Genomic DNA, 72,089 nt, shown 5'->3' with positions numbered 1-72,089 from the left:
TCCCCAGTCTCCTCCATGAGCCATAATTAGTGGGTAGGAGGCTTGCCCCTAGTCCCCTCCAACAGCCTCTGTCCCGGTTGGGTCTGTCACACAGTGCAAATCGGATGCGATTTTTAAAAAAGGCTCCTGTGAGTGTTTAGTGCGGTGCAGTGCAGTGAGAGAGAGAGAGCGAGAGAGAGAGAACCCAGAGAGAACCCAGGACAGAAATCTCATGAAAAAAGCATCAAAATCACATCTGAACTGCATCAGCTCGCACTGTAGCTGCTCCTTGGAATCGGACTAAAAAATGAATTCAAATCGTACCACATACGTGTGAACCTAGGCTTAGTGTTGCTGACTTCCTGCAGCTTCTTTAAGCCACTTCTTACTGGGCAGCCATCGTGTTCATGACAATAGTGAAACATGTCTGCCCAAAAAGTGTCGGCAAGGTGCCTATAGTTTCCAATAAAAACACAAGTGACAGGGTAACCATGCAGGAAAGCAATTGGGAGACAGGGAAAAAAACATTGTCACATTATTGTTATAATATTCCAGGATTTTTATAGCACCAACATTTTGCACAGTGATTTACAGTATAAAAAGATACAGTATAGTTACAATACAATTCAAAACAAGAGGGTCTGGAGGGTCCTGCTCAGGAGACCTTTACAATTTACTAGGGAGGGTCAAGTGATACAAAAGGTAATAACAGAAAGTGCCTGAAGAAGGCCTTTCATGACTTTTAAAATTACATTAAGACCCCTTTCACACAGAGGATCTTGCCAATCAAACGTTGGGCCCTTTTGCAGTGCTTTCCATCACTTTTGAGGCATTAGCAGTGCTCTTTTGTAGGTCACGTGACTCAAAAGAACCATTTTGTGGCTTTTTTGACGCACTTTTCGTGCGCTTTTGAAGCACTTCCCATTCATTTCAATAGAGAGGGGCGTATTTTAGGTGCTTTTTTAAGCGCTCTAAACATGCTCCAAAGATGCTGCTTGCAGGCCTTTTTTACCGCCCTGCCAGCGCACCGCTCCAGTGTGAAAACATCCATTGATAATAATTGGAAGCAGTTTTCAGGAGCTTTTCATGCGCTTTTTTTAGCGTGAAAGCGCCTGAAAGGGCCTCAGTGAAAGGGGTCTAACATGTTAAAGATATTATGCGAGGTTTCAGTAATTCCTCAATCATACTTGATTGTGTGGATGGAGCACTACGTTCACTTTTTAACCACTTGCTTACTGGGCACTTAAACCCCACTCCTGCCCAGACCAATTTTCAGCTTTTAGTGCTGATGCATTTTGAATGACAATTGCGCGGTCATACAACACTTTTCCCAATTTAAGTTTTTATCATTTTTTTCCCACAAATAGAGATTTCTTTTGGTGGTATTTAATAACCTCTGAGGTTTTTATTTTTTGTTAAGAAAAATTAAAAAGAACGATTTTTTTTTTTTTAAATGTATATTTTTTTTATATTTTGTTATAAAATTTTGCAAGCAAGTAATTTTTCTCCTTCATTGATGTACACTGATGAGGCTGCACTGATGGGCACCGATAGGCTGCACTGATGGGCACTGATGGGCTGCACTGATGGGCTGCATTGATGGGCACTGATAGGCAGCACTGGTGTGCACTGAGAGGTGTCACTGATGGGCATTGATAGGCACTAATAGGTGGCACTGATAGCTGGCACTGATAGCTGGAAGTGATGGGCACTGATAGGTGGCAGTGATGGGCACTGATGGGTGGCAGTGATGGGCACTGGTAGGTTACACTCATAGGCAGCACTGCTAGGTGACACTGATGAGGCACTGATTGGCACCACTGATGGGCATTGATAGGTTGCACTTGTGGGCATTGATAGGTGGCACTCATGGGCATTGATAGGTGGCACTGGTGGGCATTGGCAGGTGGCACTGGCAGGCGGTAATTGTGGGCACAGATGAGGCAGATGACTCAGTGACTCGGTGATCACAGCGCGCACCGCGTGCGCCCTGCAGGGGGCGCGCAGGGAGCGTGCAAAGGGGGGGACCTCATATGACGGCCTCCCGGAAATTCAGGTCATTTGGCTATAGCGTGGACGCCAAGTGGTTGATCAAAAAAAAAAAAAAGAAATAAGACTCATCTATGGCAAACTTAACCCCAAAGCTGCCCTCTGGCTCTTCAAGAGAATCTAAATGCCGGGAGGCAGAAGAGGGCATTCTGATCATGTGACCATTGTGATTGTGTCACATGATTGGAAGCTCCCATTTGCACATATGCATCAGAAGCTTCCTGTGACATTTCAGTTACTGTCCTGGAAGTGCGCAGTGGGCATGCTCTCAGCACAAAAAAAATTCCCTGTGGACAAATATATGGGGCTGCCCGGCATTAAAGTCAACCGCCCAGTGGGTGCATATGCGCATGCAGCTAGCGGCAACTGGCTAAAGCGGAGCTCCACCCAAAAAGGGGAAGTTCCACTGTAAAGACTCCTTCCCCACTCCTGTTTGTGAAATTGAACTTTTGGGGAGGAGGGGGGGAGCAGGTACCCTATTTTGACAGGTACCCACTCATGTGCAAATATCTACCCGAGAACGATGTGAAGTTGGGGAGATACGATGGGATCAGAGCTCCATTTGCCTTATGTGATATCTGTGGATGTTCAATGACCACCTGTGCACTCTGGATCTGAGTTTATCTGTTTAGCTCCGGAGGGCTATCTCTGTACAAGCTTCCCCGGACCCTCTGTAGTGGGGGGTCATGGGGCTCTGGTAAGCAGCTAATTTTCATCATTGGTGGTGGATTTAACACAGTATTGTTCACGCTATGGAAGACTACATATGCATCATTATTTGATGGACTTTTTTTCTACATATAGTTTTTATTTGATCACTGGTGTTGAATCACTACATATATTTTTGGACACTATATATTTATTCGTTTAATTTTTCAAATTTTGTTCTCAATGATTATTTTGTTTTTTTTGTTTTTTACCACATCTCTTTATGGTAACTCTTTCATGTCATTTATATTTATGTTTCACGGATAGTATCATAGATTGATCACATTATTTAGTTAATGTTGTAAGGCGATTCCATTATTTTATTTTTATTTTTTATTTTCCATTCACACAAGATGCCTCGCTTCCTATGCTGTCAGTTCTCACAGTTCACTTGTGACAAACCAATATAGATCTGTAAAAAAAAAAAGGGCGACTGGATTCAACGAATGGCACTGTGTCTCGGAGGGCACATCAACGGCTGCAAGACCAAGATCTTGGCAATCAAATTGCAAGGTGGCTGTGTGTTCAGCAAGGGACCCCAGCACAACATAACTGATTAGTACTATCCCAAGAGGGAGAAATCACACCCACCCTGTGTGAAAGCCTATCTGAGATCTAGATGTCAACAGCAGCAGTCATAAAGTTATGATACAGAAAATATGAAACATTTAAAACCATCCAAGTGCTGCACTAACACTAATTAAATGAGTGTTATTTTACAAATACAACTAGAAACAAAAAGTGCAAAAAAATAAACATAAATCTTGAAAAAATTGCATAAATCGTGAACAATAGCGCACACACCATAAATGGTGGAATGACTCTGTGCGATAAAAAGTAAGCAATTGCCTATATTGTTTTATACTTGCAGTGCAAGTGTAGCCAGGTGCTGGCCCACAGATACGTGGAGATGGAGACATTTCATCTACAGTTTACTTTCTCTTTCTGCTGTTTTGCTGAATGTTGAGTTGCACTATCCCCTCAAGTCAGCAGAGGGACAACTATAGCCAGAAAAACCTATGGAATCCTATTTAGAACTCTGAGGATAATGAGATCTGAAGTTCAGGAAGTTAGCCATATTGTGGAGCTTATAGCCTATAGTTCCCAAGAGACACTGGGGCAAGGAGGAGGAGTGGAGCTGCTTTACTGAGACTGTTCAGCTAGGCTCTTTCTCTTGGCGCCAATGGAAGTGATGAGAGCACATCTTCTGCATACTGACCAGACTGGCGGCGATACTAAAGGCAATGCAGCACAGACTGCAGTGATTGCATCTGCACCAGTGCCGCAGGGAGACCAGAGCTTCCTCTCAACCCTCTACTAAATCTCCAGAAGCATTCTGTGTAGAGATTGAGGGGATGCATTTCTATAGCGAGAGTTCACAGCTGCACCACAGGAACTGATGAAAGGGCTCACTGCCCATTGTTCTTACTGCTAGCAAGGACTGAGTTACGGGAGGCAGAAAATTAAATACATTAACAGGTTCCCGACCGTTCGCCGCAGTTATACTGTGGCAGAATGTCTCCCCTGGGCGAGCCGTCCTAGCAGTACATCGGTCCTTTAAGACGCTGTAAGAGACGCTGCCTGGAGTCGGGTGCGAGTGCCCAGCGGGCGCGATGACCTGTTGGGCACCCGCGATCACTCGTGACAGAGCGAGAACCGGGATCTGTGTGTGTACTAAGTAGAAACACCGATCTCTCTCCTCCCCTAGTCAGTTCCATCCCCCCCACAGTTAGAACACACCTAGGGAACACAGTTAACCCCTTGATCGCTCCCCTAGTGTTAACCCCTTCCCTGCCAGTGACATTTATACAGTAATCAGTGCATTTTTATAGCACTGATCGCTGTATAATTGTCAATGGTCCCAAAAAGTGTCCAATTTGTCTGCCGCAATATCGCAGTCCCGATAAAAATCACAGATCGCCGCCATTACTAGTAAAAAAAATAATAATAAAAATTCCATAAATCGATCCCCTATTTTGTAGACGCTATAACTTTTGCGCAAACCAATCAATATACGCTTATTGCGATTTTTTTTACCAAAAATATGTAGAAGAATACATATCGGCCTAAACTGAGGAAAACATTTTTTTTTTTTTTTTTAAATTGGAATATTTGGGATAACAAAAAGTAAAAGATATTGTGTTTTTTCAAAATTGTCGCTCTTCTTTTGTTTATAGTTCAAAAAATAAAAACCGCTGAGGTGATCAAATACCACCAAAAGAAAGCTCTATTTGTGAGAAAAAAAAGGACATCAATTTTGTTTGGGTACATCATCACACGACCCTCCAATTGTCAGTTAAAGCAACGCAGTATTGTATAGCAAAAAATGGCCTGGTCATTGAGCAGCCAAATCTTCCGGGGCTGAAGTGGTTAAAGTGGATGTAAACCCCACGTTCAAGAATTTGAGATACATACACCATGTGTTGTACCTGCATATTTTCATCCCCTTGCCTGTTACAGCCCTCCAAAAACCGCCAATCCATGAGCTCGGTAGGTGGAGTCCTCACATCACAGGACTCCCCTCCCACCGGTGCACTCCGCCTTTCCCTGGCAATCACACTGGCTCAGCTTGAATTCGGTTACATAAACGGGTGGCCCCGCCCCCTCTGACTCCCCAGGAAAGCCATAGGGAAGTCCCCGCGCGTCAGAGAGGGGGAGGAGTCACCCGGGAACGTCACGGTGTGGCCCCGTCCTCAATTATAAAAGAACCGTCAAAGCGAAGACGCGTCATACAGCGGGAGCCTCCCATGCAGGCGGGTCTGTCGCGATTTTTTTTTCTTTTTCGGTTCATCGGTGGAGCAAGAGAAGAAGAAGAAGACTTTGTGGGACATTCTTATTTTTTTTATTTTTTAATAAAGGACTTGTCTCAAGTCTTGTCTTGTCATTTTTACCATTTTGACACTTTTTTTGTGAAATGGTAGGGGTACATTTGTACCCAGTTACCATCTCACACGGGGGGGAGGCCCGGATCTGGGGTCCCCTTGTTAAAGGGGGATTCCAGATTCTGATAAGCTCCCCACCCACAGACCCCCACAACCACCGGGTAAGGGTTGTGGGGATGAGGCCCTTGTCCCCATCAACATGGAGACAAGGTGCTTTTGGGGGGCTACCCCAAAGCACCCTCGCCATGTTGAGAGCATGTGGCCTGGTACGGTTCAGGAGGGGGGTGCTCTCTCGTCCCCCCTCTTTTCCTGCAGCCAGCCAGGTTACGTGCTCGGATAAGGGTCTGGTATGGATTTTTGGGGGGACCCCCACGCCAATTTTTAAATTTTGGTGCTGGGTTCCCCTTAAAATCCATACCAGACCTGAAGGGCCTGGTATGGAATTTGGGGGGACCCCCACACAATTTTTTGGTTCGGGGTTCCCCTTAATATTCATACTAGACCCAAAGGGACTGGTAATGGACTGGGGGATCCCATGCCGTTTTTTTTTCAATCACTTCTTTTATCTGTATTGCCGGGACCGACAATTCATTATAGCCACGAGTAGTTTTAAATGACTTTTTTTCTTTAGAAATGTCATTTTGTGCAGGGACTGTTCTAAACACGGGAAACATGCGCCAATTTACAGGCATACTATAGACACTGCCCAGGTACGAAAATTAAAGAAATATTTCACTTTTATTGTTTCACTTTAAGCATTATTAAAATCACTGCTCCCGAAAAAACGGACGTTTTTAAAACTTTTTTCTGCATTAATACATGTCCCCTGGGGCAGGACCCAGGTCCCCAAATACTTTTTATGACAATACCATGCATATAAGCCTTTAAAATTAGCAGTTTTGATTTCTCCCATAGACTTTTAAAGGGTGTTCCGCAGCTTTCGAATTTGCCGCAAACACCCCAAATTGTTTGCTATTTGGCGAACAGGCAAACACTTACGTTCGACTCGAACATCGGGCTCATTCCTACTGATGAGGAGTAGTCTCTATTGCATTAAAAGTGTCATGGTTGAGATATGCACAGATGATTCAGGTCACCCCTGATGGTGCACAGAAATCTGGTCCAGATCACTTGGGGGTCTGCTGTCCTCAGGTACACGGGAACCAGTGACTCAGTCCCCATGAACAGGTCCTCACAAAGCTCAGTCTCTCAGCTCTGGTCCTGGCTGATTGTTCCTTATTGTAGCCACTCACAGCAACAGGTCCTTTCAGCTCCAGTCTCAGCTTAGCAAACGATCTATCAATGGCTCAGCCCCACTGGTGCTATGCTCACACTAGCAACAGGTCTGTGTCCTTTCTGGTGTAGGCACAGACACCGCAGCGGCGGTGGGTCTACACTCTGTTTCCCCCACTACAAGAAGTTCAGCTTCCTCTTGCAAAAGATTCCAATCTTCACCAAATTGCCCGGGAAAACTTTTGTGTCCTTCTCTTCTGTGTGGCAAGCAATTCTGGGTATTGTAGTTCTGCAGCCATTCTCCTCCATTGCAGAGTGCCACTTTAAGAACACATTTCTCATGACATTTCTCATCTACCTGGTGCTCTGATTGGCTCTCTGCCTCTGCTTTCCAAGAGGGTGGGGGAGCACACACAGAGCCCATCCAGCGGTGCAGCAGGAAATTGAGGGGTGACAGCCAGCTGTTGCACACAGAGCCCGGCACTCCTTTCAGCCTGTCACATCTTTCAGTGGCGGGGGAGAAGAAAGGGAGGTGAATGGGCACCAGAGCACACAACCCACTCCCTCTAGCTGCCAGAGCAGGACATTGGTGGTGGGGGGGGCCAGCAGGTGGAAAACACAACCGACGGCACCCGGGTATGATTACAAAATCAAAAGGCCCTGATCTTCTGGCCACTGTGTGTGATGATGTCAGAGTGTCTGGCACTGCCCTAAAAAAAAAAATAATTTTAGTAATGCAAACCTAGCCTTGAATGCAATGATGAATTTTGGTAGAATGATTTATAGATTGTGGAAAATCCACTTCTGAATACACAACACACTATAAATTCATTAGGAAAACAATGCGGGCACATGCAAATATTGCAGGCATATGCGGGTTCATGCAATAAAGGAATTATTCTTTGTTGTCAGTTTGGCACCATAAGCGGTTTTACATGTAACAAAATGCCAGTAAGGACTATCTCACTTACAGGACTTAAACCTGTTACCTTAACAATGACTATGAAGAACACTGCCCCTGAAGCTCCTATAAAAATTCCTCTGCTACTTTGCATGCTTACCCACCACTCCTTCATCTTAAGCCCAGGTCCTGGCTACGCTTTACACATCCAACTCCAGAAACTTTGCCCCTTCTAACAAGATCACAGCAGTCAAACCGCAATTAAACGAAAAGACACAGCTCTCACCTTCCACCCTTCTCCCTACTGTCACTTCATCTCCTGCTCAGCAACCTCATACTACTCCACACTAACGTCAACATGACTCTAATGCCCTATACACACGGGCGGACTTTTCGGCAACAAAGGTCCAACAGTCTTTCCGACGGACTTTCGACTGACTTTTGATGGACTTCCGACGGACTTTTGAACAAACAGACTTGCCTATACACACGATCAAACCAAAGTCCGACGGATTCGTAAGTGATGACGTATGACCGGACTAAAATAAGGAAGTTGATAGCCAGTAGCCAATAGCCGCCCTAGCGTCGGTTTTGGTCCGTCAGACTAGCATACAGACAAGCGGATTTTTCGACTGGACTTGAGTCCTTCGGACAAATTTGAAACATGTTCCAAATCTAAAGTTTGTCAGATTTTCACACGAAAAGTCCGCTGCAGGTCCAATGGAGCCCACACACGGTTGGATTGTCTGCCAGATTTGGTCCGTCGGACCAGTCCGGTCGAAAAGTCCGCTCGTGTGTATGCGGCATAACAGTGCCTACCACCCACCCGAACAGCATTTCACAGTCCCCTCAACCCACATTTTCACTCACAGCGCCACCTGCATCTGCACTTAGCCTTTCCACTCATCTATTTACCCAACCACATCTCCGCCCACCTCACTTCTTCACACCTCTCTCAACTCACATCAAAATTGTCTCTCTGCTCCACCTGACACATCTCTCCCAAAACTCATCATTCCACCCATTTTACTTATCCACACAATCACCACAAAACACACCTATCCTCTGCATCCAACTAGCTCACCTCTCCATCCACCCACCTCTTTATCAGTCTCACCTATACAAACACCAACCTCTCCACCAACCCACTTCTTTGCCTGACTCTCCACTCACCTCTCCAACTGTATCCCCTCTCAAAAGACCCACCTAAAAAAGCCTCTACCATGCACCCAACTGTCACCTTTTTCCCCCCACCCACTTCTTTGCTCTTGTAGCCTCTACACCAACTAACCTCTCTACTTACCTCCCATTTACATCTGCTCACCTCTATTCCCATCTATTACCTCACTCTTCCAAACGTCTGACCACTCAACCCACCTCTTCTCTCCCAACACCCACCATTCCACTTTTTTCAACTATCCAAACAAGCAAAGAAACAAAGGCAATTAGGCTCAGGTTCTATTTACCAATACCATGTTAAGCCCCTCCTACCATTAGGGTAATGTGGCTTTTTGCACTGCCTCATCCTTCTGATTATAGAGCCCAGCAGTGCCCCAGTTCTTTCACAATCCTAGCAATGTCCCTACAGGGAACCACCACTTACGGAAGTGCAGATCTTATTGGTGCTCCACAGCTCTCACTGGTCCCCCTGCTGACCTGGACCTCACTTCCACCTGCCAACATCGACCCCACTTCCTCCTGTTGACCTTCACTTTATTAATAATCTGGAGGTCAGTCAAAGAATAAGGGTCAACTTGACAGCCAAACAACAAGCATTTCCAGAAGAAAGGGTCAACAATGGCAGCTTCCTTGTTTCTCTTGTGATAGGTTTTGATAAAGGAAAAGTGTATCAATCAATTATTGCAAATAAGAGACTCCATTTACAAAAGCACAATGCTTGTGGTATTTTCATTGCCATTGAACTGCTTGCTTTACTTACCGATTGATTATGGATTTGTCAATTCACTTAGGCCATTACCACATTTAACAGCAGAATTTACTACACACACTTTATTTTATTGATCTTTGAAATATTTTAAGTATATTGACAAAGATTACTGAAAGTGTTATCAATCCTTAGAACACCATTAGCTTCAGAATGGCGACAATTATACGTTTCAATGGGGCTTCTGTCTAGCAGAGCAGGAAACAAAAATCATCTTAACAAAGCTTTCAATGGTAAATAGTAAACACCAATTTCATGTGAAAAATAAAGATTCAACATCCAAGCAATATTTATGTTTACATTTAACATTTTTAAGTGTGGTAGTGTAGCAAGGTCTCCGGCCTTGTCCAGTCTAATGAGAACTTTCCAGGCAAAAGCTAGCTGACATTCTTCAATATGTGGTGAGTTGTGAGGCATAGTGGGTGCAAAGATGGTGAAAGTCATTGGGCGCCAGACACTTCTTGGATGTAAAAGAGGTTTTATTTCTTTTGACAGTCCTTTTGTATTTTTTGGGGAAAGAGGGTTAGGGCCAGGACACCCTTAGGTAGTTGCAAATTCAATTAACAGACTCTGAGACTTAAATAGGAGGACAGCCATGGAGGAAAAGGCCCCAGCAAGAAGCCACATCTGCACATGCAGGATTGCTGTCTCCTATGGTAACAGTCTTTAACAGTTCCTAACTCAAACATAACAGTCCTTTCAGCTTCACTACAACAGCATCTTGTAGTTCTTCAACTACTAGAGCTCCTGGTCTCTCTCTAGACCCACTGATTCACTGACTCTGAATCCCTTGAGCTCCTCCAAAGTTTTGTGGTGGTATCCTTTCAAGCATCACCCACGCTTCCCTGCTGGATTCCTAGCTTGGCACTCCAGATACTTCTCAAGCTTCACCCTTGCTAACTGGTGAGGTCCCTGGCTTGACTCACAAGGCTGCCCTGCAAGCATCTCCTCCGCGGGTTGGGTCCCTGACTTGATCACCGCCTGAAGTTTCCTGATTCTCCACCGTGCCCTTTCAGTGAGAATGTGGTTCCAGTACTTGCTTCAGTTACTCACTGTGGTCCCTGGTAAAGTTGGTTGGTCCCTTTGTGGCGACAGCTCCCCTTCTACCATCGACCACTGACAGGTTCTCTGGCAGACAGAACCGTCACTTTTGGGTGGATTGCAAGCCACAATCCCAACCCTGCGTTGCTCTCTTTACTTCTGGACAGTCCCTCACACAGCCTAGCAGCCAGATGCCCCCGGGATAAGCCCAATCTCCAGCCTAGCAGCCCGGGGCATACCACACACTTCCACCCAGACAGACTGTTCAGGTGGCACAGAACACAGATCACCTGACTCCACCCAAAAATAGTATAGGTGCTCCCAGCAGGCCAAGGGATTTAAGAAAACCTCCACCCATTGGCTGAGATACACCATATACCCATAACCTGAGCTTGGGTTGCCCTTCTCATACCTAGTACAACCAAGTACCCGGCCATCTAGTGGTAGAAGAGAAAAGTGCAACAAGGCCAAACTTAGGGCGAAATCAATAGATCTCTATCAATCAATCAAGATAACGACTCCTGGCAAGTAAATTTGTGAGGAGCTCCCTGACTAAACCCCAGGGTGCTACAGTAGGGTTTACCGCCCATGTGCCACACATATGGGCTTATTGGTGGCAGAGGTTTCTGTGCTGAGAGACCTTGGTATGTACTAATGATCGAGTTAGCCCAGTTAAAGACACGCCAGGGCAAGCAGGAAGGGGTTAAGAAACAAATGTCATTGGAATAGATAACAAGTGAAATTAAATAAATCATACAATACCTCAATGATAGGATGTTGTAAATGTAGTTATGAAGTTAAAGTGTAACCCCAAATACTAGAGTGTAGAGTGTAAATAGCTTTCTTTTTGCTTTGTAATTGTACAGTAGCTGTGTGTGACAGACTCACCCGGGATAGAGGCTTTTGGAGGGGACTGAATGCAAGCCTCTTGCCGACCGATTATGGTCCCTGGCATTTGGGGGAACAGTGCTCTTTGTGAGCTGTATGCCTGGGGACTCTTGAGGTGGTATTACTGTGGATTTGGGTCCTGGTCCCCCAGGACACATAGACTCTGGGGACCCTGTGTATGCCATATGGGAAATGGTGACTTGGAGGGTATGTCTTGGATTGCTTAAAATGGGACAGTAATATTTATCCCCAATATCTCCCAGGATATATATGTAAAGACTATTATTGGTTTGTTTGATTCTGAACTCAACATGTTAATTGAGTGAGCTGATCACATTAGCCTCCAGGACTGGCTAGGAGACAAACAGTCTACTCCTACTATAGTTGTTAATGACTAGGCTGAGGAGGGGGGGAGAACACTGTTTGTATTGTTAATTGTAATTAGCTCCTGCTATTGTGAAAATGTCCTGTGGTTGTACTTATGATAATGTATAATGTACTGTGTGAAGCTCGGTGACCACAAGTCTGGGCAAAAGGTCATGTTAGATAATTAGCTCATGTTAATTAGGTTAGGTTTAAGTCATCCTGCTGTATATATTTGTGTAAAATCTCAAATAAAGAGTTAATCCATGTTAGCAGTGAAACAAGTGTTGCCTTGTTTTATGCTTGGGAGTAGTTGGAATATCTGATATCTGTGTACAGACTGGGAAGAAGTGGTATACTGACGGAGTCACTCAAGTGGAGTGTGGGACGTTCTGTTACACTGTGCATAATTTTATTTTATTGGGTAAGCAAAATGTCATTGATATCTGTTACCCAATGTCATTGATACCAGTTCCCAAATCTGCAGGATGGTGGTCACCCTGTGCTGCCCTTTTGCTGGACAGCTTGGATTGTTGCAGATAGTGAAAAAGTAGCAGATCTACTGACAGAATCAACAGGTATTTAAAGTGAAACTTAAAGGGGTTGTAAACCCTTGTGTTTTTTCACCTTAATGCATCCAATGCATTAAGGTGAAAAAACACCTGGCAGTGACTGCCCCCCCCAGCCCCCTGTTTTACTTACCTGAGCCCTGGAACTTCATCTGGCGGGGACATGCTCTTCCTCTGCCCGGGGTTCTCGGCTCTTAAATGGATAGATTGATAGCAGCGCAGCCATTGGCTCCCACTGCTGTCAATCAAATCCAATGACGCGGGCATCGGGGGTGGGTCGGGGCCGAGTCATACATTCGGTGGCTATGGACACCGAATGATGGACTCGGGAGCGCGCCTGCAAGGTAACCCCCCGGGAAAGTGCTTCTCCTAGAGGGTTATCTGATGTGGGGAGGAGCCGCGAGAGCCGCAGAGTGACCCCAGAAGACGGTCTTCTGGGCCACTCTGTGAAAAACAAGCTACACAGTGGAGGTAAGTATGACATGTTTGTTATTTTTTTAATTAAATAAATGAAGCTTTACAATCAATTTAAGTCAAATATTTAAAACTTAAAAAAAAACCTCCGCAGGAGCCAAATATGCCATTATTCATAATTTGGGGCTTAATTTTTAGAAATAGTCAATTTTTTTCAAATGAATCTTTTATAATTACAGTGCTCACCAGTTTTGTGCCGGTGCACATTTTCAGTAAGGGAAATTGAAGCCAGTACCCTTACTGAAGATCTAAAAAAATGTATACTATATCCTATTTATATAGCAGGGGGGAAAAAATACTATAGGAGGAACTTTAAAAAAAAAGACTGTAGGTCCACTTAAAGCTATGTTACAGGGAAGACACTGCTGAGTAATACTATTGACATTTGTGTCATACATGTCTTTTTTTTTTTTAAATAATTTTTTTAAATGACATTTTTCTAAAGCACTGGATATGATATTTTTCAGCATGTTATCAGCATAGGTGTGCGCATTAGGGTGTGCACCCCCAAGCTCAAACAGGTGTGTGTGTGTGTGATATATATATATATATATATATATATATATATATATATATATATATATGTATATATTACCAAAAGTAGATTTTCCTGCCCAGTTGACCCACCCTTTGCAGCTATAAGAGCTTCAACTCTTCTGGGAAGGCTGTCCACAAGGTTTAGGAGTGTGTCTATGGGAATGTTTGACCATTCTTCCAGAAGTGCAGGTCAGGTACGGATATGGATGAGAAGGCCTGGCTCGCAGTCTCTGCTCATCCCAAAAGGTATTCTATCGGGTTGAGGTCAGGACGCTATGTAGGCCAATCAAGTTCCTCCTCCCCAAACTCACACATCCATTTCTTTATGGACCTTGCTTTGTGCACTGGTGCGCAGTCATGTTGGAACAGGAAAGGGCCACCCCCAAATTGTTCCGACAAAGTTGTAAACATGAAAATGTCCAAACGTCTTGGAATGCTGATGCCTTAAGAGTTCCCTTCACTGGAACTAAGGGGCCAAGCCCAACCCCTGAAAAACAACCCCACACCATAACCCCCTCCACCAAATGATTTGGACTAGTGCACAAAGCAAGGTCCTTAAGTACATGGATGAGTGAGTTTGGGGTAGAGGAACTTGACTGGCCTGCACAGAGTTCTAACCTCAACCTGATAGAACACTTTTGGGATAAATTAGAGCGGAGACTGGAAGCCAGGCCTTCTCATCCAACATCAGTGCCTGACCTCACAAATATGCTTCTGGAAGAATGGTCAAACATTCCCATAGACACACTCTTAAATCTTGTGGACAGCCTTCCCAGAAGAGTTAAAGCTGTTATAGCTGCAAAGGGTGGACCAACTCAATACTGAACCCTACAGACTAAGGCGGGGATACCATTAAAGTTCATGTACGTGTAAAGACAGGCATCCCAATACTTTTGGTGATATAGTGTATCATTAATGTACCTCTTTTGCAGAAAAGAAAAAAAAATTCTATTTGTCCTAGACTAGGACTTACCTCAGAGTCCTTGTGAAAACGCCTCCAGAACAGAAGAACCAGTAATAGGAAGTAGCTTACCAGCAGACCTCATTTCCACACCCTGCACCTGCCCCCTTTCCTCCAGGAGATTACTTACACCCACCACTGCAGGTTCAGGTTCAATTAATCGTTAATGGCACCACAAGTGCAGATGCAAACACACATTTTTCTGCGTGAAGAACCAAGTGACAAATGCAGTAAAAATATGCAAACTGACAAAATGTCCTATAACCTACTTTGCTACTGTAGCGGTGTCCCCGTGGGGTCGCTGCGTGTAGTAGTTCCACACGTCACCCTGCTTGTCCAGGCATTCACTTCAGACATACTTTGCCAGTCAATGAACAGTCCATAGGCGTGCGCACAGGGTGTGCCAGGTGTGCCTGGGCACACCCTAATCACCCCGTGTGGTGCATATTTCCATTGTTTAGTCCCCTGATATTTCACCAAATAAAAAAAAAAAAAAAAAAAAACTATTCTTTTTCTCCTAAAAAAATTATTAAAATAATATTCTAACTGCCCTACTGTCACCACCAATATCTGCCCTTATGACACCATTCACTGCTCTACTGACACCTTTCGTATATATACACATGCACACACATATATGTTTGAGCTTTGGGGTGCACACCCTAATGCAATAGGCTGCGCACACCTTTGGAACAGTCCTTTAGCTTGTTTTTTTGTTATTTTATTTAGGGGATTAAACTCTGATGGGGAAAAGGGACATGGGATGCCCAAATGTGGTCATTACAAATTCTGCTCCTCTTACCAACCTGCAGGTGTATGACCTAGGTGTGTCTGATCACATGGCCTTTTCCATGGATTTGCCATCTCCATCTAGCCTCTACAAGCGTAAGCGGAATATCTGTTCTCAGAAACATAAAAAATATAAACCCAGAACTTTTGGCAGCAGATTTTCATCATCTTTCCACACATTTTTCATCAGCTGACGAAGCAGTGGATTATTACAACAGTCAACTTAGCAGCCTTTTGGACCTCCATGCCCCTGTTAAAAGAAGAACAGTGACTTTCACCTGCTCAGCTCCCTGGTTCACAGATGAGCTTCGTAAGATGAAGGCAGCAGGGCGGGTCCTTGAGCTGTGTTTCAAAGCATCTGGCCTTACTGTCCATAAACAAATTTATCGGGAGCAATGACAAAAATATGCACAGTCCCTCAAAGAGGCAAGATCAAGGTTTTATTCCAATGTCATCAGAAACAGTCCAGGAAATTCTAAGCAGCTTTTCTCTACTCTAAATCACCTTCTCAAACCAAAATCCCCTCCACTTACCGCAATTACAGAAGAGCAGTGCAATAAATTTATGGATTTTTTCACATCAAAAATTGCACATATTCGTTCTGCCCTTTCTGGTCCTTCCACCCAAATTGTTCCCCCAACATATACCGGCTCCCAACCCCTAAACTGCTTTCCTAAGATGTCATCAGAGGAGGTGCAGAATATTGTCAGGAAGATGAAATCCTCCACTTGTTCCCTGGGCCCCTTCCCAACCTCTCTGGTAAAAACTAATATCACTGTCCTGAGTCCTCTGATCACTGCTGTTATAAATCATTCCCTTCAAACTTGTCACGTTCCCCCCTGTTTTAAAAAATGCCATTATTAGACCATTGCTTAAAAAACCCACTCTTGATCCGGAAGTCCTATCTAATTATAGGCCAATCTCCCTTTCATTTCAAAAGTACTTGAGAAAGCCGTTGCTACTTACCTTCAGGACCATCTTAAACATAACCTTTTTGAAAAGTTTCAGTCAGGTTTCTGCTTTGCTCACAGTATAGAGACTGCCCTGGTCAGAGTTACAAATGACCTCCTTATATCATCTGATGCTGGCTTTCCCTCCCTCCTTATCCTCCTGGACCTTTCTGCTGCATTCGATACTGTTGACCATGGTATTCTCTTAAACCGGCTCCATCTTACCACTGGATTAAATGATACAGCCAGTGGTGTATTTAGGTTTTGTGCTGCCCTAGGCCTGACTAAGCTCGCGCACCCCCCTAATTTAACTATGACCCACCCCTTCCTGTCAAGGCCACACCCCTTCCTTTTTAAGATCCGCCCTGTCATCTTCATGGGAGGACAGAGGGACGCCGCGGGAAGAGGACAAAGGGACGCCGCGGGAGGAGGACAGTGAGCGATACAGCATCTTTTCATTTGGGGGTAAGGGGATATGTGCTGGGTGCTTTGGGAGGTTCTTGCACTGAAGTCGTGTCCCTCCTCTGTGGCTCCTCCTCCTCCTGGCTGTGTACTGAGTGTGTGTGGCTGACAGTGGGGAGAGAGGTGTGGGCTGCTACTGAAAGCCCATCGCCGCTTGTGGGACTCCGGGCGGCAGATGTCCTGGGTGCCCACGCTGGCGCATCCCTGTCTGGCCAGTTACCGAAACTCAGTGCCGTAACTTGTTTTGGGCTCTGGGACAGTGGCGTCACTAGGGTTGGCCTAGAGGATATCAGGTTAGGTACTTCCTAATGGCTCAGTTCCTCGGAACAGTAATGTATAATGGCCAACAGGCTCTCTTACCAGATCCGGTGAAACTGCAACAGTGATCCCTCCGGCTGGACGTTCACTCTGGGTTGCCCAGGCAAACTCTAGTCAGTAGTGTAGCATCTCTACCCTGGCAGTGGCTTCATCTTTCTCCCACTCTGGTGGTGCGGGTACAGCGTGGCTCTCTGGTGGTGCGGGTACAGCGTGGTTCTGGTGTTGCGGGAACAACGTCTCTCTGGTGGTGCGGGAACAACGTGGCTCTCTCTCTGGTGGTGCGTGGCTCCCTCTCTGGTGGTGCGGGTACAGCGTGGCTCTCTGGTGGTGCGGGTACAGCGTGGCTCTGGTGGTGCGGGTACAGCGTGGCTCTGGTGGTGCGGGTACAGCGTGGCTCTCTGGTGGTGCGGGTACAGCGTGACGATCTGGTGGTGCGGGTACAGCGTGGCTCTGGTGGTGCGGGTACAGCGTGGCTATGGTGGTGCGGGTACAGCGTGGCTCTGGTGGTGCGGGTACAGCGTGGTTCTGGTGGTGCGGGTACAGCGTGGCTTTCTGGTGGTGCGGGTACAGTGTGGCTCTGGTGCGGGTACAGTGTGGCTTTCTGGTGGTGCGGGTACAGCATGGCTCTGGTGGTGTGGATACAGCGTGGCTTTCTGGTGGTGCGGGTACAGTGTGGCTCTGGTGCGGGTACAGCATGGCTTTCTAGTGGTGCGGGTACAGCGTGGCTCTGGTGGTGCGGGTACAGCATGGCTCTCTGGTGGTGCAGGTACAGCGTGGCTCTGGTGGTGCAGGTACAGCGTGGCTCTGGTGGTGCGGGTACAGCATGGCTCTGGTGGTGCGGGTACAGCGTGGCTTTCTGGTGGTGCGGGTACAGCGTGGCTTTCTGGTGGTGCGGGTACAGCGTGGCTCTGGTGGTGCGGGTACAGCGTGGCTCTGGTGGTGCGGGTACAGCGTGGCTCTGGTGGTGCGGGTACAGCATGGCTCTGGTGGTGCGGGTACAGTGTGGCTCTGGTGGTGCGGGTACAGTGTGGCTCTGGTGGTGCGGGTACAGTGTGGCTCCCTATCTGGCTTCCCCCAGCACAGTACTCTCTTTTTCTCCTCCTGTAACCCCCCCCCCAGCAGAGTGCATGCATGCTGGGGGCTGTAGCATGATGTCTGTGGACACACACAGGGCTGCCATTCTTCAGGGATTACTGTTCCCATGATGCCCCCAGAGTCTTCTGATTGGCCCCCTGCTGTGGCCAATTATGGGGCAGTCAGGAAGCTGGGCAGCGGCACAGGGAAACCAATTAGAGCCGCTCTCTCTCTCTTCTCTCTTCGGCTGACAGAAAGAGTAGGGGGGGTGAGCGGGGGAGATACACAGACAGCCCGCGTCTCTCCTCTCCCTGTCACAGCACTGCTCCATTTACCAGAGAACTCCCCCGCTCGCCCCCCCTCCCCTTTCTGTCAGCTGAACGGAGAAGAGAAGAAAGAGAGAGAGCGGCTCTAATTGTTTTTGTCATGCCGCCGCCCAGCTTCCTCCCCATTATTGGCCACAGCAGAGAGAGAGAATCATGGCTTTACAGGGGCAGCTTGACAGCTCCTGATTTAACTGCTTCCTGGCCCCATCTGCAGCCGCGAGGCCACTGCACTCCCAAGCTGTACTCCTGATGTGCCCTGCTGTGCGGGAGGAGAGCGGGTGCCGTTTTGGGGGGGGGGGCGGCTTTTTGCCGCCCCCCACAAAGTGCCGCCCTAGGCCTGGGCCTTGTTGGCCTAGGCCAAAACACAGCACTGGATACAGCTCTCAGTTGGTTCAAATCATACCTCACAAACCGGACAGAATACATTTCTCTGGGTCATTTCAAATCAAATCAAATCTACATACAGTTAACTGCGGTGTCCCCCAAGGGTCAGTTCTTGGCTACATCCTTTTTATCCTCTATCTTGCCCCCCTTGGCCAAATTATCAGCCGCCACAAAATTTTGTTCCACTGCTATGCTGATGACACACAGCTATATGTAAATGCAACAGCTGGAACTCCATCTTCACAGTATCACCGTATCAGTACTCATAACCTGTCTGGAGGAGATAAAGGTCTGGATGGAGTTATGAAGTTATCCTGATTGCCACCCCTCACCAGACCAAATCATTATCCATTAACAGCATCACCTTTTCCAGTCCTAACATTCCTTTTTCATCAATAATCACAAATCTTGGTGTAAAAATGGACTCCAAACTCACTTTTGAGGCCCACCTAAACCACTTATGCAAGACTTCTTTCTATCACCTCCGTAACATCTCTACAGTTCGTTCCATTCTCTCCTTCTCAGATGCCAAAAAGCTGGTCCATGCTTTTGTCTCCTCCAGACTGGACTACTGTAACGCACTTCTCATTGGGATTCCTAGAAACAGTCTGCTTCAGTACATCCAAATCTCTGCAGCAAGGATCCTGATGAGAGTGCGGAAACATGAGCACATTACCCCCATTCTCCACTCACTCCATTGGCTTCCTGTTTCCGCCAGGATTGAGTACAAGGTTTCTCTCCTCACACACCAATGTATCCATGGATATGCCCCTCCCTATCTTAAAGAACTTCTCAAACCATTAAACTCAACACATTCCCTCCGATCCACTCACTTAAACCTTCTTCATATACCGAGAACTAGACTCAGGACAATGGGAGATAGGGCCTTCTGTGCAGCTGCCCCGCGCCTGTGGAATGCACTACCTGACACCTTGAGGGCTCCTCAATCTACTGATTGTTTTAAAAAGGGTCTTAAGACATTTCTGTTTAGCAAAGCCTTTTGTCTCTTTTAGATGTTTGTTTCATTGTATAAATTGTTTAATATAGCACTTTGAGATCATTTGATGAAAAGCGCACTATAAGTAAAATGTATTATTATTATTATTATTAAATAATGAATATTGCTTGTTTGAACAAAGATAGTTGAATCTATATTGACAGCCTCTTGAGCTCCACACTCCTCAATTACACTACTTGAGATCACTTTGCTTTCTCTATTGTACAATCCTAGATTCCTGTCACCATTAGCACATGATCAGGCCTCACTCAGAATAAGTCCCACCAGTTCAATAATAGCCATTTGCTGGCAGGGGTCTGCAGTCCCCTTTGGTGTAGCAATCAAATAGCGATGGAAAGGGACAATTGTGCTAACTGAAACTTGGTGGACTACTGATCTCAGAAAGTCCAGTGCAAATCCTGCCAACCCTCTTGGCTGCAGCAACTTGACTTCAACAAAACCACAGTTTCTCCCTCTGGCTTCACATCCAATCCTGGCATGTCCCTCCCAGAGCTTCTTACTGTGCTTCTCACTAACTGACCCCAGAATGGATCCCTCCTGAATGACTTGCCCGGCAGTGAACCTCCTGCTCCCTTTCAGGACACCTCTGTCAGAAACCATGAAATCGGCCGAGAAAGAAGTACAGTTAAATCACACTTGTTTAATAATAAAATTAAAAAGAACAAACATAGTCAAAACATTGCCAAAGTTCAGTAATCGGAACGGATAGTCAGCCAAGCCAGAAGTCAGGGATAAATGTAGTGGAACAGCAAGCAGGATCTGGAGCTAGAAGGGATGTCAGCAAAGCAAGTCTTGAACAGGATGGCAGGAGATAGTTTCTGTGATGTTGACTAAGGCGAAGGCAGAGATCCTCTGGACTGGATAGCTTAAGTAGGCAGGACTGACGAGCAGGATATCATCAACAGCTGAGTAACTGTGGAGAGATAGGAGCTGGCAATTAGCCGACAGCTGAGCGGCCAGCTCAGGGAAGGAAGGGCTGAGCCCAGCCCTGACAGTACCCCCTCCAAAATGACCCCTCCTTCTCAGAGGACCACCAGGCTTGAGGGGAAAAGGTCTATGGAAATCACGGAGGAGGACAGGGGCATGTATGTCCAAGGATGAGACCCACAATGAGACCCTGTATGCACCCACGGAACCTACGGGAGTCAACAATGGACTGTTCTTCATACTCCTCATGGCTTTCAACCTGTACAGGGTGAGGACGTGGCACCGAGGTGGTAAAACGGTTGCAGACCAAAGGTTTTAATAAGGAGACATAAAATACATTTGAAATACACATATTAGAAGGAAGATCTAATGCGTAAGCCACTGGGTTAATCCTGCGAAGAATACGAAAAGGCCCAATAAACTGAGGGGCGAACTTCCGTGAGGGAACATGAAGTCGGAGGTTGCGAGATGAAAGCCAGACCCTGTCCCCAACCTGGTAGGAAGGCGCAGGCAGGTGTCTGCAGTCAGCATGGAGTCTGTACCTATCATTAGCATATCGCAAAGCCTCCTGGACTTGGGCCCAAGTGGAACGAAGACCATGGAGATGCTCCTCTAATGCAGGAATACTCTGCGGAACAAAAGAGTCAGGCAACATGGAAGGTTGGAAAACATAATTGCCATAAACGGGGACAACCAGGAAGCAGAATTCAAGGCACTGTTGTGAGCAAACTCTGCCCACGGTAATAGGTCTGACCAGTTGTTATGATGGTCAGAAATATAGCAATGGAGCAATTGCTCCAAGGACTGATTGGCTCATTCTGCGGCCCCATTAGACTGCGGGTGATACGCAGAGGAGAAAGCAAGCTGAATTCCCAACTGTGCACAAAAGGCTCTCCAGAACCTGGACACAAACTGACAACCCCTGTCCGAGACAATCACCTTGGGTAGCCCATGTAATCGAAAGATCTCCCGAGCAAAAATGGAAGCCAGTTCCTTAGAAGTGGGCAACTTCTTAAGTGGAATACAATGACACATCTGTGAGTACCGGTCAACCACCATAAGGATAACTGTGTTGCCCTGGGAGTTGGGTAACTCCACAATGAAATCCATAGACAGGTGGGTCCAGGGCCTCTCTCTTTATTGGGTATGGGTTGTAGGAGGCCCACTGGAAGGTGTCATGGAGTCTTACTCTGAGCACACACGGAACAGGGAGCTACGAAGGCAGTTACATCAGCACATAGACTAGGCCACCAGAATTGTTGGGAAATGGCCCAAAAGAGCTGATTCTTCCCAGGGTGGCCAGCAGCCTTGGGAGAATGGTAAGTCTGGAGCACGGCAGTACAGAGACTCTCTCGGACGAAGCAGCAGTCACAAGGTTTCTCAGGAGGAGCATGGACCTGAGCAGCAAGAATTTTGTCACCCAAAGAGAAGTGAGACTGGTGCAAACCGTAGCCAGAATACGATCAGGAGGAATCACAGGAACCGGAACCAACTCCAACTTGGAAGTGGAGGAAAATTGTCGTGACAAGAAATCAGCCCTTACATTCTTAGTATCGGGTAAGAATGAGACAATGTAATTGAAACTTGACAAGAAAAGAGCCCATCGCGCCCTTCTGAGAGAGAGGCGTTTAGCCTCAGACAAGAATGTGAGATTCTTATGGTCAGTAAGAATGAGAACGGACACAGTGGTACCTTCAAGGAGATGTCTCCATTCTTTCAGAGCTAAAATGATTGCCAACAGCTCTCTGTTACCAATCTCGTAATTGCACTCTGCAGGTGACAATTTCTTGGAAAAGTAGCCACAAGGATGCATAGTGCTCTCAGAGCTAGGACGTTGAGACAGAAGGGCGCCAACACCAGTCTCAGAAGCATCAACCTCAAGGATGAAAGGCAATGTGGATCAGGATGTGCCAACACAGGAGCAGAAACAAAGGCAGCTTTGAGACTCTCAAAGGCCTTAATGGACCTTAACGGAGACCAACTCTGTGGGTTACCATCCTTTCTGGTCATATCAGTCAGGGGCTTGACCAGAGTTGAGAAGTTACGAATAAACTTCCGATAATAGTTGGCAAAGCCCAGGAAACGCTGCAGAGGGCGTAAACCCAGGCATTGGGGCCACTGTAGAACTGCCAAAAGTTTCTCTGGGTCCATCGAAAAACCAGCAGTGGAAATGACATAACCCAGGAATTTAACCTGTTCATGATGGAACTAGCACTTCTCCAGTTTACAATAGAGATTGTTCTCTCTTAGTTTCTGAAGCACACGACAGACATCTGTGTGGTGGCTCTCCAGGGACATGGAAAATGTGGGGACATCATCAAGATAAACTACCACACATAACTGCAACAAATCTCGGAGGACATCGTTAATACATTTCTGGAAAGCTGCCGAGGCACTACAAAGGGCAAAAGTCATTATAAGGTACTCATAATGGCCTGTTCTGGTAAGAAACGCAGTTTTCCACTCGTCGCCTTCCTTAATCCTCACGGGATTGTATGCCCCTCTCAAATCAAGCTTTGTGAAAACCCTTGCTTCCTTGAGGCGGTCAAATAATTCCATAATCAATGGAATTGGATAGGCGTTCTTAATCGTGAAATGATTGAGACCCCTATAATCAATACAAGGTGTCAGTTCACCACTCTTCTTCTTCACAAAGAAGAAACCAGCACCAGCAGGAGATGAGGATTTGCAGATGAAACCTCGAGAAAGTGCGTCTGCAACATACTCCTCCATAGCCTTATCCTCCAAGACCGACAAAGGGTAAACCCGGCCACGAGGGGGTATGGCACCAGGTTGAAGGTCAATTGCGCAATCATACAGCTGGTGTGCAGGCAAACTACCGGCTTGACCCTTGTCAAAGACATCGCTAAAATCACGGTACTCATCTGGCAGGGAGGAGAGTTAAGAGGTGCACAGGACCTTAGCTACCTTCTGGAAGCATGTCTCACTGCATTGTGGTGACCAGCAGAGAACCTCAGCACGGAGCCAATCAAAAAAGAGGTTGTGCCTCTGTAACCAAGGATAACCAATAACCAGCGGAAATTCAGGTGAGGGAATAACTTGGAATTGGATTATCTCATGGTGAAGAGCCCCTACGGCCATGGACAATGGAACTGTCTCATGAGTCACATGGGCAGGCTGTAGAGGTCTCCTGTCAAGAGCCTCAATGGCAAGTGAAGTGTCACACAGCTGCAGCAGAATCGAGTGCTTCGATACAAAGGCAGCACCAATGAACAGGCCTGCAGCCCCAGAGTCGATTAGAGCCTGTATCTTGACAGATGACTCAGCCCAAGAAAGGGTGACCGAAACCAGGGGCTTATCCTTCTGGATAACTGGGGATGAAACAACACCAACTAAGGTCGGGCGTTCTCTGGACGGGTAGGACAAGACTTCAAAAAGTGACCTGCCTAGCCACAATAAAGGCACAATCTCTCCCTCCTCCTACAGGTTTGCATATCCGCAGAGAGACACGTGAAACCCAAGTGCATGGGTTCACCTTCACTGACCGACTTGGTACCAGGAGGCATGGGAGGTGAGGGAGGCATGGGTGGGACTGCAAAGCTCGGAAACAAATGTACAGGAGGCTTCCACAAGCGCTCCTTAAAAGCGAGCCTTTCTCTGAGTCTGGAGTCAATGAGGATGGTAAACCTGATCAACTTCTCCAGCTCAGTGGGTATATCTCGGGCTTCTATCTCATCCTTGATGGTATCCGAGAGACCATGAGAAAAAGCAGCCAGGAGGGCCTCATTGTTCCACACCTCCTCTACTGCCAGAGTACAGAATTCAATGGCGTAGTCGGCAACAGTTCTCGTACTCTGTTCGTTGGACATGAGGCACTTGGCAGCAGAAGTGGAGCATGCAGGAACATCAAAGACCCTTTTAAACGAAGCCACAAACTCAGGGTAGCTCAAGACAACAGGTTTTTGCGTCTCCCATAGAGGGTTTGTCCAGGCCAAGGCTCTCTCAGAAAGCAAAGATATCACAAAACCTACTTTGTTTCTGTCCGTGGGAAATGCCTGGGGCAGCATCTCAAAGTATATCTCAACCTGGTTGAGAAACCATCTGCATTGGACTGGATCACCCCCAAATGACTGGGGAAGCAGAGCGGAACCAGACATACCTCTTATAGAGGTAATACTCGAGGTGGGTGCCTGCACAGAGACTGGAGCAGCAGCAGGGTCGGCCTGCAACATAGGTTGTACCGGAGTGGCCACAGTGGGAGATTCTAGGTGAGCCATGCCACTCAGTAGCATTTTTAACGCCATGGCAAACTGATCCATGCGGTGATCCTGTTCATCCAATCTGGAAAAAATATTACCAACAAGTGGATTGACTGCATCTTCTGAATTCATGGCCTTCACCTACTGTCAGAAACCATGAAATCAGGCCGAGACAGAAGTACAGTTAAATCACACTTATTTAATAATAAAAGTAAAAAGAACAAATGTAGTCAAAACATAGCCAAAGTTCAGTAACCGGAACGGATAGTCAGCCAAGCCAGAAGTCAGGGATCAATGTAGTGGAACAGCAAGCAGGATCTGGAGCCAGAAGGGATGTCAGCAAAGCAAGTCTTGAACAGGATCGCAGGAGATAGTTTCTGTAATGTTGACCAAGGTGAAGGCAGAAATCCTCTGGACTGGACGGCTTAAGTAGGCAGGTCTGACGAGCAGTATATCATAAACAGCTGAGTAACTGTGGAGAGATAGGAGCTGGCAATTAGCCGACAGCTGAATGGCAAGCTCAGAGAAGGAAGGGCTGAGCGCAGCCCTGACAACCTCTCAATGACCGTGTAGAGAGAGGCTCCCTCCCAGCTCCCGAGCTCCAGGCCCAAGGTCACACCCCCCCCAGAAAGGGGGTTTCCTCAAGGGCCACAACAGTCTAAAGCTCCGTACACATGATCGGATTTTCCAGCAAGAAATGTTGGATGTCAGGCTGTTGGCGGAAATTCTGACCGTGTGTATGCTCCATCGGACAATTGTTGTCGGACTTTCCGCGAACAAATGTTGGCTAGCATGTTCTCAAATTTTCCGCCAACAAATGTGTGTTGTCTGACTTTCTGATCGTGTGTACACAAGTCCGTAGGACAAAAGTTCAAAGTACAAACACGCCTGCTCGGAATCAAGGGCGAGCCGGAAGTGCTCGGTCTTGTAAAACTAGCGTTTGTAATGGAGATATCACGTACGTCTTGTACGTCACTACGTTTGTAATTGTTGGCCAACATTTGTGTGACCGTGTGTATGCAAGACAAGTTGGAGCCAACAACCTTCAAACAAAATTACCCGGTTTTGTTGTCGGAAAGTCCGATCGTGTGTACGCGGCATAACACTCCATCACTCAGTTCTTCCATCCGAAAACTCCTCCCACCACAGGCTGACCATGAGTATATATAGGAGGCCTGCCCCCTGCCAATCCTAGTTGGGGATTGAAAGATGTTCTGAAGCTTCTTTGGGGCATTTGTCGTGTGTAGGGCAGCCCATTCAGGTGAATGAGCTACCCTATGCATGAAGATCAGAAATCTCCAAAACATGTGTGGGAATGTGAGTTCCCACTATGTAGAAATGTGAATGGGACCTAACAGCTGAGTGTCTTCATACACTCCCTCCTATATCCTTGTATAGAGATGGCCACATACTATAGTATGCAATCTGATTGTACAATTTTTGTATAATTATCTTTAGATTTACCAATACTATGGAATAGGACATCCTACCTAAACAATCTATTCAATTTGTATCAAATCAGGCAGACCTTTACACTGCATAGCTTATGGTTGATCTAAAATAAAACAAGATGTGGTATAGTAATGAGGGAGGTGTGGTGCAGAGTGGTGAACATGCCCTATCACACCCAGTTCTGTGATGCAGCAAGCCAGTGCATGATCTACAGGAAGTGATGTAAGCAGAGAACATTTTTTTTTTTAAATAAGTGAAACTTTAAAGCTGCTATTGATGAGGTAAGTGAGAGAGAAGCACATTGGGATGACTTGGCCAGAAATGACATTAGAAAATGCTTCTATTTATTATGAATAGTGAAATTCTGCCCAAAAAGCCTTTAAGTGGGAGCAGTTGGGTGGCAGTAAAAAGGTAGCACAGCCACATGTTTTTCCTGGTGCATCATGGCAGCATACATATGGGGGGGTTGTAACTCCGCCCCCACAACCTGATAGGACTGGTTAACTATAAATCAAAGACAGACCCGGCTCACAGCATTCTCCTTTTTTTCCTCACCTGATCAAGACTATAGTCGCGAAGTATCCCTTACCGCTTGTCGCCCCAGCCAGGTTCAACCTCTCCTGGGTGGAAGTCCTTCCTGTGCAGCCTCTAAACAAAGCTATATGGTTGGAGCCCCATTCTGGTGGTCGGGGGGGCATATTTCAGCCTCTCCTGGGCGGAAGTCCTTCCTGTACAGACTCTAAATGAGCTATATGGTTGGAGCCCCATTCTGGTGGTGCAGGCTTCTCAAAGAAAGCTTTAAACAAGCTTTGACATAAGTGACAGCATTTCCTTTTGCTTTCCATATGCTTTTTACTTCTTTTCTCTGTGTTATGGGCGTTTGCCATTTCCAAGATGGCTGCAGCAGTGCAAGTACACTCTGAGCATGAGAGGCAGGAAGTGATGCGACCTCTGTGTTTCCTGGTTAGAGCTTTTCCAGAATGGTGATCTGATCATGCTCAGGCACTGATATCATTGCAAATGGCAAATGTGAGTTCTGAATGGTTTAATGGCATTTTTGGGCAACAAGTGGGGGAGCTCTCTACTCATGCATGCTGGATGCATATGTGGTCATTGTTTGCAGGTATGTTTTCCCTTTTTATGGCATTCACCTGTGTTTTTCCTATCTCCTTCTCAGTGTTGCTCTAGGATCATTGTGCTCTTTATGGCCTTCATCTAGGCTCTTCCTATCCCCTTTTCTATGCTTGCTCTGGGATCACTGTGTTGGGCTCAGTTTTCCACTAGTGCGACTTGTCACTGGAAAGTCACATGTCAAGCCCTACCCCATGATTTCCAATGAGTACCATTCATATCTGTGTTCATAGACCTTAAGAATACAGAGGCATTGCTTCAAGTTGCATCAAATTGCAGCAAAATCGTGCGACTTTCAGGTCGCAATAGTGGAGACTTAGCTTATGCTGTTTTTCATTTCAGTCTGCTGCTTTGCTCTGTTTCTATGGGAAACGCTGTCCAGCCAGACCACCCATTACTTTTAAGGTATAGGGATTAGGTAAGAAGTGAAGATTGAGAAAAAGAGAGCCAATATCTATAGTCCTGTAAGGACTACAAGATGGAGGGAGCCTTCTGACGGTCAAGACAGTCACCATCTAAGAACAGACATTGAGGCGATGTTGATTAAACTCATCATCTCACCCCTCATTATCATTGCTCCCCAGTTACAAACATCACAAGTTACCAGCCCTAATATTCACTGCATTTGTGGTGGAAGGTCATTTGCCTGCCAAGCTAGTATATCAAATCTGCCTGGAGCAAGCACTATATGGCCCTGCAAGGACCTCAAGGTGAAGAGATCCTGCTAAAAGCCAGAGCAATCACCGTTCAAAGCACAGACATACAGGCAACATTGATCAATGTCATCTTCTCACCTCTCATTTTGTTTGCTCCACGTTTACGAACACCACAGATTACTAGCCCTAATGGTTGCTGCATTCGTGGTGGAAAGTCATTGCTTGACAAGCTACAGTGCATAAATTGCCTAGTACTTCCAACCAGAATCAGTAGGTGGTGTCCAAATAGGAAAGCTTGCACAAGCTTTGAAGATTTCCCAATAGAGACTTTTTTTGCAAGGACAGTTATGGACGCAATTGCCTGGGTTGAAGTGGAGGAAACTCTCGACAAGGTTAGAAAGTACTAATTTCCTTCACTGAACAACTGGAAGAGTTAATCCAGGAAGAATTGAAGGGATCAGAGAAAAATGCCCTTATAAAACTGTATACCCTGAAAAAGCTAGAGGTCAACCTGTTGCAGTCTTCTCCGATGATGGATGCATCATGAATGTAGCTGGCAAGACATGGCACATTCAAGGAGGCTCTAGTCCGAAAATGAGATCTAGATCTGAAGTGCTCCTTCATACTGTAGCATCTGCAGGTGCTGGCATACCAGCAATAACCAGACCATGTGCTGAATGAGTCTTAATGAGTGTGGTTTCATAATTGTCACCCAGCTGCTGTACCTGCAGGACTCTGAGGAAAGTGGCAGGGTCTGCATCCCTTTAGACGTGATTCCCTTTTGGGAGTATCTTATCAAAAATGAAATTTTTATTGTGGTGGATGCCAAAGAATCTGACTTTTATCTTGGTGCAGACTTCTGGGAAATTATGTTTAGGGGGGTGTTCTGTACACATTCTGCGTGCAGAGCACCTCCAGATGGTCATGTTTAATTGCATTTTACAGAAAACTGCAGCCCTGAAAAAAAAAAAAAAGTTGTGTAACCCTTTAAATAAGCCCGTCTGGAAGAAGTGAAGAGACAAGGTGGTAACAGCTTTGTAAGAGCTGAAATTGGCGGCATACTCTGTAGTGGATTTGTCAGACATTAATTGATGTTTTTCAAGAGCAGTGTTCCCCGCGGTAACGGCAAGGAGTGCACTATGGCTGAAGCCATGGTTGGTGGATCCCGCCAAAAAAAAAAGGTGCAAGACACCAAAACACAGATTCAATCTATTTGGGAGTAGACAGGATACAGCCACCTCAAGGGTGACCATTAGCAGGTCAGGGCAAATATCATCTGACAAAAAACAGAAAATTCAAAGGTTCAGCATACAGGTGGCGACTCCCAAGTAGACACCAGGAGGCAAAATCCTATGGACCGGGAAAAAGATTAGTAAACGAACTGGAGAAGTACCCAATCTTTATTATTTAAGCCTTAAAGTGGGATTCCGTCTTAAAAAAAAATAATACATAAAAGTCAGCAGCTACAAACACTGTAGCTGCTGACTTTAAATAAGTACTTACCTGTCCTGGGTGCTCGCGGTGTCGGCCGCCCAAGGCCGACCTGTCCCTCGGCCCTCGGGTCCCGGCACTGCCATCCTAGGTAAGGGAAACCGGCAGTGGTGCCTTGCAGCTACACTGCCAGTTTCCTATTGCGCATGCGCGAGCGGCGCTTTGTGAATGGGACGCGATGTGTTGTGGGACACACACAGTTCCCATAACACACCGCGCCCCATTCCCCAGAAGACAACGCGGGGAGCAGAAGACTGAAGATCACCGCGGTGTAGGTAGAGACAGATTAGGAAGACTGCCTAGCAACAGCCATTTCACGTAAGTAAAAAAAAATTTTTTTTTCTTTTCCGCCATGTTTTTAGGTATTTTTTGGTGCTTTTTTTTTTTTTTTTTTTTTTTTTTTTTCCAGGGTGGACCTCCACTTTAAAGCTCTAAGGCTCCTGTCTTAGGAGAACAGCAGAAGTCCCTTTTAAGGGTGCACTAATCCAGGGGGTGCCTGTGCAAAGCTTTATGCACACACCTGGAGGGAAAACCTTCAGGATCAGTGGGCCATATCAGCTATATTGGCGTGTCATTGGCAGAAGTTTAAGGGAGGTCCGCCTTTCTGGTACAATAATTTTTATTGAAAAAGTATAACATGACAAACTCACCCATGCAGGGGCATAATTCAATGAGCATACCGATCATATAACATTGACAGGTGGGATGTCCACCTTTCAATCTCTTCCGGTCAGCCAGGCTACCAGAGTTGATGGGAAAGTAAAAAAATTCTGTTCCAGTTTGTAGTTGGATAGAAAAAAAAAAAAAACAAGCAATCGTGAAGGTTCCAGTTACACATGGGAGATGAGGATTCGGTTCACCTCTGTTCCTAGCAAAAATAAAAAATGAAAACCAAGTATTCTCTGCCCAGTGCTAAAGTTAAAAAAAATAAAAATTGACAAGCAGCACAGGAAGTTAGTCGTGCAAGATGGAAAACCTCCAATCAATTATATTATTCATAAATCTGGGAGACTGAATTCTCCTGTAGGTTTATCATACACCTACTTGTCCCAATTCATCCTCAATTTCTCTACCAGTTGAGTTCCTCCCCTTCGGTCTGTACATCTCTCCCAGGGCATTCACAAAGGTCTTACTGTCTGCAATAGCGACGGGAAAAATTCAGTAGAACTTACACAAGGGAATTTCCATCCTCTGATAGAGAAAGCTAAGGATACTTTGGGAGTGAAGTCTCTTCAAGCAGAACAGTGCCAGGTTGGCTTGGCTCTTCGTAACTGACCAATAATTTTCTCAGATGGAACATTATCATATCAGACCCCAGCTAGAAAGGTTGGGGGACTAATTTCAAAGACCAGGCTGCTTAAGGTCATGGGATGTTAAGCTTATGAGGAACAGTATTGAATTTCTTGAACCGAGTAGTGTTCAAAGCACTTCTGTCATTCACTCCTTTTAGCAAGAGGAGCAAGATTTGTACTGTGCCTAGGCAGCAGTGGAAGGGTAGAATTCTTAGGCTGTCAGTGGAGCCTCCTGTATCAATAATTGCAAATGTACCATTTTGGCTTAGGAGGCTCTAGTGTCTCTCTCTCTCCTACTCTTAAGCATTGAATCACCACTGCCCCTTCCAGCGATGATGGATTCGCTCTCTCATGGACAGTTTTGCCATCCAGCTCCAAGAGACTAGTTTTGATGGCATGGAAGTTGAGAGGCAGTGGCTACCAAGTCAAGTATGCTCAGTGCAGGTAGTGTCTACCTTGTGTCAAAAAAGAGGTCTTCATGAATAAGATTTACCTAAGAATATGGGAAAATGATGCAGATCTCACACAGCAAAAGCCTGGAGTCCTTTATCACCTAAACCAGCCAAGGTTCCACAGTTCTTACAACTGGGGTTGAACAGGGGCCTAGGTTCAAATATGTTTAAAGCTCGAAGTTCACCTTTGTCTGCACTTCCAGGGGTTTAAGGAGTCCTTAACCCTTAGTGATGCAATTCTTAAAAGGCTTGCATGAAGTTATAAGCCTCCCAGGAAACCATTGTTCCCTATGTGGAACTTGCTTATGGTCCCCATTTCTATCAAAGACTCATTTCTATCCTACAGAATTGACTATACTCTGCAAACCCTAAAAACCGTATTTCTGGTTGCTACAACCTCTGTGAAGAAGGATGACAGAACTGCAGGCTTTGCACTCAAGGAGCCTCACTTAACATTATACCCGGACAGAACAGAATAGCCCTAAAACTCCAGACTGCTTTTATCAATGGGGTGTCTTTCTCCTTTCAATTTAACCAGGAAGTCATATTCCCGTGTTTCTTGGTTGAGTGGGAACCACATCCCCTGTAGGTTGAGCTAATGCTGGTGACCTGTTTGGCAGCTACCCTTTCATTCAGGAAAGCTGAAATATGTACTTGGTTCCAGCATGGCTTAAGGCAGGGTCAGTCAGCATCAACACGTTCAGTCACCTCCTAGATTGTTAAGACAATTAAAAGAGCCTACTCTTTACAAGGCCTTCCTGTTTTGGAGGTCCTAAGAGCACATTTAACTAGGGCAGTGCCAGCTCTGTGGACAGCTCAGCGCTGAGTGTTTCTTGAGGTTATTTGCAAGTCAGCAATATGGTCCTCCCTGGACACCTTCATTACACTTTCTATAGGTGAACCCAGCTCGCGACAGTAAAATTTGGAAAAATTCATGGTGCATACTTGCGCTACTGATGATTACAAAATTTTTCTTGCACCCTCCCATATGGAGAGTTAGTCCCCATATGTATGCTGCCATGATGCACCAGGAAAATGGAAAATTGTATACTCACCTTTCCGTAATTTTCTTTTCCTGGTGCATCTTCACGGCAGCATACAGATACCCACCGAAATGGGGAGAGTTACAGAGAATGCTGTGAGCTGGGTCTGTCTTTGATTTATAGTTAACCAGTCCTATCAGGTTGTGGGGGCGGAGTCACAACCCCCCATATGTATGCTGCCATGAAGATGCACCAGGAAAGGAAAATTATGGAAAGGTGAGTATACAATTTTCCATTTTTCTGTCCTCCAACCGCAAGTGTAGGCATAACATGCAGCCCTATCTGTAATCAAAGAGAACCTGTATCTACTTCATAAACTGAGACCTTGATAGCACACATTATAAAATATAGATGGAAGCTGTACATTTTATTCAGGCTCCACTGTTGCATAGTCTTAATCTAATCAATATGAACACCAACAATGAAACATATACTAGTGTAGCACTAACTCACGGTGGAGCTGCTAATTTAAGCGGGCTGTTACCGTCACCTTGTTACCTGTAATTTCCCCAACACCGGGTCTAGGGGTCTCTGTTGAGTTTACTGCGAGGCAGTGTAGGCAACAGTCACTTAAGTACTTTTTCAATGCTTTAATGGGGGATAACTGGAAGAAGTAGCAGGAAAGAGGTAGAAGGAGAGTTGCAGGGTTCAAATACCTTTTCTTTGCGTAGCGTCAAGGAATTTAAATCTTTAGGATGAATGTATCCTCAGCTTAGGATTAAATCTTTGCCTGCCCGGATAGGTTTCTTTCACTGACCTAGCAGCCGTAACGCAGCACGAACAAAAAGTCTCTGCCACAGACTTTGGTGGGACAAACTCATACGATCCTCTGCCACAGGATGTAGTAGTTATCGATGAACAGCAAACACAGTACCGAACCTTTAAGCCGACCTGGCAGTACTTGTGCGGTAGGGCAATCTAGGATGCGTCCTCCAATTGAGTCACCAGGCCCCTCTCCACACCAGCGCTCTGCATGGTCCCTTCCAAGACGGGTCCTCCCCTGGATTCTTCTCAATTGTCCGGCTTCTTCCCGCAGGACAGACAGCACAGGACCATCCCAGCAGTAGCAGGCCCCAGACAGACTTCTCGGCCTACCCACCCGGCTGCAGCGGTGTAACTCTCCAAGCCGGAGGGCTACGAGATAGCACTTACTGACACATACCTCTAGGCCAGAAGGGCCACTAGGCAAAAAGCTCCCCGAAACATGGCGTCTGCCCCATAAATACCCTCTCCCAGAATGCAACCTGGAGGACCACCTCCGCCGAGCCATCTCTGGGACAGAAGAGCACTCATACACTTCAGCTTGTTGCTTTTCAACATTGACCCACGATGACGACACCCACAGGCGCAATGTGGAACTGCACGCAACACAGCCAAGCTGGAACAGAGGCTAAACTAACCTTAGATTAAACCTGAACAATGTATAGCACAGATGATCCATTAAATTTACCTATAAGCGGTAGATTAGAAATCTACCAGCGCTACACTAGGACAAGAGCATGCATACCTGGGAGTAACTCCAAACTACATGGTTCAACTTTCATATATAATTGATTTCAACTACTAAGACTTTTTTTAAACTCTGAATGGATTAGACAAGTTCTCCTTGCAGTTAGCAGAGGGCCCAACAACTTTAATAACTCTATTGTGCTACTAAAATCAATTGTCAGGAAAGGCATCAGCACAGTTACGGGTGCATAAGTGAGTGCACGTACGCACATCTGTCACCAAGACTGGCGCCAAATGGCCTATTTAAAACAAAGCTCCAGTATTGGCTAATTGCAGTTTGGTCTACAGCGTTCTGGGTATGTTTCCGATTCCTGTGTTTGACTTCTGATCCTGACCCGGCTTGCTCCCGACTATTCCTGTCTGCTACCTGCTCCGACCCCTGGCTTCACCCCGGATTCTGTCTCTGCCTGCTGCTCCTCTTTGATCCTACATCTGTTGCCAACTGTCATGGATCTGCCACCCAGCACGGGGGTCACTTAAGGGTTAACAATGGTGCAGACTGATTTCAGTGATTGGTGCCAAACTGCCTTATTTAAGCACCTCAGCTGCACAGAGACTTTGCTGTCTAGATCTGCCACTCATACCTGTTCCTGTGTCTACCTGTTCCCAAGATCTGATCTGTTTCCTGTGTTTGACCCGGCTTGTTTGACTATGATTGATCTCTGTTATCCTGCCCCCGGCTTGCCTTGTAACCACGCTGATATCGTGTTGCTGAACCTTTGCCTGTATCCTGACGATTCTCTGTCTGCCGTTTTGTGTCTGCTTGATCACCAATTACCGGCTTGACTGACCACGCATCCAGTTTCCCCACAGCTCTTCATCTACCAGCTTCCTGTTTCCTGTCTGCTGAGCGGACTACACCTGCTGTTACCTGCTGGTCTATGCTGGGAGGTCATCAGCTGCACAAGAGACGATCCAGGCACTCTTACACCAGTCGGCTCCTGTGGCCAACATTGGTAGTCCCTGGGCCTGGGTTGTACATGAGGCCTTCCTGCTGCACTTTAGGCTCACCCATCAGGTACGTGACAGTATCAGACAGCCATATCTGAGCCTGCAAGTGGGAAGTCAGCCTTCAGAGATGATATCTGCCAGCACCTTGCAGCCCTGACCCAAGCTGTCCAATCGCTGCAGGATAGAGTTAAAAGCAGCTGGATCAGCAAGTAAAGACCCTGTCGGCACCAGTACGCACCACAGCAAGCACTGCTGCGTCCTCTACCACTGGGACTGCTACTACGGCACCATCAGTGATGATGCTACCCCCTAAACCTAGCGTTCCAGCACCAGAAAGGTTCTCGGGGGACCGGGGAGAGTTTTGTGCCTTCTGCAATGCATGTCAATTGTACTTCACCCTGCAGCCACAAACCTTTTCTTTGGAGTCCACTAAAGTGGGATTTATCATTTACCTGCTCCAGGGTGAACCCCTAGGCCCACCAGCTGCTGGAGAGGAATGATGCACCGCCTTCCTTGACGCCATGGCAAGGTTCTATGATGATACACTGTGGACCTCCACAGCAGAGACTGCATTTCATGCGCTCCAGCAAGGCCGCAGGACGGCCGAGATCTATGTAATGGACTTCATGCACTGGAGTGGAGTGCAGATATGTAGTGGAATGATGCAGTACTGCAACACCAGTTTCGTTTAGCACTCTCTGAGAACCTGAAGGATGAATTGGCACATGGAGGCCTGGTGGCCCTCATCACACTGGCCATCCAGATTAACCGCCGGCTCCGTGAGCGGTGATCAGGGAGGTCCGCCCAGCAGCAGCGTCCAGTTTGGGTAATGCCTCGAAACCCAACTCCCACCTATCCGACTCCCGTCCAGCCTGTTTCTGCCAGTCCTCCGGAGCCCATGCAGCTTGGTCTAGTACGCCCTCCTCTGTCTCCTGAAGTCTGCCTATACCGCCAGCAAAACAACTTCTGTCTCTATTGTGGGGGAACTGGCCACTACGTACACACCTGTCCAGCCAAGACATGTAAGTGTCGAATAATATCGTCTGTCACCCACATTCCTTCTTCTATCAGTGTCACTCATCTCACTCTCCCTATTTCATTTCATTTGCCAGAAAGGGAAGTGCCAGTCACCACCATTCTGGGGCTTTCAGTTGCTTTATTGACCTGACTTTTGCTTCCCAGCAATGCATCCCCTTAAGGACTAAGGTACGGGGGCTCTCTGTCTACTTGGCCGATGGGTCATGCATCAAATCCAGCCCTGTAACTCAAGAGACATTTCCTCTTTCTGTACTGACCTCAGCCTCAACGCCATTGCATCCCCTTTGTTCCCTGTTATTTTGCGCCTACCATGGGCACATAACCTATAAATTTACTGGGCCACAGGGGGAATCCAGTTTTACTCCACCTACTGCCAGGAACAGTGTCTACCGGAGCCTCTAGCTCTGCCCTCCACATTGTTTTCCATGGACTCTGAACCTGAGGTGCGACAAACTGTGCCCAAACACTACCACGATTTCTTGGATGTGTTTAGCAAACAAGGGACTGATGCTCTTCCCCTGCATTGGCCGTATGACTGCCCCATTAAACTACTTCCTGGAGCAGAAATCCCTTTTGGCAGGATCTACCCCCTCACCGAGCGAGAACAAGAGGTATTAAAAGACTACATCCAGGAGAACCTCAAGAAGGGGTTTCATCCAACCTTCTACCTCCCCAGTAGGTGCGGGCATCTTCTTTGTTGAGAAGAAGGATCATTCCCTATGTCGCTGTATGGACTCTCGGGACTTAAACAAAATAACTGTTAAAAATTGATACCATCTCCCCCTGGTACCTGATCTGTTCCAGAAACTGAGGTCAGCTGTTGTGTTCACTAAGCTGGATCTACGGGGGGGCCTACAACCTGGTCTGCATCCACCAGGGGGATGAGCGGAAGATGGCCTTTCACACTAGGTTCGGCCACTTTGAGTACCTAGTGATGCCCTTTGGCCTCTGCAATGCCCCAGCGACCTTCCAGCACCTAGTTAATGAAATTTTCAGAGATTTCCTGGATAGCTTTATGATTGTGTATCTGGACAATATCTCAATTTTTTTTTTTTTTTCTGTTTACCTAGATGCCCATCAGGATCACGTCAGGAAGGTGCTGGGTCAGCTTCGCCAACATGGGCTGTATGCCAAGGGTGAGAAGTGTGAATTTGAACAGCGCAGTATCCAGTTCCTGGGGTTGGTGATCTCGCCCGAAGGCATCAAAATGGATTCCCACAAAGTTTCAGCCATTCTGGACTGGCCCGCACCGACTGACAAAAAGGGGGTACAATGTTTTGTGGGATTCACTAATTTTTATAGGAGGTTCATCCGAGGCTTTTCTGCTATCATTACCCCCATCACACGTGTGACTAAACAGAACCTCTGCTTCCAGTGGACAACCGAGACACAGGCTGCCTTTGACACCTTAAAAAAACTGTTTACTTCGGCACCGGTCCTCAGTCACCCTGATCCATCCCTGCCGTATGTGTTGGAGGTAGACTCATCCGAGGTGGCCATTGGAGCAGTCATCTCCCTACGCCAAGGATCTATTACACCCTGTGGCCTTCTTTTCCCGCAAGCTTTCCCCAGCGGAAAGGAACTACGACGTTGGAGATCAGGAACTGCTAGCCATGAAAGCAGCACTGCAGGAATGGAGATACCTTCTCAAAGAAGCAGCGCTTCCCATACTGATCTATACAGACCACAAGAACTTAGAGTATCTCAGTACTGCTAAGCGTTTGAAGCCATGCCAAGCGCGCTGGGCCCAGTTCTTCTCCCGATTTGTGTTTCACATTACCTATCGACCAGGTTTGAAAAATGTGAAACCGGAAGCGCTGCCTCGTATGTTTGATGACCCAAGGGAGCCACCTGTATCAGATACCATCCTCTCAGAAGGTAATTTCTTACTTTTACAGACTGACCTTCTTTCACGGATGAAGCAGGCTTTGGAGGGTGCTCCCAGCCCTCCAGGGGTCACGTTGATGCTTCGGGAAGGACTGCTCCGGAAAAAAGACAAGGTATTTGTGCCTGAAAATGTACGCTTAACCATTCTGGGTCTCTGCCATGATCACCCCCTTGCAGGTCATTTCAGGATACACAAGACACTTGGGCTCCTGAGGCGCACATTCTAGTGGCTGGACTTGGAAGACACCTGCAAAAGGTATGTGAATTCCTGTGTAATATGCACCCGAAGCAAGAATACCAAAGCCAAGCCTGGGGTCTCCTCCAATCATTACCGGTCCCTGACAGGCCATGGAGTAGGATCGCCATAGAGTTTATTGTGGAAATTCCACTATCAGATGGATGCATAGCCATCTTTGTGGTCGTCAACCGCTTAACCAAGATGTCCCATTTTTTTTGCCACTGAAGGGTACCCCTCCATGGAGACAGCCCATGTATTCATCAGGGAAATAGTGAGGCTTCATGGGGTCCTCACGAACATAGTTTCTGACCAAGGGGTCCAGTTCACGTCCCGCTTCTGGAAAGCCCTGTGTGAAGCCCTCAAAATTGAAAGATCCTTGTCCTCTGCCTACCACCCTCAGACCAATGGGCAGACAGAGAGGACCAACCAGACATTGGAGCAGTATATCAGCTGCTTCACCTCCTTTGTTCAAGATGACTGGGTATCGCTGCTGCCACTGGCGGAATTTGCATACAAGAATGCCAGCCACTCCGCCATAGGTCAGTCTCCCTTCTTTTCTAATCATGTGTCATGGTTATGCAGTAATGTTTGTCTGTCAGCTTACCTCTCCATGTGTTCAGTTTTAGAGGTCAGCCACTCTCACCTGGCTACTTAAGTAATCTCTCCTCAAAGCATGGCTGACCTTTTGGCGAGTTTTTTGACTATCCCTATCTGCTTGTTGCCCTGACCTTTTGGCTTATCTCTTGACTATCCTTGTTGTTCCAGGCTGCTTCCTTTCTATCCTCCAGTAGTCCACTGTAAATGTGAGCTGGGAGACCCTGGGGCCAGACTGCAGCAAAGTCCATCTCCACCATCAGGGGCCCTAGTGAGCACCCACTGACTCTTAGATTCCGCACCCTGGGAAAACCCATGCTCTAGCTCCCAGTGTGATCTGTGTTGGTGCTCCAGAGTATCTGCTTTCCTGAACCACCCAGGGCTCCATCCGCAGCAGTCAGCCGTAGGGTCCACTTCCTTGCGGTGCACTCCAGACAAGGTGCATATGTCACCTGGTCTCAGGTGACCTGACATTATGGTTTCCACCCTTCGTTTCTGCCTGACCTTATTCCAGATGCTGCAGTCCCTGCTGCTCAAGACACAGTGGAGTTTCTTCGCAACAATAAGTTGCTACAGGAAACAATCACCAAAGCGCTGGCAGCGAACAAGAAGGCCTATGGCAGGAAGGGAAGGGAAGAACTGACCCTCCACCATGGAGACCAGGTATAGCTGGCAACCAAAAATCTTAAGTTGGCATGTCCCTCCAAAAAGCCGGCACCAGAATTTGTGGGACCATTCCCAGTGAAAAGGAAACTGAATGATGTCTCTTATGAACTATAATTACCTGAGTCTCTCAAGATCCATCCTGTTTTCCATGTCTCCCTTTTAAAGTGCCTGATTCCTTCCCAGACAGAGTCTCCAGACCACCAGAACCTCTGACCATCAATGGTGAAGAGTTGTACAAGGTGGAAGCCATCGTGGACTGTAGGTGGAGAAGAAATCGGGTACAGTACCTCTTTAAGTGGAAGGGTTATGGCCCAGAGGAGAACTCTTGGGAGGCTGAGCAGGATGTGCATGCCAGAGACTTGGTTAATGCCTTTTTTTCCCACAGTCCCCAACAGAAGAGAAACCTGTTGGGCATCCAGAGGTTGCCAGTAAGGGGGGGGGGTCATTGATCTGCCACCCAGTGCAGGGGTCACTTAAGGGTTAACACTAGTACAGACTGATTTCAGTGATTGATGCCAAACTGCCTTATTTAACCACATGCCGACCGGGCCATAGCCGAAAGACGGCTACAGCGCGGTCAGCTTGTTCTGGGCGGACGTCCATGGACGTCCTCCGGAACTCTCGCTCTGCGCGCCCCCTGTGGGGCGCGCGCACTGAAGTGTCCGTGCTCGCCGGGTTCACGGGACCCGGCGCAACACGGATCGCGGTAAAGGGCCAATGACAGCGGCCCTTTACCACGTGATCGCTCCCTCCAATGAGGGAGCGATCACAATGTAAACAAACTGGGGTCAGGCAAAGGTCCCAGCTCTCTTCTCTCCTCACACCGATACAGCGTGAGAGGAGAGAAGAGAGATCGATCAAAAAACCGTGAGTGAAAGGTACAGCAGTGCCCAGCAGTGCCATACAGTGCCATACAAGTGCCACTACACTGCTAATCTGTGCCCCAGAGTGCCATCAGTGCCACTTCACTACCCATCAGTGCCACTAAAGTGTCCATCAGTGCCACTACAGTGCCCATCTGTGCCACCAGTGCCACTACACTACCCATCAGTGCCACTACAGTACCCATCTGTGCCACCAGTGCCACCACAGTACCCATCAGTGCCACTAAAGTACCCATCAGTGCCACTAAAGTGTTCATCAGTGCCACTAAAGTGCTCATCTGTGCCATCAGTGCCACTATAGCTCATCAGTGCCACATCTGTGCCACCAGTGCCCATCAGTGCCACCTCTGCCACTTCAGTGCCCATCTGTGCTGCCAGTGCCACGTCAGTGCTCCGTTAGTGCCACACCAGTGCCCAGTGCCACTACAGTGCTCATCTGTGCCACCAGTGCCACATCGGTGCCACCTGTGCCACTACAGTGCCCATTGGTGCCACCAGTGCCCACCAGTGCCACTAGAGTGTCACGTCAGTGCTCCATCAGTGTCACGTCAGAGCTCCATCAGTGCCACGCCAGTGCTCCATCAATGCCACGCCAGTGCTCCATCAGTGCCACGCCAGTGCTCCATCAGTGCTACACCAGGCCACTACAGTGCTTATAAGTGCCACATTATTGCCAATACAGTGCGCATTTGTGCCAAATCAGCGTCACTAGAGTGCTAATCTGCACCACTACAGCGCTCATCTGCGCCACTACATCGCTCATCAGTGCCACTAGTGCTCATCGGTGCCACTACAGTACCCAATAGTGCATATTAGTGCCCATAAGTGAGTGCTCATCAGTGCTACCTTATCAGTGCACATCAGTGCCAAATAATCAGTGCATCCTCAGTGTGGTGCATTAGTGTTCATCAGTGCAACTTTATCAGTAGCCAGCAGTGCACCCTCATCAGTAGCCAGCAGTGCACCCTCATCAGTAGCCAGCAGTGCACCCTCATCAGTAGCCAGCAGTGCACCCTCATCAGTACCCAGCAGTGCACCCTCATCAGAACCCAGCAGTGCAGCCTTTTCAGCACCCAGCAGTGCAGCCTCATTAGACCAGCCTCATCAGCACCCATCAGTGCAGCCATATCTGTCCAAGTGTCCCTACCACAGCAGTTTGTCACCACAGTCACCAGTATGGCAAAAAAAGTTTTTTCCGCTGAGGAGGCATACCAACTGCTTGCCTTGACTGACAAGAGCAGCGGGGAGCTCTCTGAGTCTGTGTCTGATTCTGGTTCAGAATATGAACCCGTTGTAAGCAGTGGGTCTGATACAGAATCGGAGGAAGAGCAAAGTGTGCCCATCAAACGAAGGCGCTCTGGCATGGAGGAGCAGGTTACCACAAGTAGTGCTGTGGCATCAACCAGCAGCTCCGTGCCATCCACCAGAAATGCAGTGGCATCAACTAGAAGCTCAGTGCCACCCACCATTAGCACAGTGCCATCCAGAAGTAATGAAATACCACTGCAGCAAAGGCCAAGAACTAGCGGGGTGTCATCTCGGCCCCAAAGCGTTAGGACCCATGCTGGCCTTCCCTATGCCCTTGAAAACCCTCTGTGGCTTCCCGCTAATTCAAGAGCAGCAAACACCCCCCCTTTCACCGCCCACTGTGTTCAGGTGAACACAGAGAATTTTGCCCCTATTGATTTTTTTAATTTAATTTTTACCCAAGACCTATTATCCTCCATCGTGGCCCAGTGCAACCTCTATGCACAACAATTTATTACAAGCAACCCTGATTCAAGTTATGCCCGTCCCCATGAGTGGAGACCATTGACAGTGGAGGAATTTAAATTATTTTTAGGTCTAACATTTAATATGGGACTCACAAAAAAAAATGAATTATACTCCTATTGGTCCACCAAGCCCATCCACCACATGCCAATGTATTCATCCATTATGCGAAGATCAAGATACCTCATGATAATGCGTTTCCTCCATTACAATGACAACACCCAGTGCCCTCCCCGAAATGACCCATCACATGACAAATTATTTAAAATTCGGCCACTTCTAAATTTTTTCTCCGAGAAATTTCCCCAGTTATTCATCCCCGACCAAAATATCTCCGTGGATGAGTCATTGGTCCACTTCACAGGTAGGCTTGGGTTCAAGCAGTATATGCCCAGCAAAAGGGCCCGATATGGGGTTAAGCTCTACAAGCTATGTGACCGAGAAACGGGGTATATCTACGCCTTCCGGGTGTACGAAGGGAAGGACACCCAACTGCATCCCCCTGAATGTCCGGAGTACATAGGAGTCAGCGGAAAGGTTGTTTGGGAGCTTGTATATCCACTCCTTGGAAAGGGTTACCACCTTTATGTGGATAACTACTATACAAGCTTGCCCCTCTTCCGCAATCTTTACCGCAAGGACACTCCAGCGTGTGGTACAGTGCGAGCCAATAGGAAGGGATTCCCGCAAAGACTCATTACTGAAAGACTACGACAAGGGGAGATGGCGTCTTTACGGAATGAAGAGATATTGGCTCTCAGGTGGAGGGACAGACGAAACGTCCACATGTTCACAACTATCCACAACGACACCTATGTGGAAATCCATCGAAGAAACGGCCCAATCCAGAAACCAAAATGTGTCCATGACTATAATTTGTTTATGGGGGGTGTCGACTTCAATGATCAGATGATCGAACCCTACCTTCCCACAAGAAAAAGCCGCTTTTGGTATAAAAAAGTCTCTATATATCTTTTCAGTTTGGCCATTTACAATAGTTTTGTTATTTACCGTAAATCTACAGAGAGCCCCTTATCTTTTCTTCAGTACCAAGAAGAAATTATCACCACCCTTTTGTACCCGGAAGGCGCACCAGAAAGCATTCGCTCGGATTCAGTGAGCAGACTCCATGAACGTCACTTTCCTAAAAGACTCCCCCATCATGAAACAGGCCGGAAACGTCAGAAGAAATGCCGGGTGTGCACCAAAGGAGGAACTAGAAGAGACACCGTGTATTATTGTCCTGATTGTCCTTCCCAACCAGGCCTTTGTATTGATGAATGTTTCCGCCGTTACCATACTTCTCTACATTATTAGGGAAGTATGGTAAACGTAATTGTCATTTACCGCCACACCCCTTCATGACACTGTACATACCCCTGCCTTCTCCGGAACTGACCCTGGCTTGCTAAACGACAACGCTTCTGCCTAATGCTGAACTGTACCTACCTCTGCCTTCTCCGGAACTGACCCTGGCCTGCTAAACGACCACGCTTCTGTTTAACGCTAAACTGTACCTACCTCTGCCTGCTCTGGAACTGACCCTGGCCTGTTACATGACCACGCTTCTGCCTAATGCTGAACTGTACCTACCTCTGCCTGCTCTGGAACTGACCCTGGACTGTTTGACCACGTTTTTTGCCTGCCTCTTGGATTGATCTTTTACCCTGCTATGCTAGTGGGAACACAGGGGTCTCACATATGTGAGGGGCTCCAGAATTGTTTTTCCGGATGAAGAAACCTAATTTTTTAGTTTTCTCATTCCTGATTAGGGTCTGGAGACTCGGAGGCTTCAAAGAGATTTGGGTGGGAGAAGCCTCTACCCCTGTCCCCATTCTTTCCTGGCCTGCTACTTGGACCATGTTCCTGCTTACTACCAGGACTAATATGTTGGCACTGCTGGCAATGTCTCTACTTGCACTGACCCTGGACTGTATATGGACAGTATCCCTGCCTGTACTGACTATGGACAATATTCCTGCCTGCTGCCTTGGACAATTCCATTCACTGTCGCTGACCACGTCCCTGCCTGCTGCCTGGATCAGGGCTCTCCTCCTGTGACAACTGCACTACTAAAATCACAGGTAATCTTTTGTTTACCCTTTGCTCAGAAGAATGTATTTTGGGGTGTAATTCTTGGTATGTTCATGCTATTTGTTAGGAATATGAAGGGCCTTCAAAATTGTGATAGATTGTAAGGAAATTAGATGTGTAATTTATGCTCCTAGAACGCCTGAATGTGCTACTTCAATGTTGGGCCTCTGTGTATGGCCAGGCTGTGTAAAAGTCTCACACATGTGGTATCGCCATACTCAGGAGGAGTAGCAGAATATATTTTGGGGTGTCATTTTTGCTATGTACATGCTATGTGTTGGAAATATCTTAGAAATGGACAACTTTGTGTAAAAAAAAAAAGTTTTCATTTTTTTTCCACATTTTCCAAAAACTTCTGGAAAAAAATGAACTGTTCAAAAGACTCATTATGCCTCATAGATTATACGTTGGGGTGTTTGCTTTCCAAAATGGGGTCATTTTTTGGGCGTTTCCATTGTCCTGGTGCTCCAGGGCCTTCAAAAGTGTAATAGGTGGTTGAGAGATTAGATATGTAATTTATGCTCCTAGAACGCCTGAATGTGCTACTTCAATGTCGGGCCTCTGTATGTGGCCAGGCTGTGTAAAGTCTCACACATGTGGTATCACCATACTCAGGAGGAGTAGCAGAATATATTTTGGGGTGTCATTTTTGCTATGTACATGCTATGTGTTGGAAATATCTTAGAAATGGACAACTTTGTGTAAAAAAAAAAAAGCGTTTTCATTTTTTTTCCACATTTTCCAAAAACTTCTGGAAAAAAATGAACTGTTCAAAAGACTCATTATGCCTCATAGATTATACGTTGGGGTGTTTGCTTTCCAAAATGGGGTCATTTTGTGGGCGTTTCCATTGTCCTGGTGCTCCAGGGCCTTCAAAAGTGTAATAGGTGGTTGAGAGATTAGATATGTAATTTATGCTCCTAGAACGCCTGAATGTGCTACTTCAATGTCGGGCCTCTGTATGTGGCCAGGCTGTGTAAAAGTCTCACACATGTGGTATCACAATACTCAGGAGGAGTAGTAGAATATATTTTGGGGTGTCATTTGTGGAATGTACATGCCATGTAAAAGAAATAACCTGTTATATTGACAATTTGGTGTGAAAAAAAAAAAAAAAATCGTAATTTTGCTAAGAATTGTGGGAAAAAATGACAACTTCAAAAAACTCACCATGCCTCTTACTAAATACCTTGGAATGTCTACTTTCCAAAAAGGGGTCATTTTGTGGGTATTTGTACTTTTCTGGTTTGTTAGCGTCTCAAGAAATGAGATAGGCCTCAGTACATCAGGTGTGATCAGATGTGATCAATTTTCAGTGATTGGCACCATAGCTTGTAGACTCTATAACTTTCACACAGACTAAATAATATCTACTAATTTGGGTTATTTTTACCAAAGATATGTAGCAGTATAAATTTTGGCCCAAATTTATTTAGAAAAATAACTTATTTGCAAAATTTTATAATAGAAATGAAGAAAAATTCATTTTTTTACAAAATTTTCGGTCTTTTTTCATTTATAGCACAGAAAATAAAAAACCCAGAGGTAATCAAATACCACCAAAAGAAAGCTCTATTTGTGTGAAAAAAAGGATGAAAATTTCATATGGGTACAGTGTTGCATGACTGAGTAATTGTCATTCAAAATGTGAGAGCACCGAAAGCTGAAAATTGGTCTGGTTAGGAAGGGGGTAAAGTGCCCAGTGGTCAAGTGGTTAAGCACCTCCGCTGCACAGAGACTGTTCCCGAGATCTGATCTGTTTCCTGTGTTTGACCCGGCTTGTTTGACTACGATTGATCTCTGTTATCCTTCTCCGGCTTGGCTTGTAACCACGCTGATATCCTGTTGCCGAACCTTTGCCTGTATCCTGACGATTCTCTGTCTGTCGTTTGTCTGCTTGATCATCTATTACCAGCTTGTCTGACCACGCATCCAGTTTCCCCACAGCTCTTCCTCTACCAGCTTCCTGTTTCCTGTCTGCTGAGCTGACTACACCTGCTGTTACCTGCTGGTCTGCTCTGGGAGGTCATCAGCTGCACAAGAGACGATCCAGGCACTCTTACACCACTCGGCTCCTGTGGCCACTGTTCATAACATTGGTAGTCCCTCGGCCTGGGTTGTACGCGAAGTCTTCCTGCTGCACTTTAGGCTCACCCGTCAGGTACGTGACATTATCAGATAGCCATGTCTGAGCCTGCAAGTGGGAAGTCAGCCTCCAGAGATGACATTTGCCATGCACTTTGCAGCCATGACCCAAGCTGTCCAATCCCTGCAGGATGGTTACAAGCAGCTGGCTCAGTGAGTACAGACCCTGTCGGCCTTCCTGCTGTACGTCAGGCTCACCCGTCAGGTATGTGACACCAACTCTGCCTGTGACCCGACTACTCTACTGCCTGCCGTTTACGCCTGATCTGCACGCCCGTTACTGACCCGGCTCGCCTGACCCCACTTCCAGCTCCTCCAGCCTGCTACAGCCCCTTCAGTCTAGTGCAGCATCTTCAGGCTCCTGCTTCCTGTTGTGTATCCACAGTCTGTCATCAGCCAAGCCCTGCCAGCCTGTCTGCTGTCTCATCTACCTGCTATCAGCCAATCCTAGCTTCCTTCCTGTGGGTTCCTGCAGTGGTAATGTTATCCCCTGAGCCATGAGTACCAGCCCCTGAAAGATTCACTGCAGACCGAACTAAGTTTAGAGCATTTGGCGTGGCCAGCGACCGGGATGTGAGGATGTGAATAGCCAGAGCTCCTTCCGTGCTGCACACATCCTGCTTCAATCCTGCCGACCCGTTCGCTCTCCAGGTGTCCCATCTGTCCCCACAGCCTCCCGGGAGCCTTGTGCCCACCAGGAGATGGTCAAATATGGACTACCGATGGAGGAAGCCCCGGAATTCACTCCGCCATTGCCACCATGCGGATAGAGGCAAGATGGCGCTGGACAGCATACTTAACGCTTACCTGGTAGAGGAGACTGAATGGATGAGCAAGGTCTCCCTTACCACTCTGACTTAGGGCCACTGATAGAGCAAACAGAAGGCGCCAAAGTACAGTGGCAGGAAGTCCATGCAGTCTCACAATCTCTTTAATGAAGACCTGCGCTGTCTCAGAAGTTGATGGGGTACCCTTCATGGGTAGGAAATGCGCCATCTTTGACAACCGATCTATGACTACAAAGATGGTAGAGTAACCTTCGGAGGGAGGAAGTTCGACGATAAAATCCATTGAAATAATTTGCCAGGGTCTATCCGGAACTGGTAAGGGTCTCAACAACCCCCAGGATTTTGTCCTGCTAAACTTATTTCTGGCGTAGGTAGGGCAGGTTTCAATGTACCTCTAATAGTCTTCTTTTAAACAAGGCCACCAAAAGGTACACTGTAAGAGTTCAGCTGTCTTGTGGACTCCAAAGTGTCCTGCAAGGGCATGGTCATGGCAGAGACCCAAGGCTGAGACTCGCAAACCTTCAGGCACAAAGATTTTATTGTTGTACCATAAAAAGCCATCTTTAGCTTGTAGCATCATCCCAGGGGACGGCAAAATATCAATAGAGGCTTGCCTAATCTGTGACAAGAAATCTTCCTGTAGCAAAAGGAAACTTCCGGGAGGAAGAATGGTGTCTGGAGGAGCTGGTTCTTCTGTCATGCCAAACATCCGAGACAGAGTATCCAGCTTAGATCCGGCTCAGGCTCTTAGATCCTGGCCTGTAGGTGATGTGAAAAACGAATCTCGTAAAGAAGAGTGCCCACCTGGCCTGCCGGGGGTTTCAACCGCTTTGCGACTCGCAGATACTCTAAGTTCCGATGGTTGGTATAGATCAGGATCGGATGGGCTGCCCCTTCCAGCAGATATCTCCACTCTTCGAGAGCAGCTTTAATTGCCAGAAGCTCACGGTCTCCCACGTCATAGTTCTTTTCTGCCGGGGACAACTTGCGAGAAAAGAATGCCACAGGGTGCAGTAAGGACTTGGCCCCTTGGCGTTGAGACAGAACTGCCCCTACTGCCGTCTCTGAGGCGTCTACCTCTAGGACGAACGGCAGAGCAGGGTCTGGATTCCGTAATATAGGTGCAGCTCTGAAAAGACCCTTCAGGGTCTCAAATGCGGTTTGCGCCTCAGAAGACCACTGGAATCATTGGGATTGTCTTGCCAGTTGAGTTATGGAAGAAATTATTGCAGAAAACCCTTTGATAAACTTCCTATAGAAGTTTGCGAATCCTACAAACTGTTGCACCCCTTTCTTGTCCATAGGAGCTGGCCAATCCAGGATGGCAGAAACCTTCTGGAGATCCATCTTAATGCCGCCTGTGGAGAGGACAAGGCCCAGGAACTGGATACTTTGGCATTCAAACTCGCACTTCTCTACTTTTGCATAGCCGTGCTGTCTGAGTCGGGCCAGGACCTTTCTGATGTGTTCTCGATGAGCTTCTAAAGAAGAGGAGAAAATCAAGATATCGTCTAAATACACAATAACAAATAAGTCTAAATAGTCCCGGAAGACATCATTAATAAAGTGCTGGAATGTTGCTGGGGCGTTACAAAGCCCAAAGGACATCACTAAATATTCAAAATGTCCAAACCGGGTACGAAAGGCTGTCTTCCATTCGTCACCTTCACGAATATGTACCAAGTTATATGCCCCTCACAAGTCTAATTTTGTGAAGATGACAGCAGAACGAAGTCTCTGAAACAGCTCTGGTACTAGAGGCAAGGGATATCGATTTTTAATCGTGATTTTATTTAGGTCCCGGTAATCCACACATGGGCGAAGGGAAAAATCTTTTTTCTCAACTAAGAAAATTCCAGCTCCGGCTGGGGACATGGAGGGACGGATAAACCCCTTTCTCAGGCTGTCATCAATATAGTCTTTCGAGGCAGCAAGCTCAGGTTCAGTCAAGGGAAAAATTCGCCTGAAAGGTATCTCGGCCCCAGGGGGCTCGATGGGGCAGTCGTGTGGCCTATGTGGAGGGAGAGTCTCAGCTCCCTTCTTACTGAAAACATCGGCAAAGTCTTGGTAGGGTGCAGGAATAGAAGAACGAATTTCATCATCTGAGTCCATACACAGCAGAGGAGATGGATGACAGAATGGCTTGGAGAAGCAATATTGCTGGCAGTAGAGGGAGGAAAACTCGATCTTTCCGGTATCCCAACGAATGCAGGGATTATGCGCCTGGAGCCATGGCTTACCCAAAATGATAGGGAACAGAGGTGAAGCTATGGCATCCAGGCGTAACAGTTCTCTGTGGTTACTGGAAATGATAGCAGGTAATGGAACAGTTTCTTGGGTAACAGGACCAGATTTAATATGCGACCCATCTGCCAGGTGGATAGAGAGTCCATGAGCTTTGGGCTGCAGGGGAATCTTTTGAAGAGCAAAAGTCAAATCAATGAAGCAACTGCAAGCCCCTGAATCCACAATAGCAGGTACTTGGATAACTCTCTGGAAGTTGTAGTGAAATCGGTACGGCCAGGTGAGAAGATTTGGGAGGCAGAGATGACTGGCTGGCGGGGAAGAAAGCCAGGCATCTTCGAATCTTGGCAGGACAGGATCTCACATAATGGCCATCCTTCCCACAGTACAGACACAAGTGATTCTGTTGGCGGTACAGGTGTTCCTTTGGAGAGAGGGATGAATGGGACCTGCTGGGTTGAGCTGGGCTAGGTGGACCAGCTTCTTGTGGTATCAACCCTAAAGGCTGGAATCGTCCAGCTGACCTCTCGGCACTGCGTTCTCTCAAGCATCTGTCAATTTGAATTGTCAGGTCAATAAGTGCTTCTAAGGATTCAGGTACTCCAACATGAGCCAGCTCATCCTTTACGAAATTGGTAACAGAGAGCAGCACTATTCCATTCGACATCCGCGCTCCAGCATCTAAAGTCCGTTACATAGTCCTCAGTTGCTGGTGGCCTTGCTGGAGGGCATGCAGAGCAGACTCGGCCGTGGCAGTTCGCAGAGGGTCCTTGTAGAGTTGAGCCATGGTTGCAAAGAAAGAGGTCAGGTTTGACAGACAGGAGTTACCTGGTTCCAGTAGATGGTGAGCCCAGGACTGAGGCTCACCCTGCAGGAGGGAGATCACAAATCCCACTACAGTGGTCTGGGGTTGTAGCGAAAAGTAAAGGACACAGGCATTCTGAAAACCTGTACTTGTCACGATCGCCTGAAAACTTTTCTGGAATAGGAACCTGGGGTTCAGTTGACTGCATTATTAAAGCAGGTGTCGGAGAAAGTGCATGGATCCATTCTTCGAGCTGACTGTAGCCTTCTTGCAGACTCTTGACTGGGTAAATGCAGTGAGATGATGACACAGCTGTTCCACCGGGGAAGTTGCTCGTTCAGGCTCGGTCATGGCTGCTTTGTACTAACACGTACCTGGTAGAAGAGCCTGAATGGATGAGCAAGGCCTCCCTTACCACTCTGACTTAGGGCCCCTGATAGAGCAAACAGAAGGCGCCAAAGTAGAGTCGCACGAGTGCCAGAAAGTCCTTGGGGGCAGCAGGGCGGCTGGTCCCGATCGTGCTGGAGAAGACACAGGAAAGCTTCAACAGAAGACCAGCAGGTGGCAGCAGGTGCAGATGACAGCAGCAAGTAGCGAGCTCAGGCAGGCAGGGTCATACACGGCAGGTCAAATTGGATACTGGGTGCAGGCAGGATCGTAGTCAGTAAACTAGTCGGGTCAAGCCAAATCAGCAGTGCAGGTACCAGGGAGGAAACAGAAGGTTGGTCACTGGACAAGCCGAGGTCGGTACAGGCAGAGTTCAAGGGGAGGTTTCAAGACGAGCCAGGTAGACAGCAGGAATCAGATTACAGGTTAACAGGATACTGGATACTCAGGAGCTGAAGACAAAGCAGCACTGGGCCAGGTACTGGCTGGACCTAAATACATTGTTTGGCGCCAACGTTGATGCGCGCTAGTGCACTTGCTGGCACACGCGGGTGCGCGCAAGTGCCAATCCATGAGGATGCGCGACGGCTGCTGTTTGCGCTCCCCTTCACGCATGCACACATCTATGCGCCAAAGCCCGGTTTCTGAATGTGCATTCTTCTGTGCCTTAGAAGTCTTCTGGGAGAACAAGGCTGTCTGCTGATGGATGCAGCCTGAAAATAATGCAGGCAAACATAGTCAGCCGTCTTTCTCATCCTCAGCGTTGAAGCACCTTTCAGGGAAGGGTGAGTCACAATGTCCCCCCCCCCGCTCTGAGCCGGGGGGACCCTCTTCTGTTCTCCCCTGCTGAGGTCACTGACCCTGATATCCCCAGTACAGGCAATGCTGGCACAGACCCTGCAGAACCATCCCTGGCTCAGATTATGGAGGCCATCCAGCATAGTCATGCCTCTCTCACTACTCAAGGGGACTCCATTAAGACAGATTTGTCCTTCCCGAAGCATGATGTTCATACCCTCCGTCACAACTAAGAGTGACGAATGCTGAACAACGCATAGGTACACTGGAAGATGAGACGCGTCCATTGCAGGTCTCTGTTAGGGAGCTGCGTCAGGCCCATGACTATACTACTGACAAGCTCACTGACATGGAGGACCGCTTACGGAGAAATAGTTTGCGCTTCCTGGGTTCCCAGAAGGTTCCGAGGGAAAAACTCTGGAGGTATTTATGGAAAGATGGCTGACCACCACGTTTGGTGCCTCTACCTTCTCACCACTATGCACTATTGAACAAGCGCATAGAGTCCCCTGTGCTCCTGCCACCTGGGCCCCGCCACAGCCCATGATTGATAAATTGCTACACTTCAGGGACAGGGAAGCAGTTCTCCAAGCTGCCTGGGAAAAGGGCAGAATCTCCTTTAATGGTAGTGGAATTACTATCTTTCCTGACTTATCGGTAGCAACACAAAAGCAAAGGGCTACCTTTCTGACCATCAAACGCAGGTTAAGGGAGCTCCATCTATCTTATGGCATGCTGTATCCTGCACGATTACGGATCATTTACCAGGGCAAGGCCTACTTCTTCAAGGATACCAAGTAGGCGTCCCACTGGGTGGACACCCTGGGACATCCAGAATGCAGGAACCAAAACCGGAGGTCCCCGCCTCACTGAAGATTTTTCTCTTTTCTTCATATTGTGATACCTCTGGTATACACCGCCTCCACCTGAATGAGGCTAAGGGAAGGGGAAGAGAGGGGTGGGAGAAGGCCAGGATGCCTCAGTTCTTATGATCTCCTTGTTCCCTTCTATTCAGTTGCTATGAGGTATCAAACTCCAATCCTATGCTGTAGACTGCGTACCCATCGCTTATCCTGGATGACTGTGATCACTATGTTCCTGTTTTCTCTTATTCTCTCCTGTTGTTATTTTTGCAACTGTCTTTTCCAGACTCAGGGATACTACACATCTTTGTCTCATGCGGATACGGAAGCCCACGGCTAAGGACCTTTACACGCTCCTCAGGGTTTGTTGGTTGGGGGTTTGTATCATGGCCCCCCTGCCTTGCAGTTTTGGTTTTGGGAACAAAGCTCTCATTTGTTTAGGTTTGGGAGCCGGGAGGGCTAGGGCGGGTTGGGATGTTGGGGGACTTTTTCTTGTTGTTTCTTTTGTTTTTTTTTTGCAATGTTGGTATCCACCATTATGTGTCCATATATCTAATAGTCTAGCCGACCTATCTGGTATACAACAGATGTCTCCAACTGGCATACTATTGTCTCACATGTTTGATTCGCTTACACTCTCATGCACTTCTCATGGCACACTGGACTCTGTGCTATGGCTGCTTCCAGCAGGCTATGAGAACTGGGCTTCACTAGTCATACTATATGCTTACTTATGTCTAGACTACGCTTAGTATCATGGAATGTTCGGGGGCTTAACTCTGAAGTGAAACGATCACTAATGTTTGAATATCCGGCGAGACATAATCTGCATGTGATCCTTCTCCAGGAAACCCACCTCCATGGCTCTAGGGTCATGGCCCTTTAAAAGAGCAAAAATTGTATACGCTATTCATTCCACATACTCCACATATGCCAGGGGCACATCTATCCTCATAGCTAAATCAGCACCCATCAGTATTAAAGATATCAAACTAGATCTGTTGTTTGGTATTTGCTGTGCTTGAACTCCTTGGGAAGTCCTAAACGGTGACTAGTCTATATGCTCCGCCATCCTTCACTAAACTATTCTTTGAACGGGTGATGAGTTCCATATTGGCAATAGCAGAGGGCCCTTTATTGATAGTGGGTGACTATAATACGGTACTTGATAACTCCATTGATAGGTTCCACTGCTCTACACTGCCCCCCACACCCTTGGGATGGGAGAGAGTATTCGTGTCAGTCTGAATCACACGGTACTTTGTCTCGTGATGATCTATGTCGTCTGGTTTTGTCGTATTTGTTCACTATGGTGACTGAGGTTAAATACCTCCCTAGGGCCGTGTCTGATCATTCCCCTTTGCTGGTGGACCTTGCCCTGGGGTCCCCCTCCTCCTATCGGGTGTGGCGGCTAAGCCCTCTGTGGCTGGCTAATCGGGCTGTTGTGGACCAGAGTGTGGCCAAAAAGTTATCCAGTAGGATTTTAAACAGGCAGAGTGCCTCCGTCCCGGTGGTTTTTGCAGCAATTGGGCAGGCCTGCAAGGCATCTCAATCCAGACTGGTGGATGCGGAGGGGGGGTCTTAGGGAGACGGAGGCTGCTTATTCTGCGACTCCCACCCCTGAGACACACACTGCCTGGAAGCACAGGGCCAGAGAATTAGACTTGGTACTCTTGGAGCGCACCCAGAAGTTGCTGTACCAGAACCAGCGACTCTTTGAGTTTGGTGACAAAAACAGTCGCTTACTGGCTTATCTCTCCAGGCCTGACTATCAGCCATGCAGCATCCCAAGAATTAGGAACTCAGAGGAAGTAGTGGTAGAACAAACCAAAGAGGTAATGGATACATTTGTCACGTATAATTCTTCATTATATGCTACTAGAGCTCATAACACGATAGTGCAATTGGATGACTATCTATCTGATATCTCGCTACCAAAACTTCAGGACCATCAAGCTTCACTCCTTGATGCTCCTCTGACGCCTGAAGAAATTGGGGAGGCCATACAGTCCTTTGCCCGAAATAAAACTCCAGGATTGGATGGATTTCCCATCGAGTGGTATATGTATTTCAAAGATGTACTAATACCTCACCTTATTAGGGTATATAATTTTGCTATAAAGATGGGACAGCTGCCACCCTCTGTCCAGAGGCACTGATTGTCCTCATTCCCAAACCCCATAAGGACCACCTACTCTGTGAATCGTATCTCGCTCATTAATTCAGATGTCAAGATTCTGGCCAAGGTGCTCGCCCGGCGACTGAAGACAGTCAATACTACTGTTATTGGTGCGTACCAGACTGGGTTCATCTCTGGGCGATAGACCTCCATCAATTTGGACAGACTTTTTACTAATCTGCAAGCTAATCATGAAGATGTGGGATCTCGAGCCGTCTTGGCCTTAGATGCACACAAGGCATTCGACTTGGTCGAATGGCCATATCTGCTGGAAGTCTTGGCAAAATTTGGTTTTGGCAACACTTTGATCAGATGGGTGCAGCTGCTCCATTTGAAGCCCACCGCCAGATTGAGAGTGAACGCATCTGTGTCGGATCCCTTTCTGATAGAGAGGCACCAGACAGGGATGTCCAGTGTCGCTGCTGTTCGCGTTTGCGATAGAGCCTCTGGCGGAGCTGATAAGATCCAGTGAGAGGTTGTGGGACTAACGATTGGGGATCTGGAAGAAAAGGTTTCTCTTTAAGCTGATGACATGTTGATTTACCTGTCGGACCCCCAATCGTCTCTCCCAGCCCTGCTGAAAATTATTCGGAGGTTTGGTCACTTCTCTGGGTTCCAGGTTAACTGGGACAAATCTCTTTTATTTATGATAGACCAGGCAACATTGATAGTGTTACCTCCCTCTTGCCCACTACAAATAGTCAACTCCTTTCGATACTTGGGGGTTATGATACAACACCCAATCTTCTCCTATATCAAAATTAACCTAGATCCTCTTATTGGTAGAATGAGAACCACATTAAAGACGTGGACCAATCTCCCTCTGACATTACTAGGTAGGATAAACATCTTTTAAAATTATCTTTTTACCATGATTTCTGTATATCCTGAGTAATTCATCAGTATATGTTAATAAAGGAAATAGATTCAATCCTTACCACTTTTATCTGGAGGGGGGGGAACAGTTAGGATTGCTAAAAATTGCTAAAAATACCCTACAGTTGTCAATGGTAGAGGGAGGGTTGGCTTTACCCTGCCTTCAAACCTATTATATCGCCTTCCAGCTGGCTCATGCGCATTGGTGGTTTTATCCTGAAGCCAACAATGCGGCCACTGCCCTGGAGGCAGGAATACTTACCTCCTATGAGTCCCTCCAAAACCTGATTCACCGAATGTCCCTTAGAGGGAGACAGGGTACAACTATCCTAGCGATGACCTTTAAGGATTTTTAGGCTCACCAAAATGCTGCCATCTGATGAACGCAGTATATACTCACCAAATACTCCGCTATGGGGGAATCCAAATCTACAAGAATTCTCCCGTAGAACTGATGGGGATTCTGGTCTAAACGGGGGGGGGTGAAAACAATTATGCACTTCTTTTTGGATAACACGTTCTGCCCTTTTGAGGCATTTAACCTACCCCACACGGCATACTTCCTACATTTACAGATATGTCACACTGCGGCAACGCAGTTCGGCCTTCGTAACATAGTTGTTCAGCTTTCTCCGCTAGAACGACTACTGACTGACTCTTCTCACACCAAACTAGTTTCAACATATCATAGGCCCCTCTTACATTCTACAACTAATAGGCTCAGCAATACGGCAACTAGATGGAGTGCTGACATTCCTGAACTGACATAGGATATCTGGCAGGAAGTTCTCCCCACTTCAGGTTCCCTCCGTCATTTCTTCCCGTGACAAGGTAATACAGACTAAATTGTTATACATATTCTATTTCACGCCATGTTTACTGTATAAACTAAATAGATTACCCTCTGCATTATGCTCCCGATGCGGCATGGCTGATGGCATATTCTTTCACCTGATATGGGAGTGCACTCTGATTAGGAAGTTCTGGTCGGAAGTCACGGCCTCATCAGTTCCCTAACTCAGATACCCAATATCTGTAATCCCCTATGGTGTTTACTAGGATATATTGATGATGAAAGTATATCTAAAAATGTACAAACTGCGTAAAGTATTGTTTTATGCTAGGAAATCGATAACCATTCATTGGAAGTCTCAATCCTTGCCCACTATAGCCTTTTGGCTTACTACCATCAATCATGCTATACCGTTATGCAAGTTGACATATGAAGCCAGATGATGCCCAAAAAAATTCCTAAAGATTTGGGGCTCTTGGGTCAGCCCGAGAGTACCATACCTCCTGCTCTTTGAAGGTTTGAGTGAAGCCCCTGACCACTAAATGGTTTCAATTATGCAAAATAGAACTATGACCTTTTGGGTTGCTATGTATCCACTGAATGTATACCAGTTTACCCTATTTTGTAATGGATTGAGCGATGTTCACTCCATATACATGTTTGTTGGTTGTTTGTTATGTACTGAAAATAAATAAAAATCTACCCGTTAAAAAAAAAGTTTAGAGCATTCCGCAATGCGTGTCAGCTCTACTTTACACTTCAACCACAGGACTATTTTTTGAGAAGCTACAAAGGTGGGATTCATCATATCCTTGCTCCAGGGTAAACCCCAAACCTGGGGTCATCGTCTGTTAGAGGAGAAAGATGCACAGCTAAACACCATGTCTTCCTTCTTCCAGGCAATGTCCCAATTGTATGAGGATCCACAATAAACTGCTATTGCAGAGTCCACTCTTCATGCACTCCAGCAAGGTCGCAGGGCGGTCGAGGACCATGTCACTGATTTCAGGCGCTGGAGTGCAGATACCAACTGGAACAGCACAGCTTTGCGACATCAATTCTGCCTGGGGCTATCAGAAAGTCTGAAGGATAAATTAGCTTGTGTAGGTGTGCCAAGTTCCTTGGAAGATTTAATTACGCTATCGATCCAGATCAGTCGTCGCCTACAAAACGCAGGTGGGAAAGATCAGCATTACCATCCCGGCCTGTATGGATGATGCCCAAAGTCCCAGTTCCAGCCAATCCAACACCTGTCAAGCTGGTTCCTCCTGCATCAGAAGCAGTAACATCTATGCAGCTTGGTCTGATTCGTCCATCATTTTCTCCAGAAGAACACTTACGACGTTGACAGGGCAATCTCTGCCTCTACTATGGAGAAGCTGGCCACTATGTATTTGTCCAGCTAAACTGCGTAAATGTCTCTTCATCTCCTCAGCAAATCAGATGCCCCTGTCAGCCAACTCAACTCATATTGCGCTCCCTGTCTCCTTCCAGCTTCCAGAAAGAATCGTGTCGGTAACCGCAATTATTGACTCAGGGCCTTGCAGTTGCTTCATCAATCTGGCTTTTGCAGCTCAACAATGTATTCCTCTCCAGCCTAAGAAACAGGGACTTACCATATTCCTGGCTGATGGGTCTTGTGTAAAATCTGGACTAGTGATGAAAGAAACTCCACCTTTGCTGGCTATCACCCCTGTCAATAATCAGGAACTCTTACGTCTAGACGCAATTTCTTCACCCCTGTTTCCTGTCATTTTGGGCCTACCATGGCTACAGGCCCACAATCCACAGATTGATTGGAAGTCCGGTAGTATCAAATACCACTCACCATGCTGCCAGGAGCACTGCTTGTCAGAACCCGCTGTGTCACCCTCTACCTTGCTATGTAGGGACATTAATGCTAAACTCTGCCAAAGGGTGCCTCGGGCCTATCACAAATACCTGGACGTTTTCAGTAAACGGGGAGCAGACACCCTTCCCCACACAGGTTTTACGACTGCCCCATTGAGCTTCTTCTGGGGGTCGAAATTTTGTTTGGCCGGATCTTCCCACTCTCCGAAAGGGAATTAGGAAGGTTGAAGGAATACATCAATGAGAACCTTCAGAAAGGGTTTATCCGCTCTTCTACTTCACCTGCCGGTGCTGGAATATTTTTTGTGGAAAAGAAGGACCATTCTCTACGACCATGTGTGGACTATTGGGACCTAAATAAAATCACAGTGAAAAATTACTACCCCCTTTCCTTGGTACCAGAACTCTTCTAGAGACTTTGTTCTGCTACCACCTTCACAAAATTAGACTTAAGAGGAGCTTACAATCGAATCCGCATATGGGAGAGGGATGAGTGGAAGACTGCCTTCGGTACCCGGTTTTGCCATGACGAGTACCTTGTCATGCCATTCGGTCTGTGTAATGCACCAGCCACATTTCAACATTATCAACTACATTTTTAAAGACTATCTGGATATCTTTGTCATTGTCTACTTGGATGACATCCTCGTATTCTCTGCTTCTCTTGAAATCCACCGGGGACATGTCAAGAGTGTCCTCTGCCGTCTCTGCCAACATGGAATCTATGCCAAGCCTGAAAAGTGTGCATTTGAGCAGCAAAGTATTCAGTTCTGGGCTTGATCATTTCTACCGGAGCGATCGAAATGGATCTGCAAAAAGTCTCTGCAATCCTGACTTTGCTAGCACCCACAGATAAGAAGGGGATCCAGCGGTTTGTGGGGTTCACTAATTTTTACCACAGATTTATTAAGAACATTTTGGCTATCCTGCCCATTACACAGCTCTCCAAGCAGGCTGTTCTTTCCGCTGGTCTCCTGAGGCTCAGGTTGCCTTTGAGATGCTTAAGAGACTGTTTACATCCGCTCCTGTACTAAGTCATCCAGATCCAACACTACCTTTATATCCTGGAAGTAGATGCTTCTGAGTGTGCAGTCAGGGAGGTTCTGTCCCAGCGTCAAGGTCTCAGGAACTTGATTCATCCGGTGGCATTCTCCTCAAGGAAACTTGCCCCTGCAGAGAGGAACTATGACATGGGAGATCAGGAGCTCCTTGCCATTAAAGCTGCCCTTGAGGAATGGAGATATCTGTTAGAAGGGGCAGCTCACCCAATACTGATCTATACAGATCACAAGAACCTTGAGCATCTAAGGACTGCAAAATGTCTGAAAACTCGATAGGCCCAATGGGCACTTTTCTTTTCAAGGTTTTCATTCCATATTACCTACAGGCCCAGGTCAAATAATGTCAAGCCTGATGCGTTGTCACGCATGTATGAGCACCCTAAGAACTTGCCAGTACCAGATACTATCCTACCAGCAGGGAACTTCCTGTTGCTACAGACCAATCTTGTATCACAGCTGAAGCAAGCCTCTGTAGTTACCCCCAATCCTATCAGGGACACCTTACAGGCAAAAGAGGGACTTCTTTGGAGAGGAGATTGAGTCTTTTTCCCAGAAAATGTTTGAATAACAGTTCTGGGGTTCTGTCATGAACACCCCTTAGCAGGACACTTCAGAATCCGTAAGATGGTGGAATTGGTGCAGTGCACGTTTTGGTGTCCTGATCTGGAAAAGGATTGTAAAGGCTACGTAAATGCATGCATTACTTGTACCTGAAGTAAGAGCACCCAAAACAAGGCCTGGGGTTTGCTCAGGCCTTTGCCTGTGCCCGACAGGCCATGGACCATGATCTTCATGGACTTTATAGTGGATCTGCCACCCTCTGAGGGCTGTACAGCCATTTTTGTCATAATTGATCGGCTGTCTAAAATGGCCCACTTTCTACCTCTGAGAGGTACACCAGCTTCTGTGGAGACTGCTTGAATATTTGTAAAGGAGGTCGTTAGGCTCCATGGGGTGCCCATAGACATTGTCTCAGACCGAGGGGTTCAATTCACATCAAGATTCTGGAGAGCACTATGTGAAACCCTGATGATCAAACTTTCTATATCTTTTGCATACCACCCGCAGTCTAACGGGCAAACTGAATGAACCAATCAGACCTTGGAGCAATACATCTGTGCAGGACGATTGGGTGTCACTCCTGCCGTTAACGGAATTCGCCTATAATAACTCCTGTCATGCAGCCACCAAGTCTCCATTCTTTGCAAATTATGGCTTCCATCCCACCTTTCTGCCTGATCTTGTCCCTGAATCCTCGGTTCCAGCCATCCAAAGCACCTTGGACTTTTTCAGTCATAACAACAAGCTGTTACAGGAAGCTGTTACCAAAGCACAGGAGGATAACAAGAGGGCATTTGATAAAAGAAGAAGGGGGAAGCTGATCCTGCAACCAGGGGACCAGGTATGGCTAGTCACAACCAAACTGAAACTGGCATGTCCTTCAAAGAAGCTAGCTCCTAAATTTGTGGGGCCATTTTCAGTGAGAAGGATAATTACCAATGTTTCTTATGAACTGTCATTGCCAGAATCTTTTAGGATACATCCAGTGTTCCATGTGTCATTATTAAAGCCTACAGTGCCAGATCCTTTTCAGAATCGAGAAACTGGACCACCTGAACCTGTAATCATCAATGAGGATAAGGAGTTTGAGGTTGAGGCAATTGTGGACTGCAGAAAGCGAAGGGATCAAGTGCAATACCTGATCAAATGGAAGGGTCATGGGCCAGAGGAGAACTCCTGGGAGCCAGAGCAGAATGTACCTGCTATGGACTTGGGACATACATTCTTCCGCAGTCACCCGCAAAAGAAGAGCCAGCTGGGCAGCCGGAGGCTGCCCATAAGGAGGGGGCAATGTCAGGAATGGCATCAGCTTAGTACAGCTGCTGTTTCCAGACACACCCATAAGCGCCAACAAAGAACAAGCAGAACAGTTACGATGCATATGTGAATGACTGGCACCAATCGGCCTATTTAAATGGAGCTTCAGTACTGGCTAATTGTGGTTTGGTCTACAACGTTCTGTGTATGTTCCTGATTCCTGTGTTTGACTTCTGATCCTGACCCGGCTTGCTCCCAACTATTCCTGTCTGCTACCTGATCCGACCCCCGGATTCTGTCTCTGCCTGCTGATCCTGTTTGATCTTGCATCTGTTGCCAACTCTGCCTGTGACCCGACTATGCTATTGCCTGCTGTTTATGCCTGATCTGCCCGACTGTTACCGACCCGGCTCGTCTGACCCCGCTTTCAGCTCCTCCAGCCTACTACAGCTCCTTCAGTCCAGCTCAGCATCTTCAGGCTCCTGCTTCCTGTTGTGCATCCACAGTCTGTCATCAGCCAAGCCCTATCAGCCTGTCTGCTGTCTCCCATTCTTGCTATCAGCCAATCCTGGCTACCTTCCTGTGGGTTCCTGGCTACTACCCACACAGACTACTGGACTGATCCTAGGTACTCTTACCCTGCCGTGCTGCTTCTTCACCATCAGTGGCCCTCAAACCGGAGCTGTACGAGAGGCCTTCCTCTGCACGTCAGGCTCACCAACCAGGTACGGGACATCAATGGAAAGGACTTATTTTATGCTTCTTTGAATCAGCCCTGGGTCTCCCGAATGTTGTGTGTCCTGAAGTGTGAATATTGGAGTTGGTAAAGGACCACCCTATTAGCTCCAATGTTAAAAAAAACTGTTGAATGCTTTACTTGTATACAAAAAAAAAATTATCATGATTACCTAGAAGTGGTCCTTTCCACCAACCCTCTCAGAATGGAAACAGACTAAAGAATATATTACCCCAGCATTTCATATTCCTGATAGGTGTCTGTTGTGCCATGTACTTGTGTTAAAAAGTATCCTGTTCTCTTTTGTATTTCTTCCTTTGTATGAAATACCTGGTGTTCCTGGCAGTCCACCTGCTTTCCAATTTCAAACTGCCTATGCTAGGCATGAGAGCACATCCATCCCAGTGTGGTCAGATTTCTGGCTATGCTGGGAGAACAGCCCCCCCGTCCTTCAATGGTCAGACTTGTGCTGAGGTATTTATAAATATATATATATATATATATATATATATATATATATATATATATATATATATACACACACACAGTGCTGTGAAAAAGTATTTGGACTGTAATGGAAATTTGTAAGTTCTGTATATAATTGTATTCTATTTTGTATGTATTGCACACTGCCCTCACTGTGCACACTGCACTAATAATGTTTTCAGTAAATGTTTACATTCTTTTGAGTCCTGATTAGAATAAGCCTGTCTATGTAACGCCCCTTGTTACCATAAACGTACAATTGTAATATTAATGTGATACCTACGTAATCATGTGCATAAAAACCTTCAATTGCGTCATAATAAAGCAGAACAGTAATTTGGAAAGATGCTGAGCGTATCTTTTGTGTCTGTTCCCTACTGCAGTAGTTATTATTAATTTGGAACCACTAATCAATATGAGGATAGGAGTTGCCTATCATCAATTCAACCGAGTCAGCATGGCGAGCCAGCCAGGAGGGGATTCCAGGTGACCCTGAGTATCCGAAACGAGGAGCTTGAGACGATCCGGGAATTTCTGATAATCAGCCGGCTGAGGTAAGCCTTTTGCTTACATTTGAGTTATCAGACTTCCTTGATCGGTAAGGCATTTTCGGGACAAAGGGTACCTATTTTACTCCCCTTAATCGAACTGTATTGATTGGTGGTTATATGTTATGTTGTCCCTGTCTATTGTCCATCGGAGTGTTATAGATAAGAAAGGGAAGAATAGTGCTGTTCACAGGTAAATGTAGTACATCTGCTAGATAAAGTAGTTTAGAGGCAAGAGGGTATAGGCACAAGTAGAGAAGAGAGAAGACTGGCCAGTCATTATGGGCATTGAATTAAGTAAGGGAATGAAGGGTAAGAGACCCTCAAAAATGCCCAGCGCAAGAGGAGCGCTATATATGAACCGAAGGTGCGGTTCCGCCTATACTGAGCCCCTAGATTAATGGTTAGAGTGGACAGGGATCCACATTGGGTAACTGGGTTACCAAAGTCCACAGGGACTAAGAATCACACAGAGTAAACAGCTAGAGAAACAGCTATCTATGTGAGCAGGATGGATCAAGGGTGACATTAACACTAGACAGAAAGGGACATTTTCATGTTAAGTTGTGGGATGAATTTGGGGTCAGGCACTACAACTATTAGAGTCAGAAACAGAGAAATGAGAGGTAAAACAGAATACTTTATATGTTGTCAGAGAGGGAAGACGGGATGAGCACTGTGGCTCCCCAACTGATCATAGAATCATAGAAGCTAGATATAAAAGTTATTTAAACAAAATAAGGAAAGCAGAATTTAGGCAGGGAAATATTAAAGAGTTAAAAGAAAGTGAGAGAATGATATGCATGTGTTGTGTACAAATGGGAAAAATGTAAGCGATTTTAGAGAGATATTGGTGTGTGTGCGAATGCTGGGACCTTTAGTTCTATTGCTTGTGTGTGTCATGTACGCAGATGTGACCCCCTCCTTTGTGCTCTCATGAAAGAAATGTGGCTGGGATGAGAGGTTAGTGATAAGCTGGAAGGACATCATGCCAATTCCAGATTTTTAGACAAAACATTTATAACAAAATGTGCCGGGTTAACGAATCTAATGGTAAACAATGTGATCACAATTATTTTGAATCTGTTTTCCAAACATGGTAAAATGAAGGTTACATTTAACCGTGTATTACACAAATTTAATATCCTTTGATAGTGGAAACAGTGCATTTAAAAAAGGGAAATTAAGTAAAATTAAGTAATAATGAGTATTAATTTCTAATATGAGTTTAACAATTATATAGATATAATGAAACTGGTTTAGACAACCTTTGGTTGGAAATGAAATCCAGGTTAATGGGGAAATTTGTAATGAATGAGATTAGTTTAGATTAAGATAACAATTTTGTAATTTTACATTTATTCAATAAGCCCTTATTGAGAGAAAAAAAGATTAAGATGAGGTTGTTATTTGGAATAAAGCTGCCATAATATTTAACAAAGCCAAGATGGATGGGATACATAAGAAGTTTTTCTACAAAAATGAAATTTCAAGGTTCTTGATAATAACTTGATGTCAGTCCATGATGTGAGAGTTGTTATAAATAAAATTTAAATATAACAGACCCATCACATCAAGTCCACACAGCCTGTTAGGATAGATGCCACCTGCAGCCATGTGTTTTATAGTTTTTGATGCTTTCTGGTCCATCATACAGATTGTTGGTCTTTTTGTTTTTATTTATTTTTATTTTTGAAATCCAAAGCAGAATGTGTGGATTGTGAAATGATGTGCCCATTTTTCTTGTAAGTGCAGTGGTATAAGCAGAAGAATATTTTGGATTTATGGGCATCTCTCCATGACCGCAGGGTATTGTTATCATTTATTATAATATTGCCAGGAAAAAGTTGTCTTTTGAAACATGAGACTGGAGTTCTTACACAAATAGCGTGATAGAAAACAAGCCATTGTAATATATTTATGCAAGCTGGACCCAGTAATGAAGGGTTCATCCCGATATATCAGAGCTGTAGCTTTTATGCAAAGGTGCTATTAGACAAAGTTAGATATTGTTTTGGTCAAACATTTAATTTTTAATGGTCCGACATTCTGTGCAGCAAATATACAGCTAACTAAATGTTTGTTTAATGAAAGGTTTAAAATATGAGTTTGTTTATGTACAAATCTAACAATGAAAAATGCGTACATTTATTCAAGAGAAAGGAAGACACATGTGTTAAATTGATGGTGTAGGAATCAGCTGCTGTGAGCCCAGTGCGGGACACACTCCCTGAAGACCCAGATATTACATTTTTTGTAGATTTGAGTATGCAGTTTATCACCCAGAAGGATACTCTGTATTCAAAGTCATTGGATCCTTTTTCCCCAGCTCAAGAAACAGAGCTCCATGTTTTAGCAAAGCCTGTGAGCTGTAAAAAGAGTGTATATTTATATAGATAGTCGAGATATAGAGAGCTTTTGGTTCCATTTAAAGGGCCAGAAGTTTGTTTTTACTTCGGCAGGTAAACCAACCAAGCATGCCAAGTTAATTTGATCGGCTGTTTTCAGCCTTCCAGCTTCTTGCTGAGGTAGCCATATTAACTTTCACACGTGGAAGCAGACCAGGTGACTAAGGATGCTGCATTTACAGCCCCGGACACTTGATGGGTCTGTGCAACTCACAGATTCCACCCTAGTTCTGGCCCAGTATAGCTGGGATTAATAATTCAACTTTAAGGACCCCAGAACGAGAAGAACAAGTGGTCCACAGGGGGCAACTTCTTATGAAACAGGACTTTGGAAAAGGTGATCATTTATGTCTGCCAGCCACTCTTTTCCCTTCAGCTTGACACATGGACCGTGTCATCAGTCACAAGCAGTTATGGCTGCCTTAGTAAATGAGCGTGGGATAGAGCCAGGGTTCACCACAGTTTTTTTACTAACATACCACTTCTTGTTTTACCTGTTACCAAAGGTGTTACCAAAAGCTGAACATCCCTCCCAGAGATTACAAAAAGATATATCCAGATGCCCAAGTTAGGATCTTACGAGTATGCATTTTGTCTGTATGGACATGTTTTTTGGATGTCCAGTGGCAAATGTTACTGCAAAGGCCACAGTAAAAAGTGTTATCAGAAGTAGTTTGTAAGTACAGAGAGTAACAGAGGAAATCATTTTTTATAGGAGAGTCCTTAATAGAAGTTTTGAGGTTTTATTTTTACACCCCCACTGTCTACAATGTAGCGGACAAAGTAGAGTAAGAAACTAGAAAACTTTTGCCTGAATGTTTTCTTATATTTTATGAAGCCCCTAAGGGGGATATTGGACTCTCTCCCTATGGGATTTGGTTTGGGAGTGTGTTACTCACTTGCTTATATTTTGTCTCAGCAGCTGAAGTCCTTCATTCGGATCTCATAGAGAATGTTGCTGATCTTTTAAGGTTTTTGACAAACTCATTTATGTGTTTTCTCCCCAATTCCAGATCCTAAAAGTTTGGAAGGATCTAAAACTAAAGCCAGGTGACTTGTGGATTTTTTAAGAGACATTTATATATAAGGAAATGTTTGGAGACTCAATACAGCATCTATTTCATGTACAGTTTTTGCAAAACTTGAAGGAAAAGTCACCTGGATCCACACCAGACACTGCAAAAATGACTTAATTAAAGAAATCTCTGTGTTTGATTTGTTTCCCTCTTGTGATCACAGTCTAGGGTACTTTTTGATTCAGTTACTTTAATTGTAAGGGATATATATATATTTGAAAAATAGTTTAGCCATGTTGAAGTCATATTTGTCTTTTGTACGTCTTCCATTTTATGTAGAATTGTCTGTGTTTACATATGCTGATAAGTCAGCATGCCAACAATTAAGCTAGAAGGCCATTCTGGCCACAGGAGTGTACAGCCAGTACTCTGTAAATATGTCTTATCAATCATTTGTTTTTCACAATGAAAAGTCATTTTGTAATGAAAAAGTTGCTCAGCTATTATTTTCTCCACAATGGAGTTTTTTGCCTCTTTGGCCAGGACTACCTCCACCTAAGCGTGTGGAGGTTCCAGGTTAAAGGTGATAGCAGGTATGGTTAGTGATCAAAATATTGATCAAAAGAGGGGAGACTGTAATGGAAATTTGTAAGTTCTGTATATAATTGTATTCTATTTTGTATGTATTGCACACTGCCCTCACTGTGCACACTGCACTAATAATGTTTTCAGTAAATGTTTACATTCTTTTGAGTCCTGATTAGAATAAGCCTGTCTATGTAACGCCCCTTGTTACCATAAACGTACAATTGTAATATTAATGTGATACCTACGTAATCATGTGCATAAAAACCTTCAATTGCGTCATAATAAAGCAGAACAGTAATTTGGAAAGATGCTGAGCGTATCTTTTGTGTCTGTTCCCTACTGCAGTAGTTATTATTAATTTGGAACCACTAATCAATATGAGGATAGGAGTTGCCTATCATCAATTCAACCGAGTCAGCCCCCTTTCTGATTTTTTATTTTTTTGCATATTTCTCACACTTAAAGCGGAGTTCCACCCAAATTTTGAACAATATCTGTATGTATTCTCTTCCTTGCCTAGATGCTGACATGCCGTTTAAAAAAATTGAAATCGCCGTAATTACCTTTTATTTCTCTATTCTTCTTTGCACTTCCTGGTTCTCCTCCCGTGGGAGTAGGCGTGTTTCTAGCCTCTCCCAGACTCCTGGGAGCTAGTCTCAGGCTTCCCAGGATGCCACTGAGCATGTGCGGGAATGAGCGGTGAATGCTGGGAGCACAGCATTCACCACATCCTGGAAATAAATGCTTGTGGGCTTCAAATGCCCACAATGAAGATGGAAACCGCCTGCAGTGAATAATATAAGTTATTCTTTCCAACGAAATCTGACACAGGCGGACATATTACACACAATATGTGAGTATGTAATGCTGAGAAGAAAAGTTTGTGAATGAACTAAAAAAAAAAAAAAAAGCATAGATAGGTGGACCCCCGCTTTAAATTCAGATCATCAAACAAATTTTAATATTACACAAAGATATCCACAGTAAATCCAAGATGCAACTTTTAAATTATTATTTCATTTATTAAGGGAAAAGCTGTTCTAACCTGCCTGGTCCTATTAAAAAAGTAATTGCCCCCTCCCATGCTGAATCATGAATGAACTGTGATTAACCACAATTTTTTGGAAAGCTAAATTTCACTTACCACACCCAGGCCTGATTACTGCCAGACCTGTTGAATCAAGAAATCACATAAATAGAAGCTGTCTGACAAAGTGAAGCACGCTAACAGATCACAAAAAGCACACATCATGCCACAATCTACAAAAATTCAAGAACAGATTAAAAACAAACATGTATTGGTCTAGAAAGGGTTTCAAAGCCATTTCTAAGGCTTTGGACCTCCAGTGAACCATGGGGAGAGCCATTATCCACAAATGGAGATAACTTGGAACAGTGGTGAATCTTCCCAGGATTGGCCAGCCAACAAAAATCACTCCAAGAGCATGACGTTGACTCATACAGGAGGTCATAAAAGAATCCAGAACAACATCTAAAGAACTGCAGGCCTCACTTGCCTCAGGTAAGATCAGTGTTCATGATTCAACAACAAGAAAGAGACTGGGCAAAAATGGCATCCATGGGAGAGTTCCAAGGCCAAAGCCACTGCTGACCACAAAGAACACAAAGGCTCATCACACATTTACCAAAAAACATCTTGATTATCCCCAAGACTTTTAGGCAAATATTTTGTGGACTGATGAGACAAAAATTCAACATTTTGGAAGGTGTGCGTAACATCTGGCATAAAACTAATACAGCATTTCATAACAAGAATATCATACCAACAGTCAGACATGGTGGTGGTTGCGTGATGGTCTGGGGCTGCTTTGCAGCTTCAGGATCTGGACAACTTACCATAATTGATGGAACCATGAATTCTAAGCTCTACCAAAAAATCCTAAAGGAGAATGTCCGGCCATCAGTTCATGACCTTGGGTTATGCAGCAGGACAATGATCCGAAACACAACAGCATGTCCAGCTCCAAATGGTTCAAACAAACTAAAATTTTGGTTTTGGAGTGGCCTAGTCAAGCCCAGACTTAAATCCAATTGAGATGCTGTATCATGACCTTACACAGGCCGTTAATGCTGGAAAACCCTCCAATGTGGCTGAATTAAAACAATTCTGCAAAGAAGAGTGGGCCAAAATTGATCCACAGCAATGTGAAAGACTCATTGCCAGTTATCGCAAACGCTTGTTTTCAGTTGTTGCCGCCAAGGGTGGCGCAACCAGTTATTAGTTTTAGGGGGCAATTACTTTTTCACATAAAGCCAGGCAGGTTTGCACAGCTTTTTTGCCTTAATACATTTTCAAAAAATTAAAAATCAACAAGTGGGCAAATACTTTTTCACACCATTGTATATACAAAAATGTTTTGTCTTTTCATTTCTATGTTACACTGAATGGGTTGTTTTACAAGGTAAGGGTTCACATATTTTTTGCATCAAATTAGTCAAAATCAAATAAATGACAAAATCCAAATCAGGTTAAATCATTACTGTGGTGACAAAACAGGTCTATATCAAAGTCCCATTCATAAAATTCCACCGTAGTGTGAATATTGTGACAGTCACTAGTTGTAGCCAAGGTGTTCGGTGCCTCCACCTTCAGGCAAAATTCCTGCTCACCTCCAATATCTGACCCCACCACGGAGTCAAATCAACCTTAGTGTCCTCCACTTAAGACGATACTGGATTGTACTGGAACACTCTCTCTGGTAGCACTCCTGAATCTTAGTCTTCCACCTCTCACTCTCAATTATCATGTAGTATATCATGAAAACAGAAATGGAGAAACCATAGTGCTCTCTGCTACATATGTATTTATTAAAATGAACTAGGGAAAAAACACTCACAAAAATATAGGTAAAAAACGCATATCATCAACTCGCCACACTGATACAAACTGGTGAAATTACGTCAAATGGCAACGATTCCTCACTCCAGTACACGTTACACCCACTTCATGAGCTTCTTCAGCAGGTGGGGAGCCGTTATCAAACATACCCTTTTATAGTCTACAATCAAATAAGCTTAACTCTTTCTTGTGTGGGTATCTATGATTAAGTAGGGTAAGTGAGCGAGGCATGAAGCTGACCCCACATTTGTGTCATGCCGTGTTTCCATTCTTCCTTCCGGCTATAAGTCCTATATACATTAAAAGGTTAAATAATTGTTTAATATAATGATGAATAATATTTCAGGCTTTAATAAGTCAGTTTAAAAGAATGTTATAGAACTTTTAACAGTAAGCTTATTAATTGTGAAACTCAGTATGAGGAACAACTTCTATATGTGAAGATATGAACCAGACAGATGTATTGGCTGACAGGAAATCACTGGAGTTTTTTTTAAACTCTAAGTAACATTATAGTTTTGCTTAGATACAGATACGTAAAGAATTCTAAATATATGTAACAGTATAATTGATTAAATAAATAAGTAGGTTTATAAAGGAAATGTCATCCAAACATGTACCCCTTATTGGTGTAAAATAATAATAACACCCATCTCATCCTGTGTACTTATATGAAACACAAGCCAAAATAAACAAGTCTCTGCTCTTGAGTTCAGTTTCAGTGTCTGATTGGTCAGAACTTCCGGGGCCCTGTAGCCAAGGCTAAAAGGTAGGAGGGAGACCAACGATAGAATTTAACCCCTACATCACTTCCGCCCTCCTAGAGCCAACACTTATGCCGTGTACACACGGGCGGACTTTTCGGCATCAAAGGTCCGACAGTCTTTCCGACTGACTTTTCCGACGGACTTTCAAATGAGCAGACTTGGCTACACACGATCACACCAAAGCCCGACGGATTCGTACGTGATGACGTACGACCGGACTAAAATAAGGAAGTTCATAGCCAGTAGCCAATAGCTGCTCTAGCGTCGGTTTTCGTCCGTCGGACTAGCATACAGACGAGCGGATTTATCTACAGGAACTGGGTCCAGCGGAGTTCCGTCAGAAAGATTTGGAACATGTTCCAAATCTAAAGTCTGTCTGGTTTTTGACTGAAAAAATCCGCTGCAGGTCCGATGAAGCCCACACACGGTCAGGCTGTCCGACGGATTCGTTCTGTCGGACCAGTTTGGTCAAAGAATCCGCCCGTGTGTACACGGCATTAGCCATGACTGTAGATGGCACCTGACCGGAAGTGACATACTAATAAGATGCCCTCACTGTGAAGCCACTTCCATCCACTCTCTACAACCTCCCATCAGAGGAGAATGGTTGAGAACTGCAGCAGTCCACAGGAGCCAAGCGGCAACAAAACAGGTATTGAACTAGTTATGCGAGTGATCTCCAACGCCTCAGCTCTACCCCAGCTTTCTCAGACTATATATCTCCAAAACTATAAATAAAACTGGACCGGAAGTGGAGCACGGATGGACTGCCCTCACAGTGAAGCCATTTCCCCCATTCTCTACCTCCTCTGAACACAGAGAGATAGGTGGGGATCGCAACAGGTCATAGAAAACTGAAAAAAAACAAAAAGGGCTCAACCTAGTGCATCCATTCCCTATAATCTCCTAGAACTCATGCTCACGCTATATATCTTTTCTCTACTCCCCCTACCCGGATGCCCACACTAAGTAACAATCCATAAAATAAGTCATCTATCATAAAAATCACATAAAAAAATAAGTAAGATAAAATAAAATAAAATTCTTGTTCATCCAAATGAACAAGAATAAACATCCCACTATTGCTCTATTAGAAAGACACCTATACACTAAAGTAACTAAAAACGATTTTGCCATATAAAAAAATGTATAGTGAGAAATTGTAATAACATTAATTGTGTATTTTAAACCACAGAAAATCTCTCCTCTCCTGTATGATAAAAAAATGTTACCTCTCATTTATCACTGATAAAAGAATTCAGATCCAAGTCTGTATTCATGCCACAAGGGGCCAAAACTTTAGATTCCTAAATCCAAAAGGATTCTTGCTTACTCATTTGTCTAATAGAATTGCCTCCTCTCCAGTGTTGAATGACCTTCTCTATCCCCCAGAATTTAACGTGATTGTAAAGTCTCATTTTTTTCCCTGGATTTGGATTTTTCCAGTGGATTTGCACAGAGCAGCCTGGATCCTCCTCTTCTCGGGTCCCTCTTCAGTGATCCTGGCCCCTCCCTCCTGTTCAGTGCCCCCACAGCAAGCAGATTGCTATGGGGGCACCCGAGCTGAATCACAGCTCCCTGTGTCCATTCAGACACGGAGCCCCAACCCGGTCCGCCTCTTTCTCCTGATTGGCTAGCTGAATTTGACAACAACGGCAGCCAATGGTCTGCTGCTGGGTCTCAGCCAATCAGGAGTTAGAATCTCAGCTGGCTGAGACACTCATGGACATTGCTGGACAGAGAGAGACCTCAGGTATGTATTAAGGGGGCCGAGGGGGGCTGCTGCACACAGAAGGCTTTTTATCTGAATGCATATAATGCATTCAGATAAAAAACCTTCTGCCTTTACAATCACTTTAACACCTGATGGATCTTTACTATGTGCCATTCTAAAATGTTTGGGGACATTGTGTTTCTTTTTGC

This window comes from Aquarana catesbeiana, linkage group LG11, assembly GCF_042186555.1.
Source record: "Aquarana catesbeiana isolate 2022-GZ linkage group LG11, ASM4218655v1, whole genome shotgun sequence".
In the NCBI taxonomy this organism is placed as follows: domain Eukaryota; kingdom Metazoa; phylum Chordata; class Amphibia; order Anura; family Ranidae; genus Aquarana; species Aquarana catesbeiana.
The sequence above is the reverse complement of the archived record's forward strand: the minus strand, read 5'-3'. Positions refer to the sequence as shown.